Raw genomic sequence first — 72,089 nt, forward strand, 5'->3', positions numbered from 1 at the left:
CTGGGAGCTTCCTGGTGAGTGAGCATTGTGGTGACATGTTCAGAGTGTACTGAGGAAAGCAGTGGCTGTGAAGGAAGAAACAGCCTGTGCTCCAGTTTGATTCACAGTGTTCAGAAGTATCTTTTCCACTAATGTGTGAGACTGCAGCCTGGTATTGAAGGCTCGTAGAAAACCTTCCTCAACCCTAAGAATCAGGAATCAGTGTCCCTTTCTCTCTGTGGGAGCATCCTTTTCCAGCAGCACCTCTTCCTTCCCTTCGTCCAGCTGCCAGGAGGTGCTGTCAAGGGTTTGCATGCTCTCTTTTAGGAGGTAAACCATGCTGGGGGACAGTGAGGCAGCAGGGGAGGAAGGCAATGGGGACCTGTGCCTGCATTTCCAAACTAGGAAGTGCAAAGCTTTACACAGATGCACAAAATGGAGTCATACTGTCCGTAAGGGTGTACGGGACCACCTGTTTACAGCAGAGCAATGTGGCCGCAGGCCAGCAAAGCGGCAACTTCTCTCTCCACCGAGATAGTCAGACAAAGCCCGATGGGGGACAAATGTAGTGGTTTTGTTTTACTCCCATGGAAAAATTCACAAGGAGTGGAAGTTAACCCACAATGACTCTTTCCAGGGAAACCGAACTGATTTCAGGTGGTGCTGATGAGTCCTTTGGTGAAAGTGAATGAGCTTTTAGATCTCCTGAAAAGTGAAAGGCAGCATCCCCAAACCCCTCTGAAGAATAAGGTTGCCAAATAAGTTTAACAGTTTGCGCCTCTTTTAATGGAAATATCACATATTTATGCACATAAACACAGTAAAGTACAAAGGATTAGAAAATGGGCTTAATTTTCAGCCCCCAATTCTAACATACTGTATGTTAATCCCTGAGAGCACCTGTCAATTGTCTATCTCTTGCAAGTGATACTGAAAGTGCAAATTCAAGTGCTCACCTGCAGCACAGGTTGCTTTTCAGATACTGAATCTGAGTGCTAATCTTCAAAATGCTAGGTTGGCAGTAAACAAAAATTATTAGTTAAACCATTCAATCCAATTTAATTCAAAATCCATCCTGATACCTTTGCCACAGACAGCTAAAAGATTGTCTTCCTACTCTCCAAAGTAATGAGTTCAGCTTATATTCTGGTCACTCCAAAGCCATTGTAAAATTGTTGCCTATGAATTGCACAGCACTGATGCACTTGCAGACTAAAATCCTCTTCATATTCACAGGAAGTGTATTAGCAGGTGCATATTCCTCCAGCTCTGACCTGGGAGTGTACCTGGCAATGCAGTCTGACCAGCACAGCTACTCCAGCAAGAAGTAAAAAGAACAAGCTGTGTGCAAAATCCTTGTTTTAGGCATCTGTCATAACCTCTGTCAAGCCCTGACACCACAGATGCAAGGTGGCAGTGCTGATCTGAGCACTAGTTTTCAATCAACTGAATTTATTTCTCCCATGACATGCACAGTTTCATTACAAATTCAGTGAGACCACGACCAGGTTTTGTGCTGTGGGAGTAAAGGATGGAAAAGTTTCCCCTCTCTTTAATTAAAGGGAGAAGCCAGTGACAGCAGGAGGTGGGGTCTGCCTGGCTTCCAGCACAGCTACACCTTCAGGAGGACACACCACAGCACATTTCAGTTCAAACAGGCACAAAACCCGAGCAAAACCTTACCCTGAGATGTGCTGTATGACTTGCTGTTTGTGTTTGACCTCTACTTCTATGAACATCATCTTTCTTCAGCAAGCAGCAGGTTTACAGCCCTTCCTTATCAGAATTTGCCAGGGTTTGGTAGGCTGCTCAGGCTGACTGCTGGTAAAACCAAAGGAAGCCTTAACATGGACTGCAAGAACCTGCAGCAACCTGTGGGAACTGCTGCTTGGAGATGCACTTACATACTAGGGAAGGTTTTCTCCCAGTGTTGAGAGAGAGAGGGGTGAGGTACTGCTCTCCCCGGGCACCCAGAGGTGTAGTATCAAAGATTACAGTGACATCTGACCACATTAGTGCCTGAGCTACCTGATACTGCATTTCGTAGTATATAGCTGGACTTGATACCTGGGAAAATTGAACTTCTTCAAGCTGCATAATTTTCTTGTCCTGGCTATAATCTGGAAAGGCTCACAATAAACCTGGTTTTTAAAACAGGAATTTAAATATCAACCTGAAAAAAGCCCACCTGTGCCTCACCATCTCCCTTATTTCACATTTAAATGCAATGACAAAAAATTCCCTGAGACTAAAGAGGAAACAACAGATAACGGATAAAGGGAAACCTAACAGGGGAGGCAAATCTTAGGTGATGGTGGCATTCAAATCTTATCTCAGCTTCTCTGTGGCTTCAAAGAAATCAGTCCCTGCCCTTGATTTATACCTGCAGAAGATGTGAATACCTCAACTGCAGAGATATTTCATATGCAGCCCTTTTTATATTCAACAGAGCAAGCAATATACATTAAGACCTGTATCCATACAGACTGTATAGAGCTGTACAGTTTAATACCTATCCTTAAACTTTGTTTACTGGAATAGAAATAAAGTGCTTAGTATATCCAAAACAATTGAAGACCTGGATTTTCACTGCCACCAACAATGGTATGTTTTAAACTTTTCATTATTACTATAAAACCTTGCAATACATCTACCTATGGAAGGAGAAGAAGGAATGTCTAGTGTCAAAAGCACAACTCCTTCATTTTGTCCATTACAAAATGAACAAACACAAAATATAATCCTGTCACATATATGTTGTTTTTCAAGCTGTTTCTCAGTCATTCACCTGGAGCTGGTAAAACAGGAATCTGCAAGAGGACTGCACCACTTAGAACTTCCTCTCAACAGCAGACAGGCAAACTTAGTAAGTCTTCCACCTTAAAATATATTTGTGCTCCAGCATCAGACATGCTGTGGCATAACCCTTGCTGTATTTCTGCACTTTAAAGGCCATTGCTCAGTATTCCAGCTCCATGAACAGTGGGCCTGCACAAAGGCATTCAGTCTGTTATCTTGCTCAGATAACAAGACTAGTAGCTCAAGAACCTTCTAAATAACTGCCTTTAAATCAGGTCCTGCTTCGGGTAGGAGACACCTGCCTCAGCTTTTGAGTTTCTGCTGCTCTGTTCTTGTCCTGTTCCTCTGCCTTCTTCCGCTCCTCTTTTAGCTCCTTGTATCTCCATTTGGGAATCTGCAAATAGGGGTCATCCTTTGCACTGCTCCTCCTTCTCGCCTTTTCTGGCTGGAAGGTGGGTGGAGGAGCCTTGCTGACACGGACTTTGGGGATGACAAATCCTGGCCTGACGCTGCTCCGTCTAAGCAGGTGAAGCGGTAGGAGGCTTGCTTTCCTCGTGGCTACTGTGTTCACTGCAAAGCTGATGGGCTGCAGACTGGCTCGACGTTCCTTCTTCTTGGGGATCACTGTGACTTTGGAGTTCTGAAAGAGCTTCTCGTAGCTGCTAACGTGATCTTTGTCTTGAGATCGGATCTCCTCTGCTCTCTGCTTCTTAAGGATTTCCTGCACGGCCAGTCTGCGTTTACCGACAGAGGGTGGGCTGCCTGGGCACACAGTCCGGCATGCCAGAGCAATGAAAGGACTGCCCAGGCTTGTTGTCACCTTCACCATGTGGTCAAGGACCCCATCTTCTTCTGGGCCATAGAAAGACCGGAATGAAACAGCTGCCCGTACGCACTCAGAAATCTTCTGCAAACAGCTTTTTGGCTCTGCAGCCTTGGCAAGAAGTTCCTTCATCTTTGGCCATTCTGGTTTATATTGATCAGAAAACTGTTCTGGGCATGGCCTGTCCATCAACTTTTGCATGATGAAGGCAGATTCTGATCTTCCTGTGAAACAAGCCCATTCCCATGAAGTCAGTCCACGGCTTGGGTCAGTTGCATGGACATTTGCCCCTCAAAAAAAAAAAAATCAACGAAAACCAATTAGTGTTAATTAATGAAGTGCTCACACTTTTGTTGCTATGATCAGAGGTGAGTCCCTGCAAGAAAATGTCATATAAGATACACAGTAATATTTGTATCAAAATGAAGATGCGCTAAGGACAGATCAGGTTCCTCACTTTCAGAACTCCTGATTTATTTAAAACAAACTAAAAAATAATAAAGCTGTATATATAAAATTCTCTTAATACAAATAATGAAATAATGAATTTCAGCTGCACTTAATCTTGACTGGCATTTTAAAATCCATTCACTTAGCTGACAAGAAGAGAGTGATGAATATGGAAAGAAGCAATTCTGTACACAAAAATCCTCCCCATACAGAATACTGGACTTTGCAGTGATCACTACCACTTGTAAGGGAGATCTTGGCCTAGTGATCACAATTTCCATGAAAATATCAACACACTGCTCACTAGGGGTGAAAATAGCAAATAAAATACAAGGAATTTCTAGAAACGCATTTAAAATGGAGAAAAATAGAAAGAAAAAAAGGGGAGTAGAGAAAACAAGTGTGCAATTCATGTTCTCTTGCCCCAAATCTTCGTTTGCGAAGACCAGCCATGACGATGATCTCTGAAAGGACAGAATGGAATTAGGAAATGTTGTGAGGATGGTAACAAGGGTGAACAAATATAAGGAAAGTTACCATAAATGTCAGAGAGTAGATAATGAGTGAGATGGACCTTCAGCCTGAGCCCAGAACAGCTGTTCTCATCTACCTGAGATTACGAGCCCTAAGGAAATGAAGTAACTGGTAGCAAAAACACACTGTTACTGCCAAGTGGACCAGCCATGAGAGGCAGCTGGGGCACTGGTTAGACAGCAGAGGCCTAGACATTTGAAGTACAGTCTCAGGTCCTGAAAGAAAATGATTTCTAGTGACCTGTCCTCCGATTCCCAATTTATGATCTTTATCCCTCAATTCTGACATCTGTCCCCATCACCATTCTTTTTTTTCATATGTTTCTCCATCCCTCTCCATCTTTGCCTTCCTTTTGACCTCTTCATGTTCCCATAAGCCCCCAAAGATAGGTTTCTTCCCTTGTTCTTCCCTCTTATGCTTTCAAGTTGCGTTACACTCTTCTCCTCCTTTACAACTTAGTACTATATCCACATTCCTTGTCAACCAGGAAATTGCAGGGAAGTCCTCTCAGTTATGGTATTAGGGTGGGACTGTGGGCATTTGTCCATGAGGGTGGCATGTGCCCAGTTCTGCTTACACAGAAGAGTTCTGTAAAGGACAGTGGAAGCTCAGTACAAAGTACACTTGTGGAAGAATTGCTGCAGAATGAGCAGCAACAAGTAGTTTTGGAAGCTGAAGCTAGCAGGACACTGTTGCAAATGCCCAACACATTACAGCTGGTGAATGCTAAAGGGTGCAAAAGGTATGTCCAAAAACTGGCTTGTTGTCAACAATTAAAAAGAATCTCATAGATGTGTCAGGGACTTGACAACTGGCACATATCCTGTGAATTGTACCGAAATGACCCTGGGCACACCACCTGGGCACACACATCTTGATGTTTTACAGTATGTGGGCATGTAGGTGAATGAATTAAATCAATAAGAGAATGAGTGAATATGCTGGTTGCAGACAGAGATGTTTTTAAGCTGAAAATTCTTTGTTTTATATTCTACCTTTGAACTTCGACTGATCTCAGAGGGAGCTTTGCATGCTCCAGCGTGCAGACTTTGTTCAGCAGGTCTGTAGCACATTCCCTGGGACAGGCACTTTGCCCAGCTGCTTTAAATGTAACTCAGCTTTGCAACGTTCAGTCACAGTTTACACGTTACTGGCCCTGTAGATAATTTCTGGGTTCCTTGAAAGAGTTTAAAGCTGGAATATGAACAAGGTTTGACTTATCGAAGGGCTTCTATAGCAGATGAAGCACCGTTTTCAAACAGTAAACACAAAACAGACCTACACAGATCTTTCCACAAAAGAAAAGACAATCTATCCCATAACTTTGGAAGAAGGAGATGTCCAGAGATTGAGACCTGAGGAAAAGAGTAGAGAAATACCATGATAATTTTTTTCTTCAGGATAGATTATCTTAGTGATAGCATTTCAAATTAGAATAAGGAGGAACTTAATATAAGGAATGGTAACCAGGAATTGGTTTGTGATGGGTTCAATATAACCTTCCCCACAAAGGAAGTTTTGTCATTACAGGAAAACAAAGGAAAAAACTCACTTTTAACCCTATTAAGTACAAGTTGACTCCTAAGTCAACTGAGAAAATTGCTAAAAAGAGGATGCTAGAGACACAGATAAGAGTGAACATGGACAGAGATAACCTAAGCAAAAGAGCTGATCTCAGTTTAAGTGTAATTTGAGTGAAATTTGCAGAAAGGACAATTCAGAGAGAAAGAGCACAGGCGTACTGCACGAGTCAAGCATGGGGCCCAGATTGGAAGACAGAAAGGAGGCAAAGAGGAGGAAGAGTCAATCAAATCAAAGAGTTCATTAGCTCTGGATTGAAGAAGGGATTGCAAGATCTCAGAGGCAGCAGGGTTTGATGAGGTTCATGACTGCAGAAGTTCCAGTTAAACCACTCTGGAGAGGAAAAAAGACATACACCCTCCTGCTTCACTAGCCTGTTTTGAAACTTCCTACCCAAAGTTCCTACCCTTGAATCTCTCACATCTCAGGGTAGCCTCTTGCCCTACTTAGTTCCTTCTTAACACTTGCCTGGATCTGTCCTCCTTCCCACTAGAGGTGACTGGGACCATGGCAGACTATGTGGAAGTTGTTTCCTTGTTGTACATGTAACAAGCAAGGAATTAATACAGGAAGAAGAGAAGCTAAAGGAATTGTTTTCAAATATAAAATTTAATTCTCAGCTTGTAAACAAGCAAGAGGTATAGACAGCTGTTTACCATTATCTTCAAGAAAAAGTAATTCCAGCTCTGATATGGTGCATCCAGGAGACCTTGGATCAGAGTTGTTAAAAAAGAGCAATGTGGGAAAGCGCTCACTGGGAGTTCCCCACCTTTGCCTGGGAACTGCGCTCAGCTCTTTTCCTTGTCTGAGATAAGCCTGGCCATGTGCCTTGCTGGTTTGGACCCTGATCCACAGACTTAATTTCTTGTTTGACCTCAAGACTATCTTGTCTCTACAGACTATCCCTTGTCACCTAGGCTGCCCAACAACCACTGCAGTATTGGCTGATCCTGTCACAAGCCCTGCTCTGTTCCTTCAAGGAGTGCCTTTGTTGATGAGGCTAGTGCTGAGGCCATGCTGTCACCATTGGCTCACCTCCCTTTGAGGAGTAGCCTGCTCCTGACAGATAAGTCACCAGGGCTTTTGGAAAGTTTATCTCAGAAAACAATACTATGGAGTATTGAAATCCCAACCTTTCAACAGAAATCAATGCTCACTTTGTACCTTGTATCACAAAATCTTTTCTAAGGTGTGATTTAGTGTAGTTGTATTGATTTTCTGTACAAGTCAGGAGACATTTCTCAACAAAACTGTCATTCAGTGGAATGCCTTATCTGAAATAGGCATGAATAGTCATGTGCCTTTGTAAATGTGATAGCTGTCTTATTGAACTAATTGTCATTTCAATGTAAGCATAGCCTACAAGTTCTCTTTTAAGAAAACTGCACTTGCCACTTGCCTTGCTTTTCCTAAAAAGTTGCCCTGAAGATCATTTTTCAGCACAATTAGTTTGAATACAGATGCTCCTTTAGGATATCAATATCGTGTTTTATTAAGAAGGTTGAATGTCCTCTGAGATGCAAAATTGACACCTGAGTTTAAAAATGGGGAGTGAGGAAGGTCAGGTATTGTTACCAACCTGAGCTTGGTTGCCTACTGAGGCAGGCAGTATTTAAAACTCAGTCTCCAAATCTGTGGCCACTCTGACAACTTTACTAAAGCAGCACTGAATTTACACTGGAGATTACAGCAGGGCTTGACACGTGAATAACAACCAGCATTTCTGGCTGGCTCGCTTGATGAGTGCTGGCAGTGGCGCAGTCCTGGCAGCGCAGCAGCCTGTGACAAACTGCCGATGAGAGACTGAGTTCCCCCTTACTCGCTGTGCACTCACGAATAGCAAATTCACACGTTCCAAAGACTCACTTTGAAAGAGCGACATTACGTCCAAGTGTCTCAGAGTGCCTTAATCTTGTAGTGATTGACCTTGGCCACCCTCCAGGAACTCAAATTTCAGAAAGAGCAGTCACTTCAACAATCCAGCTCCAACCATCTGTCACACATTGCTGTTACCTTTTTTCCCATCTGACTGTGCTACGTCCAGCATTCAATCCAGATTTCAAATCCAGCTGGGAAAGTGAGTTATTTTGCTTTACTGACCTCCTGCGTTGCTGTAAGTAGCTGGCCATCCATAGAGGTCTTACCCAAGCCACTGAACAAACACTGGGTTTAAACACCTCTTGGCTGTAACTCTTCTCTAAACACACATACCTGCTTTGTAGCTATGCAAGTAGACCCACAGCTGATTATGGGTGTTCCTTCCTATGTTGCCATGCGTTTTTACGTTTTAACAGAACTTTGCCAGTTTATTTGTGAAATCGATTTTTTCACCAAATCTTTTAATAACAGTTCCTTTTACCTTCTTCAGCACAGTAGCACTTTATTGTCAGCAGTCACTCAGTATCCCTTAAGTCCCAAACAACTTCTAAATCCATTCTGAATGAACATCTTCCTCCTTCCATTTCAGCAGACTCTGCAGTGCTAAAAAGTACTCAGATATTAAAATGGGTGCAGGCAATTTACCACACTTCCTTTGTGTCCCTTATTTTGAGCTGAAAAGGTGAGGAACTGCAAAACACTCACCAAAACATGTATATAAATTGCAATGTAGAAACTCAAGAGCATAACTCTAGACCTCTTTAGTCAGTGGATGATCTTTGGTATCCTCACTGTCTCTGATGCACAAGCAGGCTGATACAACTTTCTGTAGGTAAACTCAAGGTAGAGGACAAGAAAGCCATTTTCTGGATTGCTAAAGGTTTGTTCTCCCTGATATTCTGTTTTCTTTTGAATCATGAAAACAAGAAGGTGGCTATTCAGATGCCAGAGGCAGCAACCACAACGGTGAACTTTGATGTCAGTACTTTCTGTACAAGAATCAGAATAACAAGGACTGAGTTATCTACAAAGCTGAAAGGTTGTGAAATAGCTTCTAGTGACCCAAACAGAAAGAACAAGCTTCCATCACATCTCTAATGAGAATAATAGAAGGTATGACACTGTAAGGCAAATTAGACAAGTCATAAAGTCTTAGGATTGAAGTTTCTTTTTAAGATTCATAATGGGCACTGGAAAATTCCAGACTAGCATCTGCACAAAGAATGTGTTAGTCCAGAAAGTGCATCTGTTTCTAGCAGTATGCTAGCTCTGACAGTCATTTCATAATTTTTTTGTCAGAAAAATTTAACTCCAAGATTAATGATCGGATTCCAAAGCCCTGATTCCAGTGTAAGAGGCTACAGAACCTTGGAGAAAATGACATGCCAGTCACCACATCATCTAAACATTTTCTGTGTCATATTGATGTCTAGAAACTGGATAGTATTAAATGAATTATAGTAATATCACTACGCTCGATAAATTCCTGTGGCTTAAAATATTTTGATTATGAGCGTTTAGACTTCCGTGACAGCAAAATCACTGAAATGAACTACTCATTCAAGATCTCTCTCAATGAAATGGACTTGTAGGACTCTTGGTCTAGACAATAACGATATTCACATGCCATTTGTTATAATTTCCATAATATCTAATTTGTGTCAAGTATCTGCAACTGAAATAAAAGAATATATACTAATATAAGCTAGCTATTTAATTAGTATAAAATGATTTATATACAAATTACTCAATATTAAAATACCATACAACATTGTGGCTGAAAGATGCTCTATGCTAGACTCCTCCTGTAGAGGCTGTTACCCCTCCAGGGGCCTTCTGAGTCTCTTCTCCAGGACCCCTTCAACTTGCAGTGCAATACAGCTGGAAATTCAACTGCAGACAATAGCTAATAGCAAGAAACATAATTCCTGTTCTCAGATGTGAAAAGAGACAGCTGGGAAGAGATGGACCTGCTCACTCCCTGTGCCATGACTCCCTCCTTGCAGCAAAGACAGACCTGCTTGTGCCCTGTTGCCCATAAACCTGGAGACCAAATTCAGAACTGTAGAGGCATTAGAAGAAAATCTACATTACCAAATTTCCCACCAGTGTTCCCTGTGGGATATGGCTCCTACACCCAACTCTCCTGATGGGAGCCAGAGCCTCCAGAGCTCTCCAGTCCCTGCCCCAGCTGGAGGCACAAGTGGAGGTCTGGCTGTGGTCCCACTACCATCATGCAGGCAGCAAGAGACCTGCATATCTTCCCCAGCTGTATAATGAATTTCGTTAGCTCCTTTTCTACAGATTTTGATGCTTCTGCTCCCCAAACTCTCCTGGAGATAATGAATCTCACCCTGACAGCTCTTGGAGAACTCCTGGATGAGATTCTACAGGCAAACTGAGTGCCCCTGAACCCGCAGCACGTGCCTTCACCACCTTGTCTATGACTTATTTAAAAGCTGCACCCATTTCCAGGGAAGGCTGCGCCACAGCTCACAGAGCAAACATTTCAAGAGCCAGTTTTCTTCTTGGTGTTTGTGTATGACTGTCTAGTATTTAGTTAGATGAAGACAAAGAAGCAGCAAAGCACTTTGCATACCTGCCATCATCAAGGCTTTCACACATTCTGTTCGGCCCTGCATTGCAGATTTCATCAGTGCTGTGAATCCAAATGCATTCCTCTTCTCAATATCAAGCCCGGGAAAATAGTTCAACAAATAGTTTGTAATGGTTATGTGCCCTTTAAAGAAATGAAAAAGCAGAGAAAATATGTCACAGAATGAAGGTACTCCCTCAAGGTTAAACCAAAAATTACTCCTGTGGGTTTGATAACTGCAAAATGCAGATAATTAATAAGATCTCTTTTCTTTGTGTACTCTTCCAGTCATTGCAGTTATCAGCCTTTGGCCTGAGGGTTGCAATCAGCCTTAAGTGGCACTGACTTGTGACCAGAGTGTTGAGATAGAAGGTGAAAAACGGGTTCCCACCTTCTCTCAAGTTGCTCTCCTTTCTGAAAAGTCAGTTTAAGGTAAGGGAATAATTGAAGGCCAGAGATGGTTCACTCTGAGGTTGCAAGGGGCCCCAGTTTCTTAACTCAATGAGTAGCAGTGCAAAGGGAATCCCTACATCTTAAGGAAGGATGGCCCATCACCATGGGTAACTGACTGCAAACCTTTTTCCCTTCCCTGGTAAAACTGAGCCTTACAATCATGGTGCTTCATTAAAAAGTGATGATTACGTATAGGTGTTTCAGCCAATAATACTTAAAAAACATGTCAGGCCTGATATGAGAGAAAAGACTATTTTGTGTAGGATCCCACATTTTTCTTTTTCCATCTGACAGTGTAAAGCCACTTCTCTACTCACCAGTAAGAGGAAAATGATGTTCGGTTTTGGTAGTAAAAAAATTCATGTGCCTTGTATGCCAGGATAACTGGTGTTAGCAAGGGCCTACTGAGGACCTGAAGACATCTCTGGCTAAATGGTTGGAAGATCAATTAAGACATCAAATCTTTATAATTGGACTCTCAGGCAAATAGCGAGTGCCATTATGACTCATTTAAAACAGTTTTCCCTTCGCTTGTCAATCATTTTATGATGCTTTGATGCTTTATAAAATAATGCAGTCTGTCAGGCAGCTGCAACAATCACAATTGAATTACTAGGAGCTGTAAGAATATTCTCTCATATCACTCTGCAGTCCGGTTGAATATTCTGTGATGCATGACATTCAAATTCATCTAGAAATGGTACTGAAGCAGATTATAATTTATACAGGACAATTTAAAAAATCTGTAGTGTCACATCTGGTCCAAATTTAATCAGCAGTCGCTTTGTAGCAACACAGTCCTGCACTCACTTTGAAAAACAAGTTAAGAAAATCTATACTGATTAATTTAAGATATTTTGCAGATGTTACTCTTTTTCTCCTATAATTTTTTATGCTCCGCTACCTTTCTGCATAACTGGAGACTCTCCTGAAACCTGAGCATATGTAGAGATAGTGCAGACAAACTCCAGAGTCTGAGAAAACCAAATGAAGAGCTCCCAGTACCTTGTGCAGTCTGATGAGAACGAAATATAAAGATTCAGCAAACCACAACAAGAAGAACAAAGCGAAAGTGAACTGGGTTCAGGGCAGGATCGAGTGACCTGGTCCTGCTTACACAATACAGAGGCTTCAGCTCCACTGACTTTATGGAATAAGATCAGATCCTAGCAGGGTATTGGTTACTACTGAGAGAATCTTTGTGCCCAAATTGTTTTGCACGACACTGTCTGTCTCACTGATGTAGAGCATGTGTCTTCATGAAGGCTTTGGAAAAGTTGAAATACTGCTTTTTGACCACAGAAACCAGAGACAAACTGAAACAAGGAGAAATAATAAAGTGGAAGATTTTTCAGCAGTTATTACATCACTAACGATTTTCGTCCCTTTGTCAAAAGTATAATTGCAGTAAGAGATGTTTTGCAAATCTGGGGTGATGCTAAGAGTTAATCCTGAAAGACCTTGCTCAGCCTAAACTCTCCAGGGGACTACAGATGGCTTTAAATGAGACAGGAAAAAATACCAACAATAAAATAACTAAGAAAGTTAAGGAGTTTGAGATTCTCAGAAGTTTCATGTCTCAGGGATTCCTTAGAACCTCTTCAATTTTATTCTGCAAGATCTTCTATCCTCTGAGGTTTGCTTCAGATTTCTGGTTCAAACAGATCTAAAATTCAAAGCAAAACTCAGAGCTGCCAAGTTTTTGTTCAATCCCTGTCATACGCTTTTGATTTAAGGCCATGAATTTGCTTTGGTTCTCCTGTGTCTGGGTGCACTAGCAGTGTGTACCTAAATCATAAACCAGGTGAGTCTTCTGTGATGTAAAGTCTGCTATGGAAGGCGTATGCAGCTCTAAAATAAACGAGCCTGGCCTCGGCCAGTTTGGGGATACTGAATTCAAATCAGGCGTTTGCTGTTTGCAAGCCAGATCTATCTTCTACCAGAACTGGCATGCTAAAGGTACACTTCTTCTCCCTGGGAGCCATACTTAGAGATCAGCACAGATGTCTGTAATAGCTTAATTCACTTAATTGCTGCCACAAAGGAAATGCCTGTAATGATGACAATATTGCCTAATAATCTATGTAAAACAGGCAGAAGGATAAGCTGCATAGTAAGGAAGATGCTTTGTCAAATAACATTGCTATTTTGGATTGTACCTGCAAAACACTTTTGTTTAGTTTGTGGATGGTGAATGGATGGAACAAAAGACACCCAGCATGCTTTATCCTCTGAGTGTTTTAGGTGTTTGTGTTCTCATGTCTTTCTTAATGAACAGAACCTGAGATAACTTCCAATTTTGTGTTTTCGTAGCTCTACAGCCTTGCCCCAAACTGGTCCCTGTAATGTAAAATATCTATACTCTGTAAGCAAATATGACTCTGTCTGAACACCAGTGCATGCCAATTACCTTACACTGATGTAGCTATGTCCCCATCAGCAACAGAACTGACAAAAAAAAAAAAAATAAAAGTAATTTTCCTCCTTCTCCCTTCTCTTTTTTAAATCACTCTCCTTCCTCCCTTTCTTTGCACTTGTTATTTCAATCTCTTGTTTGCATCAATCCCTACTTTTTTTCTGCATTGTCCTCATAATGATGTTTAATGATTTTGCTTCTGCTTCAACAGCATCACCATTCATTTCTGGGCACCACCTGCTGCAGGCTGCAACGAATTTACAGTTTTGGAAGGCAAGCTGTCTTTGAAAAGGGATATAAGAAATAAGAAATATTGAGAAACCAAATGAACAGACCAATTTTTGAAGCTGAAATTTACACACAAAGCAGGACACTTTGTGGTTATTTTTGAATACCAGTAAGCTTGTTAAGAAAGTACTGCTTTTCACTGATCTGTCCAAGCTGTCTTTCTCAGGACAGCCCATGCAAAAAACTTCAGCTTTAGATACTTTTTTTGAAGGATGAGAAAATCTCAAAAGCAATATGAGAAACTGAATTCACTTATCTTCTGAGACACAGATTTGAGCATTGCATCTGGGCAGTCATTAAATGGCATAAGCAAGTGTGGATTTTAAACTCCACTAGCACAAGTAAATAGACCTCTCTGTCATCTCCCTTGGCATCTGTACCTCATAATACAAATGCAGCCTCTGCAACATAAGGAACAATTCCTCTGGACTGCAGCTTTTGTCCCATCCAGCTCCTCTTTGGGGTCTGGACGTACATGATGGCTCACTTGGCCAGTGGATCATAACAAAAATAGCAGCACTTTCTGAAACCTTCTAATATTACCTTACAATTAACTGAAATATTGTGGATTTGCTATTAGACTTTCCATAGGAAAACCCATATTTTGGTATAAATAACAGTGATCTCAGAATAATTTATTTTGCAAAAAATGTTATATTTCCATGAACTAAAGTTAAAAAAACCCCCACAAGTAAATTTTCATCTAAAGGCAAGCTTGTATAAGCTTTGCTTCCAGATCTTTATAATACACTGCTCAGCATTACTACTTAACATTCAGCAATAATTAAGCAGCATCCATTGCACTGTAGCTCCTCTGATTGCAATGTTAACCTCACAGTAATCTCTATTAACACTACAGCATCTTGTGATAATTAATTAAATAACTAGTGTTAACACTGTAGCTCAGGGTTATCACAGGCAGGGGAAAACATCCAAGTTGCTGGGTGTTTGTATAAGCGTCTGCTGACTACAGTCATTTCCAATTGCTTTGGGGATCAATAGCAAGTACTGGCAGAGAGTGTCAAGTGAATGTCAGTCCACTGGATTAATTCTGAGCTCATTATCATGAGTTATAAAGGTCAGGAAGGAATGAGTGTTAAATCTTTTGTAGTCTAAATTTATATTAGGGCAGATAAATAAAAGTAGATTAGTGTTTTGGAGACTTCTCCACTTTCTTTGGAAAGCTACCATAACTCATGACTTTGCTATGAATGTGACTACTGTGGTCACAATTGTTTCTTCCAGATTCAAGACCCATCTTGCAGTGACATGGTAAAGACTAGGTGTACGTTTCCCTGTAAGTCACTGCCTTTGAGGATCGTGCTTGAGAGATGCAAAGGAAATCTAGGATGCAGAGCTAGGCAACCCTTGGAAAAGCTTTTAGACTACAAAGTGATGATGGCATCCTTGGCGAAATTTTTCCCGATTTACGTGCTTTGGCACTTTGTTAACACTTGTAAGAGAAAACTAAAGCTTCCCTTAAAGATTAAAGCGCAGCCTTTCAGTTTTAACAGAAATAATCAACTGAGGGTTTTAAACTGTACACTTGAAACTAGTAGCTCTCTTGGTGGCTTCTCTTACATTTAAGTGATCTGATACACTGGTTCACTGAATATTACCATGCTGGGAGGTATAAAAGAAAACCTGGGGCTAAACCTGCTCTCACTCCAATTTGCATCAGGATTAACATAGTTGATGTCAATATCAGTCTGTTATAAAAGGAGCACTGGCAAACACTAAACCTTGTTGAGGATTTCTTGCTTTTAACTATGCAGTGGATGAAGAATGTCTTAGCAGATAAGGTATTTGTTAAACGATGATACATTTTCCTACAATCAGGAATTACTACAGACCCACTGAGGTAGGTGTAACAAGCATGGGAGAAAATACATAATCAGCAATAATATAGCACATTACACGTTCACAGTGTTCACCTGATTCTTGCCAGAGCAAACATAGGAAATAAGCTTAAAAGAACAAAGCAGTATAATATTGCACACTTGGGACAAGATTTTCTTTATTTTTTAAGTTAAAATAATTAATGGTATCTACTAGAAATGTATAACTTTTGCTGTCTTAGTCTACTGGATAAGTATTACTGTAGATTAATTAGTTGAAAGAAAACAACGACAAACTTACTTGGGAGTGGGTTTGGCCAGGATTATTTTACACAGATTAATTTCTTTTAGCAATTTGAAAAACAATCCTAAAAAAAGCAGCCAAAACACGCACTTCTCCCAAGACCCTGAGTATAAGAGGTGATAGAGAGAGCCTTACCTGCCTGTGCAGCTGTAATTAGAGCTGTGTTCCCTTCGTTGTCCTGCCAGTTCACATCAAGGTGAGGGCATTGTGCTAAGGCTATTACAATATCCACATAACCTTGGTAACAGGCAATGATAAGACCATTCTGTAAGTAAAATATAAAGTGAGAGGGAGGTTTACCAGACTCAAAAAAGTTCAGTGAAGAAGCATACTAGTCTGCTTTTTCATTTATTTTTTTTCCAGACCGAAGAACTGAAAAGGTATCAGCATAACTAGTGATTAGCTCCAGGCACAATGTTCAGATCTCAAACACTCCTTTTTATCTCTGCCCTTTGGCAAGTAACATTTGATACTCCTCAGAAATACCTAAGAGAGTAGGTATTACATTATGCTACATGCAGAGTAACTGCTTAAAAATGGCTCATGTTTATATGGCCTATATATCCAAATATCCAAATATCTATCTATATCCAAATGAGAATAAATCTGTTTTTATTGTATAATAAAATGAAGCCAGCAGGTAAGATGAACTGGACCTGCTCTGATATTAATTCTCTGAAAAACCACTACTACTTCTCTGAAGGGGAAGTGTTAGGCAGGAGTTGTGTTCATACTGCGTGTTGCTATCTTTAAGTACTTCAGGTTTCCCATTAGAACTGCATCTCCTTTTTTTTATAATCATAAATAAAATTAAATTGCTTTTAGAGTTCCTGTTTAATGTGCTTTATGACAGTTGGAATCTGTAAAACTTCCAGGAGGAAGCCAAGACAGGAGGTAAACCTTGTAACTCTGCTTGGTACCCAGATAATGTTTCATTCCACAGGGGTAAAACTGACAATTTCCCTAAAATATAGCAAAATGCAATTGTCATTAATTAAATGGAACTACAGTACTTAATCCTGGCTGCTCACTTGACCACTAGGATGAACACCATTGTCTCTGGTCCTCAGGATTACTTGGGCAGCATTACTGCATAGGGCTGATGGGTTTAGAGGAGGGTAGGTGCAGATAAATTAATACTCCCTGTGCTCCCTCTTCACTGCCAACACATAACTCAGTTTTCTTGAGCTCAGCATCAGTATCTGACTACCAAAAAGAGAAGAGTAGAAACACAAATCCCAAACTCTGGTAACCCTGCTTGCTGAAATGCACTCACACAGATATGTCACAAGTTCATAACCACAAAAGACTAGCAAGAAGGAGAACCTGGTTATGAAAACAGAATGGACCACCCTGACTCCTCCATCACTTGCTAAGCAGGTCTTACCTACACATTCTCTTTATTTCTTTTCCCCATGGACACTACTGAGACAGAGACATTCATCAAATGAAAACGGTGCCTTCTGATTTATTGTCATTATAACTATTTAGTTAATATTTCAGTGTCCTGCTCCACTATTTTTCTGGATAGTTCTGTTGGCTTAGGTGGCAAACAGCTTCACTGCCAACTCTTTAGGCTGTTCAGAGGCTATGTAGGTTATTTCTCAATTACATCTTTCAATAAAAAAATTACTCCGATTTCTTTTATTCTCAATTCTCCCTTGTCCTCATCATGAAGCAACACCCACCACTGCTTTATAAAGAACATCTCCCTTTCCTTGAGAAAAGCCTGTAATACTTCAAAGCCTTCTATTGAAATTGTACAGAGGATTCTTCTAAAAGTAATTTTTTTCACATATATTTTCACTCAAATGTATCTACTTTCCTGGTGGGATTGTTCTGATTAATCTCAGTTTTACTACAATGTAATAGCTTTTAGCTTTTAAAAAAATGTGTCAGTGTCCACTTGGTAAGAACTTCAGCATTATTTTAGTTTCTTTAATAATTTCATTTTTCACCCAATGTTGAGGACATAGTCCTTTACAACTCCAAAAGCTCTGCAGATTTAAAACACTACCCAGTCATTCAGTAAAATGTCAGTTACTAACAATAGCAGAAAACTAAGTCTACAATAACTTTGAGACCTGAAACTCTTGACAATAAGAAGTGAGGTTCTATTGTTCACTGAAAAAAAAGACATTTTTTAAGAGAGTGGTTGTTCCAAAAACGTTGTAAGAATATCATCTCTAATGGATAACAACTGTTTCACCCAGTATCTGGAGGATATTTTTACAGTGTATTTTCACTGAAAAAAATTTGTCTTCTAAAAATATTTATCAGATGCTGAAAAAAAAAAAGTTCTTTTTTTTGATCTCTCTGTAAAAGAATTGCAAACTATAATGAGTAAAATTAAAATATTGTGAAAATACAGTAAAATTTTATAAAACAATAATGAATAGCAAACATTAGGTCTTTTTTGTGAGAGATTTTTGCATTACAGTGTTTTGGGACTTTTTGTCCTACTTTTAGTGGGTATGTCCATCAGATAGGATCTAATGCATCCAACGCTGGCATTCTGATTTCAACAGATATGAGTCACAAATTATCTCAAAATCCATCAAACTCATTCACCATTCTGAGTTTACAAACCAGAAGGATTATTAAGGTATCAACATTTTCTGAAGTTTATTTTGCAAAGACGCTATCAAAGACTGCTTGCTTAAGGATAAAGAAAGACAACAGAGAGTAGGAGCTTCCTACTGAAGCTACATGATGCAGTAGCATGGAAAATCATTCTTGAAGGATGGTTATACAAATCTGAAGTGAGTCAGATAAGAGTGTGAGAATCCAACATTCAGTGGAGTGTGTGCCCAGCCATCCCTGGTAGAGAAGAAAAACAAGCAATCGCATGAGGACATAAAAACAAATCCCTTTTCTGCCATATGGTTACCAGCACTGCCCATGGCTGTAAAGCTGATGTGAGGGCTCCCTTCTTGCCCTCACCCATTACATGTTCCATAGGGTGAGACAGACTGCTTACTGAGGGACTGCTTTCCTTTGCATAACACTTTCAAATGTGTCAGATACTGAAATGGGCTTCAAGGGGCTACAGCTTTAGAATGAAAGTTGCAATAAGCTCCTAGATTTGATGGTTATTTCCCAAATCCTCGTTCAATGATACTATGATGATTTGTGGTACCAAGTTGCTTTTTCTTTCATCTTGTTTTTTTTTCCTCTTTGTGTCCACTTCTGGCCCTGTCTGTGTTCTGCTTGCTGAAAGGTAGTCCAAGCAGATCATCCAGGATGTACAATCAGTCAATAACAATGTGAGTTATTAGTCTGGAATCTTTAAGTTCATACACCAATAAATACCATAATATATTAAAAACTCCTTCAACAGTCCCAATTAATAAATATAAGTGATACAAAATTGCTTTCAACAAACTGCCTTTTGAAGCAATCAGTAAAGCAGTAGTCTGTATCACGGCAGTCTGGAGGAAAATACAGCTGTACACGTAATGTCTTTTAAAAAGATAAAAATAAATTAGTTTTAGTTAGAAAATACCGAACCTGAGCAATCCGAGTACTCTCAGAAAAGAGATGACATTAATGTTCTACCAAAGCATCAATTATTCTGCTCCTCATATGAAGGGTCATGGTGCAATTATGAAGTGGTCAGTGTACACGGGGAAAAAATGTATTTTTTAAATTGAGTTTTACTATTATTTTTGTCAGTAAGATCCATTTTCAGAAATATTCACTACAGTGAAAGCTTTAGAAAAAAGGAAAATTGGTGATTCTTAAAAATATGGCCTTTCCCTCAGACTTCAACGGCCTCCTTCAACAGCAATCTTTCTGCTCTCTTCCCTTTCATATATCCACAGCCACCACTTATTTTAAATAATAATAAAAACTCAAACTACTCCCATTAATATGTAATAATATTAATCAATTATTCAATGGTACAACTCCACATATGTCACAGCATGCAAACACAGTATCCCTGTTTTTCAAGGACTTGCTCTCTCCCCATCAGTGGCCAGAGTTGCTCCTAGAGCAATGAAAGAGAATAGGCAAAAAAATCTGTTTTAATCCTCTGTGCAGAAGAGACCTTAAATATAAAACAAGATTTGCAACAGATCCTATTTAGTTTTTCAAATATCTCATACAGACTCTGTGTGACAAACAAGAAAGCATGAGTCAGCCATCACATCAACTACATTAACATTTGCTGTCTTTTTTCCCACATAAGAGGTGGTTGAAAATCAGCTCAGTAACTTTTTTTTTCCAAGTAGAAACCACAATACTCCCAGGTGTTGAGAGCTCTCTCTTTCCTCTGTGAAATATTTGGCATTTCACAGAGTTTTCCCACAGTTTTTCTATAATATATGACATACCTGATTTTTATATATTTAGCATAGTTTTGAAAGATCCCCCTTTGCTTTGAAGTGACAGAGCAAAATTAACGATACTTTATTTGGAATACATGACAAAACAGTCAGTCTAGGATAAATTATTTATTTTTATAACTAATTTTCTTATTTTCATCCCAGAGCACATAAATGAACATTTCAGGCATGGGACTACATGAAGTTAATCAGATGATGCAACACCTTCCTTGAGCAGTGAAACTTTTGATTCTGTTTAAACTGATAATTCTTCATGTGTCTTTGATTTCATGTAAGACTGGAATAGTGCTGCCATTATGAAAATAACCTCTGTTTTGCTCAGCTGTGATGACATAACATGCCTAAGTGAAGTCATGGATATCTCAGGAGATAATTTTATAAATCAGATATTATGACAAAGTTACAGATGTAAGGCTATTTGTCCAGTAGATCATTAGAAATAATAGAAATCACAAGAAATATTAGAGGATCAATATTGAACTCAAGCTGAACAGCAAGCAAATCACATACAGCATGCAATTAATTTAGCTTTTAAAAAAATCTCTTCAGGCAACTTATTTTCCACCAAAATGCTGAGAATGAAAACAGCTTATTATAGTTTTTTGCCTATTATCCCAGAAAAAAATGAGTCTGGCAAAAGACTAAATTGATATTACCCATTGCCCCTCATAAGCATCTTGATAAATCAACTGCCCAGTTTCCTTTGCATGCATCTGTAAGTATTAATGACAATTCTGCAAGGTTGGTTTACCAGCAATGATTAAAACCACATGTAATTGAATTAAGTCAGATAATGATTCATTGTAATCCATAACCACATGCAAGGACAACTATGAAAATTATGTCTAAGTTAAAAACATATTACACAAAAAATATAATTAAATGCAAGAATAAAAAAGATAAAGGAGTAAAAAGTTGTGTTTAAACTTTTTCTTGTTGATTCATTAAAATAATAATTCATATGTTTTGTACAAAACTCACTATTAGAACTAAATATAGGTATCACTCACTGTAACATAACTTATATACAAAGCAAAAAAAAAAAAATTAAATTAAAATAAGGTCAAGTATTTAAAAATAAATCTCCCAAAGTCATTTGAGGGAAATTCTGATGTCCACTAGAAACTCTAAAATTCTCTTAACAGAGATTCTAAATTTACATTGTACTAAGAGCAAAATTTAGCACTGAGCACCAGTACCAGCTATATACTAATTTGTGTGTCATGCACAAAACTCTCCAGATTGCATATGGCAATCTGAGAAACTTTCATAAGTGGATTGAGCTTGTATTATATTTGGCTTAGGCTGATTAGTTCAACAGTGACTGGAATGAGGTAATTATTCAGGTCATCAGTCCCATGAGAAGTGGTGTTGATGTGCTACAGAAATCCATCAAGCTTTAATATTATCTGCATAAAATAATTTAGGCTGACCTTTTAGAGAAAGGGCTACAGCAGCTTAGTCACATACAAATTTGTGTTGGGAAAGTGACAAAAAAAGAACTGGGAATTTAAATAAGTTTTGTGCTACTGTTGCTTAGACAAAACCCCACATGCCTGGAGTGGGTAAGGGAGGAGAGTCAGGGAAAGTGATCCAAGAAATACAAAAGGGTATTCAAGCAGAGATGAAACATCAGTGTGCCAAACTCACTGCCTGCTCTGCAGAGGAACATAATAGCCAGAAGCACAATCCTGTATCCAAAAGCAAGCTCAAATGGCACTGCCCCTTCCGGTGCCTGAGTACTGAAGGCGTCAAATTGCTGCCTTTGCTTTGTAGCATTATGATCACTCACTGATTCATTTCTCATCATGAACTGCACTCCACTACATAAAAGCACAGGCTAGTCCGCAGACACACAGATGATAACCCACCATTCTTCCCCTCCATTTTTTTGGATATGTTCAAATTCACTTATTTTGTAAACACTTCTTGAATCAGTCAGGTCACATGTCTTCAAGTAAGGGTATAGCTTAGTATATGTATCATTTCTGCAGTAATCCTTACTTAATCTATTCTAATCCAAATCTCCATGATCACCTCTAAAAATAGTCCCAGGAAAGTTCGTTTTCCTATGCCTGCAAAAGCTTGCATTATGCAACGAAGAAAACTAGTGCCTCATGTGTAATAAATCAGACAACAGGAAATAGTGTGACTTTCCTTATTTACTGAAATGTACGTTGTCTGATTTGGTTTCAGCATCACTGGTGATAAAAGCAGCTGGCACAAATCTTGGGAAGTAAATTCCAAGAGCCATAAGGGACGCACAAGACAAATAAACACATGCTGTGTAGTCAGAGACATTCCAGTTGGTGGGATATATAGGAAATCATATTTTTTTTTTTATCATATGGCAATACTGGTACTTACAAGGTATTAACCCTCCTTTCTATTTTTTTAATATCAAGACACATGATAAAAGCAAATAGGAAATCTAAAACCCTGGAGCTGATGGGGATTTAAGGGTCGTACACTGTTCTACAAGAGGATGGAATACATGCCCAGCTCCTACACTGCCCTACATCTCCCATCAACAGCCACCTAGTTGCCTCTTGGCACAGCTCCCTTGATCAAAGTTAGGGCGAGAGGACAACCGAAGAGTCAGATAATTTTCAACCTGTGGGAAGCCTGATGGAAGGAAAACTGGACCATTACACCAAAAGTAGTGATACTTTTTTTTCTCCTTGCTCCTGTGGGGAATTCTCATCTTCCCATGAGGCAAAGTCCAGGTAAGACAACACCTGGGCACTCAGGAGCCCTGCCCCTCATCCTGCTTCTCTCCCCAGATGCTCCAGGAGCCATGGAGGGCATCTTCTCTCTCACACTCTTTTCCTCAGCATCTGCTGCAACCTCTCACCCCTCACACAGCTCCACCAAATCACACCATGTCCAAAGGGCTGGAGGGCTGATGAAACCTAGAAGACATTTTTTGGCTGTATAACCTGACTGATGGCCAATGCTTGCAAGACCTCTTCTCCCTATCACGGGAGAAAATGGCCATTTTACTCCTCACTGTATCATATCTGCTCAACAATCCTTTTCAGGGCAGAAGTAGGACAGAAGCAGAGGACACTCAGGATTACATCTAACAGTGGAAACAACTCTGCAAAAACATATGAGCCAAGGGACACTGTGCCAACTGAGTGGCAGGAGGCTGGCTGCATTGCCAGCTGTTTTCCTATGAGTTAAGCTGACCTCGGTGACGCTCTTTGAAACAGCAGCAACTGGATCTACGTTGTCACATGAAAAAGTTATCTACTGTGAGGGTGGTGAGGCACTGGAGCAAATTGCCCAGAGAATTTGTGAATGCCTCATCCTTGCAAGTGTTCAAGGCCAGGTTGGATGGGGCCCTGAGCAACCTGGATGGCATCCCTGCCCATGGCAGGGCTTTGGAACTAGATGATCTTTAGGGTCTCTTCCACACCAAACCATTCTCTGATTCTATGATTCTATGTTCAGAACTTTAATGAGGGGATCCTGATCTAAACCCTGGAGGCATTTTTACCCATGTCTATACTTTAAGGTGCTTTAAACATTAGCAACCAATTAACCGCAGAGGGTTTGGGAGGCAATGTGACAGACTCCCACCAACATCAGGATCCTACCCCAGCAAACGGGGAGCAGATTTTGATTTCATTTCTTTTTCTTTCACTGGCTTGTTATGCAATGCTCATAAAGACTTCCAGTGGTTGGAAACCATTCTGTGAACAAGGATGATGTATTTCTGGATCCTTAAATGAACAGCACATTATTATGCTTTACTTGGAACAGGTGTTTCCAGCTAGTGATAAATTCAAAGCAGCAAAGTGTTGACTGCTTCCTCCTGTGGACATCTGAGCACCTGCTGCTTTGGCCATTTGCTGCACAAAGCTGCAACAGGTTTGGGAACCACTGGAAAAAATGTGTTTGTAATAAAGCTCAAACTACACGTTTCTTGGAAATAATTATGTGTAAAACATTTTTGAAAATTTTTCATTTGCCAGATTACTTTAAAATCTGTTGTTTCAATTGTAGTCTTCCAATCATTTATATCATTGAAGCATTTTGTTTATTTTATTTTCAGAAAGACAAAACCCCTAAGAGGTGAACAAAATGATAGTCAAAGGCTGATCATCTAACAGCGTAACCCAAACCTGATGTGACCTGTGTGCAGTGCACTCACTCACCATAAAAGACCTTAAGGGAAACCAGTTTAGATGTGAACCATAAGTCCTGTTCCTGGCAGACTCTACTGATAATTTCTCTCCGGATCTCTAAATATTTATGTATATTCACACACATTTAATATGAAAAGGAGAGTTTGCAACATTTTAAAAATATATTTCGTAGCCCATTCACGCCATAGCGTAGCATATTAGAAGCCATATGAAATGCATTTTGTGCACTGACATAACTCTGTCAAAAAGAGCTCCCTTTGGCTTTAAAGCATACGATTTAACTCCTCTCTGTGTTTAATAGATGCATTTTCCTTTCTGTTATGTTCTGTTAAACACCAGCAGGCCAAAGCTTAGATCTGTTGCAAGAGACTAAATAGAGTGTTTGAATACATAGGTTTTTTCAGGAGACCTCTTCAAAAGTAAAGACTCACAAAATCTTTGTAAAGATAAATTTCAATTTGACACTGGGTAAAAGATGAATGTACAACCTTCCACTCTGTCAGAACCTATCATTGTATTTAATCTGTGTCTTCTGCAAAGAATATTTTAAAGGACTCGAGACATTTTCACTGTGAAATTCTCTGGAATGACCAGTGATGAGCTTGCAAGCATCCTCTTGTGGCAGTGAGCTCCCATAGTTTTATTAGGAGAGACTTTCCCAAGAAGTTTCTTTTCCTCCAACTTCTGTAAATTCATTTTGCTTCTGTTTCTCTGAGCCTTTTGGTTGTGAAATCAAAATCTTGTAAAGAAAGAGCTCAGGAAGAGATCTGTCCATCAGTAACTAATCTGCTACTGGAAAAAAAAAAAAACAAAAAAACAACAAACAAAAAACCCAAACCCAAACAACCAACAACATCAAAAAAAGAGCAAAAAACCAAACCAACCAACAAAAAAAAACCTAAACCAAAAAAATCATCTCTTTCCTCAGTAGGAAATCATCGTGATGAAGAAAAATACCCATCAGGATGAAATCTCTTCCTTTAGAGGCCCTATGCTCACTAAGAAGAGCAACTGCACACCCTTCTTGGGACACCAGGGATGGGGAACTGCCTGCATGCTACACACAGTGCTGCATAATGAGTTGTAACTAGATGAGCTTTCATCTAGTCCCTTTCAACCCGTGATTCTATGATTCTATAATACCACACATAAAAGTACCATCCTATTTCCTCACCTTTAGATCTAAAGAAGCTGTAAGAGCAATAAAGGCCCAGTCCCCACCTTAGACTGCCATTTCACATTAAGCTTCATGTGACATCAGTGTATACATAACATCCTCATTGTGTCTTCTTCCCAACCAACCCTGTGCTCTGCTTCTTGAACCTCACTGCTACCTTTTCTATAACACCTCTAATAATAATCCTTTCTCTTGATCGTGGATCTTGTAATAATAAGCTCATTGATTCTGAAATTGACTTAAATGGACCAAGAAAACATGGTAAACTTTCTTCCCCGGTGAAAACAAAGGCAGGAAATGACCAGAAGCCCTTGAACAGCAGAATGGGAAATGATTCTCAGATGAGAGTATTAGTATTTCTCCCATAAGATTCACCTTACATACTTCAGTCTAGAAGTGCTATCACATAGCAACAGCCAGAATCCTCTTTTCAACCAAGAGTAACAACACAGTGACAACAACCAGTCATTGCTGTTCACAGAAATGCAAGACAAATCCTGACATTCAGATAGAAATGTATGTTGAAATATTACCGCGAGGTGTGAAAGAGGTTCTCCACCTGGACCAGGTGTTACTATTTTACTTCTATCAAGCAAAGATCCCACTGATGGGATTTCATTATCTTTCCTCTTCAGATTATCATAAACTAATGCAAAGGACAATGGTTCTTTGGATGTCAGAGTATCCAGGTTCTTGAAAGCCCTTATTGTTCGCTTTCTGCAGTGAGAGAGCCTCCTTCGTCAACTATATGCATCTGTTTTTACCTAGGCTGGTTTTCCACTCTGTTATGCCCATTCTTGTTCTTTCCTGAGCTCTAACAAAGTGAAAGGGGTTTTTTGTGCATAAATATGAAAAAGCTCTCCTGCTTTTCATTAGAAAACAAGAATTTTGGGCAATAGATTCATCTGTGGTGAATTGATGGGAGGTGTCTGTTTTTCACTCAGGGATCTAAAGTGGATTTTGGTGTGTGTGGATTAGTGTCAAGTCTCGTGATTCTAAAAGGTTGCAATCCTATAATCCCACAGCTCAATGCAATGCAGCTGCTGTGGAATATCATAGATGACCCTGCTGGTGTCAAAAAAAAAAATATGGATTTTTATAACTGTTACTCCTTGGATTCAGGCTTGTCTTTCACTCTTTCCCACCTATGTGTGGCTTATTACTAGTGCTCCACAAATTCCCCTGAAAAGTGGGTATCCATAAAAGAAAAAAAAAAAAAAACCAAGAAAATAAAGAGCCATTAATAACTAATTTTTTAAACACAACCTTGATAAATTCACACTCTCTGAATCCTGGAGATGTTTAATTCTAGGTGAAAACACTACCTTCAAATAAACTATGCAATTTTAAAGTAATGCACCGTGAACAAACACCATAAATTTCATTACCATTTTTTTCATCTTTTATAACATTTAGAAACACTGATGACTATGATCACATTTTAAATTACCAGCAGAACATGTGAGCTGTATTTCAGTAAGAGTTCTGTTTTTTATGTAAATGTGCTTTGGTCAAGAGCAAAGTGGGTTATGCTCTTGTGACTTACACCTCCACTGTCAGCTCTGAAATGTTCACGGCTGGTTAGCAAGCAAGAACTCTTACTATAAAAACCATCAACCTACAGTTGTGTCTATTTAAGTAATAAAGAAACTAGTAGGCTGCACAAAGCCATTGGAGAGGAAATTCAGCATACCTCAGGCCTACCATTAAGGAATGGTTCCTTCCTGAAGGTTTAGCATCACCCTGTGAAAAGTGTTCTATTTTAACAAAAGTCAGAATTACAGTTTTGAAAGATCAGACTAGCACTTGGCTAAATCAAGAGCACTGCTGCTACTGGCTTGCAAGTCCTACTGAATAGCCTCACATTAATTTAGTGCTGTATTTAGGGAATGGGCTCATCCATAATGTTAATTTGAAAGAAGCTCAGCTCAGCTTTTTAGTTTGAGAAAACACACACCATGACATCGAATCAATCTGTTCAGAAGGACCTTTTTTCCTCTGGTACCTCACTGGTTTTTTACATTCAACTTTTAAAGATCCTGAAGAATGTGTTTGAAAAGCAGGTTTGTGGCTTTTGAAGTGTGCATTCCCATATTAAATTTCTCTCTTGTATTATCTCAATTGGATCAATAAGGATTAATCAACCACTGCAGCTGTAACAGGTATCAGTGTATGAACAGACTATTCAGGAAAGGTGAAAATCATATTTGGAATATCCAAGTGGGACACAGTAGCATCACCGCACTACAGAGCTGTGACCACCCTATTTATCTCAGCTGAGCAATCTAGCTCCATGCAATAAAGGCAGGAAGGCGTCTTCTGCCTCCGTGCTTGAATCTGGGAATCTCATCTTCTAATGAATACACTCCATTCATGTAAATAATAAAGAAACATAGGGAGGGATTGAACATTACCATACCATTGAATTTGAAGGTGATAGAATTAAATATCTGGGGGAAAAAAGAGGGAGGAGCAATTTCAAATTTATATTCAAGTACTTGGAATTTCCAGATACCATCTGCCTTTGTAAAAACTGCTAAATCATTAATACAATATATACACTTTACAAAACAGTTTCAGCCAAACAATCCAGAAACAGTTCTTCTACTTCATAAAATTGGAGAATATTGGGATAAACTGTAAAACAGCTATTATTAAGTCAGAAGTCCAAGAATTCAAATAAACAATCTACTTTTTAATTTAGGGATCTGTATCTATGAAAGAAATGGTAGACATTTAAATCACAGATTTTTTAACAAAAGAACGGCTTTTGCTGAAAAGAAACATGCTACAAAAAAAGCAGCATGTATCAAATACATCCGATGGAAGTTTTTCAAAGCTCTTTCTGGTGAGCTTGACACATCTCTCTGCTCCACAACAGTTGAATTGCAACAGAGTCTTTGGATATGTCAAGACATTGCTTGACTGTAAGATGGCATTTTTGTTGATAGCAGCTCACTAATGAGAACAGTATCTGAACACACGAAGGGACCTTTGAATGATGCTCCAGGCCCCTGGAGAAAAAAAATTTAAAAAAAGGATAGCTGGCTTAAAGGGAATTTTCAATATACAGTTGGAAACTAAAATTCATCACAAAAGCTTTCCAATTTCTCCAGCTGAAGATTTGCAAATGAATACCTTTACCTTTTATACAGAATAAAATGATACAGAAATACAGAAAAATATTGTCTACCTGACTGGTTCCACCTCAGTTTGTGACAGCTTTTAGTGTTCACAAGAAGACTATATCCTCTTGTACGTAGTGTTGGCCAAACATCACAGCTGTTTTGGACTAGCACTTTCATGCAGCCAAGCATTTATCTGCAGCCATATTATTCATGTCTTGAAAAAATTAGGAATTAATGAATGGGCCTGCACATCTATGAGCAGTCTGTGTTGCTTTTCAAGATTTTCTGTTACAGGAGGATACTTCCCATCGGCTCAGTATGGCATTAGGCCACACAAACTGTCCTGGCTGACCTCACGCTGTTAGAGAGCTCCATCTAAGCAAACAGGTTGGCAAGCTCAGGATTGAAGTGTGTTTCTACCAAAGGTATAAACAAAGGTACACCAACAACTGCAGAGATTCCTGTACAGTAAATGAAAGCCTTTGGTATAAATGGGATTTGGTTGCTTAGAGAGACCTGTCCATTAAAATAGTATAGAGGTGATTTGTAAACACAATTTTCTTCCTTTCTGTGGTGCCCAACTCCAAAGCAATGGAATTTCCTAAGAGATGAGAACAGAGAATCACTCTTACTTTGAAGAAATATTGCAAAGAAGATTCCATTAATATTTGTGCAACTTTTTTATTTCATAATTATAAAGAGCATGATAGAGAACGAAACTCCTCAACCATTGGATAAGGATTGGGTGGTTGGCAGTAAATAGAAATAATTAGAATAAAAAGCTAGGATGAAGAGGTATTTCTACTTTTAAAAAGAAGATAGTACAGGCTGGTGTAACCAAATATCCTATTATAAGTTTGGTGTTTTGTTACTAGCAATGTATGATATTCTTAACGTAAATTTTCAGCTGTGCAGCCCAATTACATACATTACACTGAGCAAAAACCATGACATTCCCACTCCATAAAGAGTAACAGTCATTTTTCTTGTCCATTTAGCAGTCACTCACAGGCCACATTCATGGATAAATCAAGCAGTTCTACAGGAGACTGAGGCAAAATCAGAAGATTGGCATTTCTGGATTTGATTAATGATTAAATATACCACAATTAAATTGCTAAATGATAAATATTTTGCCTACATTTATTTTTTCTTGGCACTTCTTTCTGTTTCATAACTGCCTATGTGGAGCACTAGCTGTCCTCCTTCAGCAACACACCTTTAGAGCATCCTTAAATCCATCTGTGTATAGTCTGGGAAAGTGAAATCTCAGCAGCATTAAACTTCCACTCAGAGCTCTCCACTGAGCCTCAGCTTGCCGGCCTGTTTGCTTAGATGGAGCCCTCTAATAGCAACAGCTCAGCATAAGAGCCTGTAAGGCACACCAGCAGCACAACCTACTGCCAACGCATGCCTTGTCTTGCCCTGTGGATGGAGGCAGATTTAGGAGTGAGTCTTTTCTGTTCTACAGAGCCTATGACACCACCACACTGTCCTTCATTACCACCAAATCTACAGAGGAGCTATTTCTTCAGCCATGATCTCTAGAAGCAAATGCACTGAGGGCTGTACCTTCAATTCTGCATTTTTTTAATTCCTCTAATGTTCATTTCATCACCCAATGCCTAATGTCTTTTTTCCTAGGTCTGACTCTCAACTTGTTCTTTTGCCAAAGAAATGTACAACAAATACTTTCAGTTCTGAAAAGGTAAGAAATGATGTTCTAACTATGTAGACTTCAAAGTGTCTGAGCCCTTTATTTCACAAAGAGTATTCTACTTGTGACTGAAGCCCAACAGACTGTGCCCAGTTCAACCCAATGACAGCCAAAACCCCCTTCTGTACCTCAGTTAGAAGATAGTTGTCAGATGAAATTGCATCAGCTGCACGAAGGCAATGACTCATACAGTAGCAGTAAACTGAAGGACATGTGCACCTTGATTTCAAAGACTCTTTTTCAGGTTATGATCCTTTTTATTTCTGAGTCAGGAGTAGGGGGGGGGGGTGTCCCTGACAAAGTGTGTGCTAACTTATCCTACTCAGCTGGATATTAGAAAGCACCGGGAAGAAATAATCAAGGTCTTGGCTCTATTGGAAGACTAACAACTTATAATTTCCTTCTCTTTTTAAGTTCATGTGCAAGGAAAATAGCTTTTACACCCAGATTTGAAAATTACTGATTTAATAGCATTTTACTTTCCATATATTTTCATTCATTCATATTAAATTGTTTGTGGCATGAGGAACCTCATCAGTACATGTCTCTCCCATCATATATCTCTGACCTAAGTATTTGCTTAAAGGACAAAAACTCCTATAAGCTTAGAGAGATTTAAAATCTTTTCAGAGAATATAAAATCAATTTTCTTAGTAATTCCTGGTTTCTCCTGCTAAAATTTTCATCACTGTTTCAAAATGCCTTGATCTGGAGATAGGCTGTGAAGTTGTCATTTTCCACTGGCTTTTATTTTTAATTCAATAGGAATCAAGGTGGCTTACGTCTGTGTAGAAAAACTGCAGTGTAGTAAAAGCAACAGGAAGGTCTGTTGAGATCTTCCTTTACTCACATTGATGAGAAAGGCAAAATTTTACAGAAATGAAAAGAAATGGAATCCAAAAAATATGAACAAATATGGTCACCTTCCACTTAACCAGTTCATATTTCTCATGATCTCAGAAGATATGGTTTTTCATTTATCTTTTCTTTTCTTTTTTTTTCTTTTCCTTTTCTTTTCTTTTCTTTGAGGAGTGGAAGCTAACATTTTGAGAGGGTTTACAATGACTAACCAAATGCTGCAGTTTCTTATCCTAGATGTTCTAAGAACTCTGTATCTCTATTAGCTAAAGAGATCACAGAGTAGTTGTGGAAGAATGATAAAACTTATGTTTTTCTCCCTCAGTTTTCAGGCACCTGGAAACAGTAACAGGTTTTCCCCTAATACATAGCATTTTCAAATATTTTTCCAGGTGTTTGGAGTTGTTTTTCTATTTCTCTGACACAAAATGAGAGAATGCTACTTGGCAATATGGTAATAATTTTAAGAGCAGAAGATCTGGTCTTTTCATTTCTACTTGAAAATTATGGGCAGGCTGTTTCCTGTTACCCTCAGAGTCCAGCTCCTTCAATCCACTTCTGGAAAGAAACAAACTATACCAAATATCCAAAATGAAGGCTTGTCACAATTAACTAACATCAGGATCAAAAGCCTACAGCCAAAAATCCCCTTCTCCCCCTTAACATTTGTAAATCTCACATTGTATATTGGCACAGTAGAATTTCTGTAAATAAGGTGATTATACTGATTGATATTGCCCTGTAGCAATAATCTTAAAAGCTCAGCCAATACAGGTAGACTTCAAAATCATATAATTAAGAATGATATTATGACTGCAGTACCACCAATAATGAGGTAGAGCCATTCCAGATACACTCCCTGAGGACTTTGAAATCTGAAAGGAAACAATAGGAAACAGCTCAGGGAAGGAAGAGAAGCAAGTTTGTGAAAGTAATGATGACAGTATTTGAATGATTTTATTAGAGTTTATTAGATATCAGTTGTGACTGATAAGCTGCTGAATTCTATAGGCTTTGCTACTTCCTTTACGATGCATGCTAACAATTTAGTAATAAACCAGAACTGCTGCAATCGCTGTATTAGAAATTGAATTTACATGAGAAAGAGGAAAATACGGTATTTTTAGACAATACTCAAAACCTAAACTGAGTAACTAAGCACTATTTTAAAAACCTCCTCCCCAGAGAAATGTGTTTTGTGGATGGCAAGGAGTAAACGGAAAAACAAGGTCCAATACACACATTAAACTCACAACTGCAAGTACAATTACTATTTTGTGTTACAGAAACATCAGTACTGATTATTATTTTTTCTAAAATTGTCAAACAATCACAATTTACTCTTACCATTTATAAATTCTCAAAACATGAATTTGGAAATATTTTACCTCAATTTTCAAACTCTGCAGATTGACAGATGAATGAAAGTAGGCTAGCATTACAGGATTGTGAACTGTACTCTTCTGGATGCCCAACTTGTCCAAAGAATAATGGCAGTATGGAGAGCTAGATGCTGAAGTCCTTAAAAACACTGGCTGTGTTACCCTCTAAGCAGTCCAGCTTGAAGCTGGTGGCCCTCATCTCACTCTGCTGCCACAACTCACGCTGGAATCACTCGTTCTTTCCATCAACACTAAAGGAGCCCCTGTGTTTTTAAAATCCTTCCTCTCTGTGATATTTACCACTAGATCACACATATTTATGACATTTATTTGGTGAGGTTAACCTGTTTTGCCACATGGTTATTGTCTGTACCTACTACAGGAGGGTAGTTCCTACTGATCTAGTATCAGGTACTAAAGCTCCAAAGGTAGATCACAGAACTTTTTGCTGACACTTGATAGCTGGGGGATTTCACAGTTTTAACAATATCGGAAAAGAGAGTGTTAGACCTGAGATATGAGAAGCACTGGAGAACAGTATCACCTTATTCAAAACCTTCGGGTTATTTTTTTTTCCTTATTTGAACTCAGATCCTTAGAGGATGATAAGTGATCTGTGAAATGCACAGTAACAATTCCATGGATGTATACCTGAATACCTCAGCTCTGCCTGCACCCATCTATGAATGGAGCCTCTGCTCATAAATCAGCTGTGTTGACTGTAATAAGCATAAACTAGGTCAAGCTAAAAATGCCCAAAGAAAGAAAAAACAGCATTAGCAAGTGAAAGACATTTCATAATCTCGTGCCTTAGAAGAAAATAATTTGAGTAATTAATTTTAAGAGAAAGGCTAACATTTATTCACCATCTCTCTTTCTTTTTTTTTTTTTTTTTTTTTTTTTTTTTTTTTTTTTTTTTTTTGTTCTGCTGATATTAGAATCAGAGAATCATTATGGTTGGAAAAGACCTCCAAGATGATCAAATCCAATCTTCAACCAAATGTCACCATGTTCACTAGGCTGTATTGCAAAGTGCCACGTCTACTCATTTCTGTAACATTTCCAGGGATACACCTGCGGTGACTATACCACTTCCCTGGAAAACCTGCTCCAATGATTCACCATTAACGCCATTTTCCCTTGTCCTGTCACTTGTTACCTTGGAGAAGAGGCTGACCCTCACCTTACCACCTCCTTTCAGGAGCTTTAGAAGCTCACTGCTTCTAAAATGTCTAAGTTGGCTATTAAATATTTCAATGTCTTCTTTGTGTATCACTAACAGGATGATTAGGAGGCAATGCATAGTGGGAAGGGACTATGATATCTGATTATATTTTTGAAATTCAAATGCAAATTTTTCTAACTCTTCAGGCAACTATATATACTGTCACAGTTGTAATTTGGTGAGGCAGCTCTTGCCTGTCACATTTAATTATCTTGCTTTACAGGGAGTTTTCCACATATATGTAATGGATCCCATACACTTCATGGGAAGTTTTATGGAGATAAATATTGCAAATGCACTGAAACATCTGACTTTAATAAACTGCCTACATGCTATTTCAATTCAAGTAAGGTACTAACAAGATTATCGTGTACTTAGTACTCAGTTCCAGTTCCTATTCCACAGGCAGTTCTATTCATGGGTATCTTCACTGATGGTACAGCCCTGTTGCATCTTCACAAGAGGAAGAATTTTCTGGACTGCAAAATGCCCACAGATGGTACAGCATCAGTGAAGTAAAACAAAAGTAAGCACAACCATAAATAGGTGGCAAGGAAGATTCTGTCCCACCCTACATAAATGACGGCAGGACACAGCAGGGTTTCCATCGCACTGACTAGTGCTAGCAGAAGGTTAATGGGGCACCCCAGAGCCACCAGAACCCTTCTGCACAGATACTGCTTGCAGCCTGTGGGACAGTCTTTACCTGGGGGATTGCACCTGTCCCTGAGGTAAAAGGGAGATGCTTTCACTCCATTCCCAGGGACCTTGAAATTAAGTGTTTTCCTTCCCTGTCACCCATGAAAAGGTAAATGGTTTTGTTCACCGCTCAAACTATTGGCCAGGTTGCCCTCCAGGAACACTGTGTGTTTAATTCCAGGCTGGCAATTCTGCCTGGGGAGATCTGCTGGAGCAGCATGGCAGAGCAGTGACTCTGAAAAGGTTATGCTGCCCAGTTTTCCCTGCAGATAGGGCTTCCCTAACACAGCAGTGTGCCTCCAAAGTGCTTGCAGCACAGCAAGGAAAATATCCTGTTACTTCGCAGATATAGGTTTCCTCTGGCTGCTGTTGCTCCATACATCTAGGCATTTACTGTGTAGTACAGCTTGTCTCAGTGTAACCAGAAAACTCCTCTACCATGTTTGTATTTTTTATTTGTTTTTTATTGCAGAGCTTAGAAGGGATCTTCAAGTCTATACACTAAGATCTCATTAATATTTGTGATATTTCATTTTCCAAAACTGGCCAATACTTGTTATCCTATACTCTTTGTCTAACAAGCTATTGTTACTTCATGCTCTTTACAGAAAATCTTTCTCTGTAGAAAGAAAAACATTTCAATTAATTCCTTTATGGAGCTGAGCTTTGACACTTCCTTCTCTTAAAACCTTTATCAAATCCATGTCATTCTTGCAGATAGACAGAAGTACTCTCCCACCTTTAAAAGATCATCTTCCCTTTTCTTCTTCCCTTTCCACACCTAAAGACACTTATGAATACATGACTACCTTTCCTGTGTTTCCCAATCACGTGGCAAAAAGGTCATCTAAGCCTTTTTACTATTAGCAAGATAGCTGCCTACAAATAGCAAGATACCTATGTTTTGTAAAGAAAAAAGAAGAAAAAAGAAAGCCAAATAAAAGGGGGGGAAAAAGCGCCAAACCCCGAAAGGTTGCTTTTATGAACAGATTGAATATATTCTGTTATCTGCCACTTTTCCACTTCAGAAAATTAGTAACAATGGCTTATGTGTAGGCCTCTCCTCCATAGTAATAGAAACAAAACTTCAAAACTTCCCGCAGGGCCCAGTTCTGAGGCGGGGTTGCTGCTGACAGCATCTCTTGCCACCAGCAGTTGGTCTGTCTACACACAGGCTGTCCTAAAGATAAGGACTCAAGCACTGAGAGGCAAAGAGGCAAAAGACCAAAAAAAAACCTCCAGATCCTCATATGTGAGAGGGTATTACCGGATCAGGCTCGGAACGTTATACATCCAAAATGTGTGAAGCAACAAAAGCCCAACGGTGAGTCATTCCCGTTCTGCATCAGCTTGCTTTTAAATTGCTCCCTGTGGAATTTAACAGACATAATAGAAAATAAAAGAATTGAAAAATGGGAACTATTTCCACATAGTGAGTTTTTCCCACAGTGGATACAATTTGAATTGCTAATTCACTGACAGATGTGCAACCACAGACTCTGTGACAGCCATCCTCTTCTTATGGTACTTGATAATTTCTTATTGTGACACACTGAGTATGCTAAAAGATTATATTTAGCCAAGGTTGGAGAGTTTCCATTTTTGTATTTAATTAAAGAATCCTTAGAAATGGATAAACTGAAACCTATGCGGCATAACATTTTAAATAATTTAAAAGAGTAACCTTTTGAGAGAAATTTTATTTATGAAAACATTAAAAGTGAACTCCTGTCTCTGATAAAGCTTGTGGGAGTTCTTCCTTGCTTTCACATTCTCCAGAGATTTTCTTTTCTATTTAAAAAAATCTACCAGAAGTTTTTAGTATATCTACCTCTAGTTTTTAGTGCAACTCTACCTCAGTCACACAAGATAAACCTAATTCCACAGTGCAATAACAGACAATACAGAAAGAATATGCAGGAAAACTGTCAGTAGGCAATACACTGTCAATTGCTAAAAAAAACAACCAAAACTAACCAGAACATAATAACTTGTACATACGAAGTATAAAAACTGGAAAAGGTAAGAAAATTAATGATAAAAATACCAATTTTGGAAAAACTGGAGCATTCTATGATCTATGTTATCCTAATTGGAAGCTATCTTATCATATCTGAAATAAGTCTCCAGCAAATAGCAATTATACCAACGTAAATAGCTATTATAGCAACTTTAGTAGCAGTGTGATTTTCAAAACACAACAAAACAAAGTTTTGGCACTTTGAATTGAAAAGCCTAAAAACCAATGGTAAATTAGGAAAACCACTTGGGATTCAGAGAAAACCTGGGCCAAGCACTGCCTATGTGGTCATCGTTGGTCCACAGCAGAGAGGTTACCTCTGAGTAGCTGGACGTGAGCTCTCATGCCAGAAATGGTTTCCTCTGGCAATGCACTCACACACTCCATGCTCATCTAGCAAGATTTTCTACAAGGCTGCTTACACTTTCCAAATCTACCTATATTTCAAAATTAATTGTGAATTTTACTTGGTGAACACAGATTACTTCTCTTTTGAAGAAGAAATATGTGTTTTAATGAAATGTAATTTAAAATAAACCTGATGAACGTTAGGCTCACCTGGCAGGAAGCAACCAGCACCTGTAAAGTCATACAAGAGTTATTACTCAGTCTCACTATCATTCTCCTCTGTGAAGTACTACCAACACATAGTAGTATGACAGTAAAACAGCTGATTTTTGTGGGCCTCTGTTACACAGCAATCTTTTCCAAAATGTATAACAGGGCTTTGCTTTTTTAATCTTTCAGTCTCTCTCTTCTTGAGTAGTAGAACAGATTTTGAACAAAACAGTACCTGCTGAAATGTCTGAATAGTTACAAATGGATATTTTGATTATTTGTACTCATTGTTCAACATTTGACATTACTTATTTTCACAGTTTATATTCCCAAGCACACACACAAGACTGTGTGACTACATAAGATGACAAGTGCTTTCTGTGCCGCACACAAAAGTGAACATTAATGCCTCTTTCAAAAACCTTTTTGAAATGTCCCTTGAAACCCAGTAACAAGTCAGACTGAGTGAAAAACAAGCAAAACTCACACCTTTGAAGAGGGAAGTCCCTGTTAAGGGGCTGAGCATCTCCCTCCCTGCCTTTCCATCTGTCAGTGTCGACTCTCAGCCTCCAAGAGCCACAGCCCACACCACTGCTTCCAGCACCAGCAGGAACAAAGCACATGAGAGTTAGGCTCTTCATGATGCTGAAAGATGTGGCACTGGAGACCTGCTGTCCCTCGCAGCTGGCACCTGGATTCACCGCTCCTGTGGTACTTCTTAGCAGGTAGCTTTGAACCCAGTGCCTAAAACAGGAAAATTTCTTCTTTCTTCCTCAGAGCTCTTGCCTTGAGACCTAAAGCCTTGATAGATGAGGTACAGATGTTGCCTTATGGCAATTACCTTACGGGTAAATTCTCAGCTTGTAGCCAAAGACTTTAGGAATTTAGGGGCTTTTGAATCCCTTTTCTTTCTCAGCATACTTAAAGCCCAGCAGCTCCTACTGAAACTAAGCAGGACCCACTTTTTCAGAGCAATCAAATAGTTTGTAGCAGTGCTATCTGTTTTAATTTCCCAAGATTTCTCGGTAAAATTTCCTAAAAATTTATTGAGGAATCTTGGGAACCTTTACAGGAGAAAATTAGTTGCCAATATTCCTTCCTGAGTATACTTTAATGAGAATATAAATTTTTATTTCCTAATTGGATGAAGGAATTAGCAGTGTCACTTTGTGCACTGTGAAATAAAGCTTAAATATTCTCCTAGAAAAAGGCAGTAAGGCAACTCAAGGTCACATGTTATATTAAAAACACCACTATATATCTGTCATAATTACTGATGACAGATTTCCCATACAACCAATCTTGTTAGACTATCATTACATTTGAAAAGTAGCTATATTTTTTAACATCTGGAGTCAACCTGTACCTGGGTAGCCAGGATCATCCCTGCATCTCTGAGGAGCTCTGCAAGTCCACACGCTTTATTTAAGACACCAACATGAAACACTGCTTAAAGTGGAACTAAAGGTTGATATGAGCTTTACTTCTGTGCTGCTATCAGACTGAAAACATCCCTCCTGTTCCGTATACTTTGCATTAAGCAATTTGTCAACATTCTTCAAGGAAACTACTCTTCATCTGGTTTCTCTAAAAGTTGCATCACTTGAAACTAGATTAAATTTGTACAACTTTCTCATGTGGCCTTTAAATCTGTATCTACCCATTTCAATAAGAGTTACACCTATTAGATGATGCTGCTTTGGTACTAAGTACAAATTATATCTTACTACCTGTCAACTCCATGGAGAATGCAGAAGGTCTGGCCATGCATTTCCAGCAGTCTACTAAAGACCTGCATTTCCATTCTTTATGTCTGCACAACCTCATGGTCCTTATTAACTGTTCTCTTTACGCCACAGAAATTGTGTTCCATGTATATACTTTTTCTTCTGTCAAGTTATTCAGTCAAGTTATTTTAAACGATATCTTCTTGTGCCAGGTTTACAAAGGCATTACTCGCCTTACAGTCCAGATGAATGCAGACAAGGGCAAGCAGATAGCTAACCTGCCCACGCTCTTCTGATAATGCCTCCAAGTGCCTACTTGTATCAATCTGGCCTATGCTCTGGTTAGCTCACCAAATTCCCTCTTAGCCAGCTGACTTCATATTTTCCATGCTCTATCTACTCCTTTCTGATGGAGTAATTACTCCAGAGAGCTGTAATTACTGTATTTGAAGAGTTACGAATTTGTTGTGAGCAGCTTCTGTATTTTGATAACTATTATTCCTTGCCTTACTTGCTTACCTCCTTTTTAAGCACAAACACATATTTCCAGGGGTATTTTTTACTGTATTTGGGTATTTCTGTACTTTTTGAAGGATTTAAATTAGATTACTTTTGCTGTTAGGGTCTTTTTAAAAGTACTTTTACCCTAAAAAATTCCCTTTCATGGTTTATAGTCTTGATTTTAAGTTTCAATACAATTGTTCCTATGAGAATACCTTGTATAAGATAATAAGAAGGAACTGAAACTATGAAAATAATAATTATAAAAAAAAGGATTCCCAGCACTGTAGCAGATGATGTTCTTCAAAGCCTTTCTCTGACATGGGATGTCTTACACTATGTGCCAGCACAACTGAAAAGCAACATATGACAGGGAGTTCGTCATCCCTCACCACAAAATGCTGGACTGCTTATTTTTTATTTTTACAAGTTAGCATTGTAAAGATAATGAAAATAATAAAACAGGTTAAAGGAGCGTTACACAGGCTCTGGTATTTTTTTGTGATACAAGACTTCCTAGAAAAGTATTATCCAGCACAATGTTCCCTCACCCAGAAAGTGGTAGCTGAACCACTGCCTCCCTGTCCTTCACAACCAGTTGCAATTTCACAAGCCTAGCCCTTTGGCAAAGACAAATTCAGGTGTCAGCTCCATGGAGGATTCACTTGCATCTCTCTGTGGAAAACTGAAGGACAACACTCCCTAAACTGGTTGAGTTGCCTGAAGAAGTTTGTTATGGTAGTTCGGAGCCAGCGAGCCACTTTGCCCTGCTGAGGAGCAGTTTGCAGCATAGGGCAAGGAGACCAACATGACAAGCCTGATGCCTCGGATACTGTCACAGGTCCAGTAAGGAAACTGGATGAGTGATGCCATTCCCAAACAAACATTTGTGGTGTACAGTGCACAAACAAGCCTAGGTTGCATTCAGAGAAACATTTCCACAATTATCTCCATAGTTACCCATGGGACTGGACAAAAGACTCATTGAACAATGACATAAAAAACCAAAAAGCTGAAAAAGACTACAACAGAATATTCTCACACCTAGATCACCTCTAAAACACAGGCTTACGGAATACCTACTAATACAGGCTATACCACATGGAAGGTTAACACAAAACCTTTCTGTGGATTAGCTGCAGTGACTATTTTCAATCTGGCAAGGGAATGTTCTTTAGCTTCTTTTCTTTCTCTCCCCCATCTCTTAATGCCTTTGCTATTGTCATGGCAAATTTCTAAATTTGCTTGCATTCTGCAGTTAGGTAACACCAGATTTTGGAACTCTGTTTTTCTGAGTATATTTATAATCCTGATCACCAGGCAAAATTTGATATTAAATGATGTTAAAATTACGAGATACGAATATCTGAAATTCTAGAAATGTAGGTAGTGAGGAGGCAGAACCGGTCTCCATGCAACACAGTGAAAAGTAGCACCATTACCCAGATGACACTATAGTCTCAGTCAGGTCAGGAAATTTCATCAGAACCATGATTTTATTTTCCCATATATATTTTCAAATCCCTCTTTAGTGCTAGCTTGCGGCAGGTAAACGCATAAACATTAATGAATAAAAGGTCACCCTGCATGATGTACAATTAGTGTATTATTATGTCATAGGTATTTTCCAATTATTTCAGTATTAGCTTGTGCAAGGAGAGGAAATCAGCAGTACCAAGCCAATCTTTCAGGATTCCATATACAGACGGCAGTACAAGAGAAGATCGAGGGATCAGCCCTCTGGGGGTCCCCCTCAGACAACAATATATAAACTGTTGTTGTCTTGACAGTAACGAAAACGAGACAGGGAAGGTACAGATCTTCAGGCTACATGTGGTGACTAATAAATCAGATGTTGTGAAGTCTGGTTTACTTCAGGAAGGTGAATTTAATGAAAACTTGCGCCTGGCAGGAGGTTCTGCAGCTCACAGAGTATGGGGAAAACACACTTCTGAAGAAACGACACAAAAAGCCACTATCCAGCCTTGGCAAATTGACTCAAAAGAGACAATTGATGTATTCTGACAAAAAGGATGGAAGAAAATAAGTACGGTTGCCTCTGGATCCTAGCATTTTTAGAACTAATTCCTTCCAAAGGAAGGGCTGTTTGTGCCCAATTTAGGGCATTTGGAAGTTTCTTCTTCATGTTACATTTTATGAGCAGAGTTTAATCACTTTCAAAATCAAAATATGGTATCATCTTACTACAATAACCTGTTACTTGCTTTGCCTATTCTGAAGAAAGCCTGATTTTTATTTTGTGAAAATTAAACTTCACTGTACTTACCAGAGGTTATCAGATCAGGATGGTGAAAATAGTTAATATACTCAGTTGCACAGCCCTCTCTTCACCATCCCTCTTCTCAAAAAGCAAGTTATTCTTCCTTCTCTCTCCTGCCTCACAGAAAAGAAACAAAAACTTGGAACAACCAAAAGTTTGGCTTATTTGTTCACAGTGTAAAAAAAAAGCTTTCCAATAAAAGCATGCAAGATAGCATTGTAAACAAACATCATCTTGGCAAAAGAAGATGCTGAAAGCCACCATTAAAAGTTTCAGCAACCAAAAAAATTCATTAGCATGACTGGTGTATGTAACTTTTTCTGTTACTTTGTGGCAGCAAAATTGTTTTGTTTATGGATAATGTCCAATGACATTCGAATTCTAGAGCTACAAAAAATCCACAGAAAGTGCAGTAAAAGACCTGAGCAAAACTTACCTTTTGTCAGGTAAAGTTCTCTGAAAAAAGGTGGTTTTCTTTTGCAAAATAATGAGAATTTCCCTGATGTCCTGAGGGGACATCAGGACTGTAGTCCTGAAACCTGAAGTTTCAGCTTCCTGGTCAAAAGGTTTCTCCCATCCCATTCACATCTATCTGGAAAAGATATGCTATCCTGCTCTGAACGGCTGTGATTAGGGCACTTCTGTGAGGGAGGCAGAGAGAGCAACTGAACTCATGATGAATGAATATCATTCATAAAGTTTCAGAAGTTGCTGAATTCCAGAACTTCTTTTACTTTGTTTTCATAAAGAATGGAGAAAATAGAATTTGATGTCAGTGTTTAATTGTAGGTCAAATGGAATATTTGTCTAAGTAGATAATTTTATTTTATTTTTTTACAGTATGAACAGAGAGGAGAAACTTTCTTTTTGGATTCAAGCTACAATTTTGTTTCCTTTCTGTGAAGCTGGAGAGATAAAGAGCAACTTCTTCTTTGGGAAGGGGGGCGGTGAAGGGAGGAACTGTCCAAATAGGTAAATTCACTGTTTTCACAACCCTGATCTGATCACCTCTGCCAAAGGAATTGCTGCAGGATGATGGGCTGATGCCTACGCTAACTTTTCTATTCCCCTTGGCTCACCTCTACAGGACCCCAGCCCTGAGGTGGGGGATCTCTGCAGCTTCACAGACAGATGCTTACCCTCTGTTGGGTGGGAAGGCCACCTTTTCAGAGAGGGCAGCTCTGGGGCACTTGGTCTTTTATGCCATGGGTATGGTGGGGCCAAACCTCCTGCATCATCACACACTTGAGACACACTGAATCAGCAGACCTCAGAAGCAGCTGGAGCCCAAACCCCCACACAGTGTCAAGGCTGGGTTTGGGCTCCAGCTTAAGCACAGAACTAATATAAAGGATAGGTATATCTGCAGGATCTTCAAAATCTCAAATATTTGGATCTCATGTGTTACCAACTAAAGTATAACCATACCATACCTTGGCCTGGGCAGAAGAGTTGAGTTAAAATATTTCTGCCCTGTGTTGCTCATTCCCACCCTCATGCCATAGGTTGCTGCTCCCTCAGATGTGTTAATACAATATTTTACCTTTTTCAGAAATTTACAGTAAATTAGATCACTAAAAATCTGTATTAAAACCAATCTTTTGGAGAGGAAAAAAGGTATTTGTAGGAAAAATCTTACAAGTACATACATCTAAAATGCAAGAAAAGCCCTTCTCCAAACAGCACCAAACACAAAGTATGGCATTCTTTTTGAAGTAAAGACCACTTATGTTGCTAGAATGTGCAAGTCACTTGCCCAATTAAAATAACACGGGCTTTCTTTCAAAATATTCCTGTCACAGACTAGTCATAGAAATGTTTTGCAGATTGTTTATGCAAACTAAAAGTAGAAGTTTCTTAGTTTTAATACAAACTGTAGTGATAGTTGTGAAAGGAACTGCTGTTGCTAGTCCTCAATATTGCTGTTTAAATGTCCCACTTACACACTACCCAGGACATCTTTCTCAAGTTTTCAACTTCTCATTTAGTGAAGTACACTTCTGTTCTTGCAATTAACTAAGTAACAGGCAAAAACTGAACCACAAACCTTGTACTGACTCAGACTCCAAAAAGAGTTTACCAGCAACAGAATAAATACCAGGAGAATACTGCAAATTATGATTTCAGCACAGGAATACCTCAAGCTTTGATTGGCATCCTAGGAACCAGAAGCAAGCTTACATTTTGGGGGGAGAGAAAGTTAAAAAAAAAAAAGTAACTCCCACGAACTTTTATCAGTTGTTCAAATTATTAAGGTGAACAGTGTGAAGTACTGCAGGGGATAGACATCCCAGATGGACATCCAGAAAAGAGTAAGGTTTAGTGATGCTGAACACAACCATTACCAGCCACTCACGTCCCGGATAAACTGTGGGAAAACAAAACCCAATTCAAAACTGATCGCGGGAAAACTCGAATCTCAGCCTTTCTCTCATCCCATAAACTGGACCTTCCTTAGCCAAAGGTGGAAAGTCATGCCTAGCAAGGCAAAGCTTCACGCCCTTCTCTGCTCCTCGCTGCTTGGGGTCCCGTGCCCGAGCAGCACCCCAGCAAATGAGAGGGGTGTCACCCTACACACGCACGGCTGCCCCCGCCCCCCTCCCCTCTGACTCTGCTCCACGGTGCGGAGCAAAGGCGGCGCGACAGCCAAGCCGCTCTTCCCTCGGCTCCCGGGGCGCGGCGCGGGATGCTCACCCGGCGATTGCGGTCGGCCTCCCGCACCTCCTCCTCCCCGGGGCCTTGGCGGATGAGCGCCTTCAGCACGATGCTGTTGTTGGTGCAGCAGGCTCGGAAGAGGCTGAGCGCCTCGGGGCTGTCGCGCTCGTCCCCGTCCTGGGACCAGGTGTCATCGTCGTCGTCATCCAGCCCCAGCGGTGGGTAGAAGGAGTCGTCCGAGGCGATGCTGCAGGTGTCAGGCAGCTCGGAGAAGTCCTCGTACTCCTCGCAGTCCTCCTCCTCCTCCTCCTCCTCCTCCTCCTCCTCGCCCGGCTCCTCGGCGGCAGCCCCCTCCGTGCCCTGCTCGGGGCTGCTCTCCGCCTCGGCGCCGGGCATCTCCTCCGCCGCCGCCGGCGCGGGGCAGACCCTCTCCCCGGCCAGCTGGTCCCCATGCCCCGACAGCAGCACCATGTCGGGCCCGGGGCCGGGGCGCGGGAGCTCCCCTCCGCCCCGAGGGGCGCCCTGCCCAGCGGCCAGCGGCTCCGCGGCCTCGGGGCGCTGCCCGGGGGCTGCTCACGGCGCCCCGCAGCCCCCGCCCCGCCCGCCGAGCGCTGCCCCGCCGGGAGCCGCCGCTCTTCCCCGCGGCGGGCGAGGGGTTCCGCTGTCCCCGCTCACGCAAGTGTCAGCCCCCTCCCGCGGGTGGCCCCGCAGCAGCCCGGCGGGTTCCCGGGCCGGGACATGCCACTGCCTGCGGAGGGGCTTCCCTGGGGGCCGGTCCGGGCTCGCTCAGCGCCGCCGGCCCGGCCCAGGGGAGCTGCCACCGCCGCGGAGAGCGGGGAGAGGCTGCGGCAGGCAGGGCGGCTCTGGGGAGCGCAGGCAGTTGTCAAAGTGCCGGCCCGTAATCCGCTCAGCATCGCAGTGAGGAGGCTGGGGCTCGGGCGGAGTGGCAGGGGCGCGGTGTCGGGGCGGTGTGCGGGGGGAGCAGGCAGCTGCTCCCTGCGGGCGCCGAGCTGCAGCCACAGGTAGGGGACCGGCGCGTCCTGAGCACCCCTGGGCTCCTCATCCTCAGTCCAGCGGCGTGCCGCGCTGCTGGGCGGGGGCTGCGCCGAGAGGTGGCCCGCGGCGAGCCCACCCGCGGCTGGGAGAGGCAGGGAGTGGAACCCGCGGCGTGAGAGGCAGCGGCTTCCGCTGGTCTTTCAGCGTGATCCCGAGAGCCGCGATTGCAGCGCGAAAACTTTTCAGGAATACAGCTAGCCCGTGTGGAATTCTTCTTTTGAAATAAATACTGAAACTGAGGAGAACGATCGCACAGAATTCCCATGCTTTGAAGCAGAGCTTTAAAAGCAAGTAATTAAATCAGCCCTGACAGTTTACCAGCTGTAGAGATGGCAGGCACTTAATTTTTATGGAAGGCATTTGGAGATTAGATTGTGAAGAATAATGCATGTATAAATTGAGTTCCTGCTTTATCACAGTTCCTCTAAAATCTTTTCTCCCTTTCAAATGCCATGGAATAACACTGCCTTCTGGCAAGGAAACACTGGGGAGGAGCCCTTTGGCCAACCATATAGGATATTTTCTTTCTTCAACAGCTCTTTGAAGTGAACCTCGTATATCTGACATCCTTCGGCAGGTGAATGTTCAGGGACTGAGTCCATGCCTGATGGACAGGAGAGAAATAAGCTGGTATTTCTGCACAAGGTGAGACAGTGTATGATCCATGCTTTTTACATGAAAAGGTTTGAATGAAAAATAAAACATAACTAAGTAAAGGGGCCTGAATAGTAGGTGTTTACAGTCTTTCAAGAAAATATTGTGTAAACCAGACATGATGGGTGATACAAAGCCCAGCAGCAGTTTCTTGCTGATTCTTAACTGGTGGGGTTATCCCAGAGCCCATCAGGAGGATATCTGTAATCAGAATTAGTATTAAATAGCTCCTGGATTGGCTGCTTCTGCAAAGGAGCTAAACTGGGAAAGAAGGAGATTAAACTATTCTCTCACCTCCAAACACCTCTGAGATCATAGCTGATGTACATTACCAGCTATACTCGTATTAATGCCATCTGTCTTCCATTATTTCCTTTGGTAAAGAAAGGCCCTTACTCCAATACTGCTGTATGTGTCTGTTCCCAAACGAAATGCTTCTGAGTTGGCTTTACCTGCAGCATGACAGCTCCACACGATTCACTTCTTACACTTGTTGCCTATCCATTTCTTAAGTATTTGCATTCACAGAGTTAAAGGGCTCCATTCATTTAACTTCTTGTTTCCAGCTCAGTTAGTGTGGCCAATGAACTGCTCAAAAGAATGTTATCTCTTAGAATAGCACTTGTATTTTGGAAGAACTTAATTTTTGCTTGAGACTCTGAAGCTGGCAGGGAGCATTGGAATTGTTCTCAGCCTGAACTCACTGTAAAAGCCAAGAAAGACTTTTGGCTCTAGTAATTTCAAATAGCAGGAAAAAAACCCCACAAAATAATTCTAACTATTTTTTTAAAATATATGGAATTTTTAGTAAAGATGCAGGGACCAGCAACTTTGAACAGGAAAAAAAAAAAACAAACCCCACCAAAAAAACAACACTGAAAAAACTTAGTGCTAACTAGAGGGAAACCACACTTATTTCAATACAGGAAAAAAGTTTGATTCTGAAAAGTCATCTTTTTTTGTGTTCAGAGTTTACCTTACCATCTTATTAATGAATTAATGTTTTCTCCCACAGCTGTAGTGGTTCTGTGGGGATCTCAGAGATGAAAACTTGTTTCTCTTACCTGAGCTTGACACTTTCATCTTTTCTCTCAAAGAATAGTGCTATATTTCTTGAGCTTTCAAAGCAGGGTGTCTGGCTGGTACAGAGCAGACACAGTGTTTCCTATTGAACTTTTCACTTTTACAACTGCTATTGAGAATACTTCAAATTATTGAATCTCTGTGCAGCTTGACAATAAGCTGCCACATAAAGGTGCACCTAATTGGACATAAACAGTTACATGACTCCTTAAGATGCTAATGCAACCATTTATCTTGTCACACAGAGGCTCCCACCAAGGCTACTCTGCTTGGGCACGGTTATAGATGTAAAACAGATGATGCCTGGTTTCTTGGTTGTTTCAGTGACACAGCTTGTACGTGACGAGCAGGGTTTCTGTAATTTGTGCTTCTGGGAGTAAATCAAATTAAAAGAATGTGAGGAAAGGCCATACAGTAAGTCTGCAAATGCTTTCATATTATATATGTTAAAAAAAAGCTGTTTTCATGGCATTAGTAGGAGGACAGCCTCAGCCTTTCATCTAGAAAAAAAACCTATTTAATGTAATTGAAGTTAAATGCTGCTATTTATAAAATTTAGTAATAAAAGCAAAGAAATAAACACTATCATCTCAAAGCAAATACCCCAGAACTATTAGTCATTATCATAATCTGTATCCCATCAAAATTTATTGCTAGGAATTACCAAGGCAGGAAATTAAAATACCCAGAGCAGATACCACCTGTCCTTATGCAGACAAAGCTTCCCTTGAAGAAATAGATTTTTGGAATGGCTATAGCATGGGATTGCCCCCATTTTGCCTCATTAAGGCTTGTAAGCCATTCTGTTTATAAATAATTCTGAAATTGAGATTTAATGAGATTCATGTGCAATAGTAAAGATAATAGTAAGATAAATAGCAAGACTCAATGACTGTTATGTGTCCTTCTCACATTCAACAATTTAACCTAAGGAAAAAATTCACAGCAGACTGAAAGTTATTGCCAGTATTCTTAAAAAAATGAAATCTAATCAGAATAAAAGCATGGTTTCCAAAATAAAATAAAATATGTTCAGCTTTGGTTGTTTACATTGTTTAAGGTGTCTGAAATTTCTGAATAACGAGAAGCCTGTTTACATTTTATTTTTACCCATCTGACATCTATGCACTCACTTCTGAAATTCTGAGCATACTTCTCTCTTTCTTAGTTCATCTGCCTGTAAAAATCTACCAGACAAGAATCTGAGACTGAGTTAGCATTTGTTGGTAAGGCATTTAGGCTGCTTAGGTACCTTCCTGGTGTATTCCCACAAACTGGCAACTTAAGCAGTTTCAGTGCTTTGAGGGTTTTACAAACTCTTGCTTGCACATCAGGCAGGTTTTTCTGCAGCCATTTGGCTCCTCATCCATTGCTTTGTAGGTTTGTGCTGGGAGCAGGTGAATGGATGGAGTAGCATATCCTTGCCTGGCAGTACCTGCAGTGGTAGCAATACCAGAGTATTAAACCCTCACTTCCTTAGTTCCCCTCTCTATTGAACACGTTGTAAAAACTATTTTCAAGATGCACAGAAGCTGTTGCTGTGGATGCTGGAACCTCTCTTTCATGGCACTTCCACCAGCACCACCAAAGGAAATGTTCAGATCACAAGGAAACCTCTCTCGAGCAATCTGTCTATCTTTACACACAGGAGAGGACCAGAAACCTCCAAAAGACCAGGGTGGGGAGTGGGTTTTTTGGTGTGACGCAAGTCAGCATCACCCCAGCACTAACCTGGTCCATGCCAAGGGGCATGTTTTCCATGGAGGAAAACGTGGACACTGAGGGAAACAATGTTCTAAAAGAGATGGAGTATTGCATTTAACTAACAGCATCTTTTGGATCTCTGGAGACAGACTTTCAGCGTTACTGCCTGCAAGTCTTGCACTGATCCTCAAGACAGACTGGTTGCAGCTTCAAAAACTGGCTGCTTGAAGTCAGTCTCAAGACAATATTTAGGCACGTATATAAGCAAACTGGTTTCTGGAGTTGCTGAGTTCTTGGCAGGGCTAGCAGACTAATAAATCCAACCCCATGTTTATTATGCCAAATAATGTACTTTTGATTTGGATGATCAGGCTAGCTGCTGTGAGGCATCAAAGTGCAATTAACCTAGTCAAAAAACATCAGGTGGTGTACCTCTGGCAAGGTACTTGTAAAGAAGGCATTCAAGGTAAAGAGTTAATTTGAAGAAATGACTGAGGAAACATTTCCTCTCAATTACAGAGAGACAAGGAGAGAGAGTTTGCTTTCATATTTACTCTATTAGTGGGGATGGAGGGGTGGGGTGGGGAGAGATTCAGCAGAGTCTTGATAGGACTGTCCAACTTTAAAAGTTCTTTGGAAGGAGCAGGGCTGGAGCCTCAGTTTTCCTAAGACCTTGATGTGAAATCCTACTTGATCTGAAAAGTAACATCTGCTAAGGAGCTATGGGTGGAAGTTGCAATATGCTTCCTAGAAACCAAAGGCTTGAGCTGAATGATGAGAGCAGAGCCTGAGAATAAGAAATATTAGCAATCACATTGCTAAATGTTAGTACTTTCTCACTTGCTGGTATTTTCCAGCTCAGTCAGATTAAATGTTGTTTAAAGCATCTGTAATACCAGCCCATTGGTATTTCTGTGCAGTTAGTACAATGAAGGGACATAAGTATAAAATTGTAATACTAATTAATTTAATTTCATTTACTAGCTGTGACCGAAAATAATTGATGTTCTGCTTTTAATATGAACTTGTATTTTGTTTCTACTGAAATCCAAAGCATGGACCTTTCTAGAAAAAATATACTTCCTCAAGGCACTGGCTTGTATCTAGCTGATCTTGGCTTAGCTTATAGTCAAACCTTGCAAGCTCCGCCAGTGCTGAGCTCCCTGAGGACAGCAGTGGTTGGTAGCAGGTAGGTCTCTCAAGGTAAATTGTGCTAGTTCTGATCAGGTAGGGCAGTTCCCTGATAGCAAGGAGCATGTGGAAGATGTGCACCTACCACACAAGCACTAGTCAGTGGGGCTCAGCTTCATTGGAGGAAGTCTGGACATTACCTAACTCTTTTTGAATTATTTCCTCAAGACTGTAAGGAACAACAGTTGTAGCATTAGTAAGGCACATCAAATATACTAATAGTCTGCTTTCATGTGTGGTTTGATATTTTTGAACATGGTAGGTAAAAGACTGACAATGGAGGAGCCAGTGCAAGTGCAGAGGGAAGAGATGGATGGTGTTCAAGGTCCCACAGAGATGCTCAGTTCAAATATATGCTACTGTAGAATATTTTGATGGTGAAGGCTTTTCAATAATTCTTGAGCATGGAACTTTTGTTTTCATATTTCTCCTAATTTCTGCCTTAGGGGATTTCTTGGGAGAAAACTGTTGAAAATTTGTTATTGTCCAGATGTTGCCTTATTAAAATACTGAGGAAACCCAGAACTTTGCATAAAATCTTTGTCTGGGAGTCTGCTGTCTCTGAAGAGTGGATTATAAAAATCATCTCTTCAAAATACTTCCTTTTTCTTTTTATTTTGCATATTATTTTTTGAAATGCTACACAACCACACAATAATGTGGAAACAATTCTATCTTGAAAGGTCAATGAATTTCTTTTTCATTGGATAAAGGCTAACGAAGATTGAGGGCAGGAGAGAAAAATGTTTCTCAAATGATAAGATTAATTTTCTTTTTCTGTATTTTGATATCTTTTACCAAAATACCACAATACTAGAAATTAATACATGTATGAAAATTATTAGGGAAAATAATCCCATATATATTCCATTACTAGATTATAATTATTAGATCATTGAGGTGTGTGGGGTGATGGAATTAGTGTGTGTGTGAATTCATTTGTGACCGGTTATCTTATTTTTACACTCCATTATAGCAGAAGATTCCCCACACACATGTGTGAAAATGTGTCACTCAGTTGGGTATCTAGAATAAATAAGTAATGTTTATACCAAAATTGTTTGTTCCTCTCTAAAGGAATTACTTTCCACATACAGTGGATAACCATGCATTTGCTTCACATTTTCCTAAAGTTCTTCCTCTTCCTTTATTGTGAAATTATGTGACCAAAAGTAGGCTGATTTGATGCTGGTATGAATAAGCCTGCTGATACCATTCCATATGGAGAAAGCGTGTGTCATGTCTCCTCTGACACTTCTGATCAGTTCACTCCTCTTCTACAGATTTCCTGCATGACTGTGGGAGCTTTGAGCCTTTCCTTCCCTGAGGTTTTGCTCCTGAATGACAATAATGGTACATCTCTCTACTCCTGGGATATTTGACACCTAAGGACATTGCCATTTGATAGAGGTTCTGATGCTATTTGACTTCAAGTCATGGAAGCACCCTAGGTACATGTCCATCTATCCTTACTGTTGCCCCACATCAGCAAATAGTAAAGAAGTCAGCGATAAATTCATTCTAATTTTAATCTTTCCGCCAAACCCTAGAGAAAGCCTTAATATGTGACCTAGTTTCTATTTCTGAAATATTATGGTTTTAATCCTCTTTCTGTTTCAGTTTTGTCTAATTCAAACTGGGGGTTGGACATGCTATCTAATGCAATCCAGTACTGGAGAAATATTGATATAAAAGCAGAAACAGAAACAATTTCACAGAGTAAAGAAATAAAAGGGGAAATCTAGAAGTTGCTGTCATAATTTATTATTATATACCACTCTCCTATGAGAATTTGGAGTGCTTTAGAATATATCTTGCACTGAATGACATGTTTCAGCAAAATATCTCACCTCATGCTGAAAAGGTGAATGTCATAACCATTTTATAGATGCTGAAATTGTATTGCAGACTTCTCAAATCCAGCAGAGCATTGTACAATATAATGTCAAACATACAGATGTCTTATTTTGGCATTACTCAAATGCTTTAAATGACTCATGGTTTAAATGGCTTATCCATACGTATATAATCAGGTAAATGAGGAATGGGATATGGTTTCTCACTGGAACCACTAGAGAAATCCATCTGAATACATGTGGCGTAGCTCCATCAAGGGCTACAAGAGGCAATCTTGAAACTAGTTCTCTTTTCAGAACATAATGAATGCTGGCCAGAAAATTATAAGTAGCACTTAAGGACAAACACAGTTAATATATTCAGCATACTGGATTTTTCTCCACATATTTCTTCTACACTCTTAAATATGAACCAGGACGCTAAGACACAAAGTGGTCTCCAGAAAGGCCATGTGGATGCAAATCCACTTTGTTGCTTTAGTACAGGATTTCAGAGTTTGTATTTGTTTCTCCATACAGTACCAAAATAATTAGACCCTATATTTGGAAATGTGATTCCTTGTATGTGCAATGAATCATGCTCAGAGGATTTCTAGTTTTTCCTCTCACACCTCTTCCTGAGATAATTGGTCTTTCTGGTGTCAACTGGTGTTTACCAGAATATGCAATCATATGAATAACCAAAGGCTTGTATTGAAAGAAAAATATGCTTACATATTCAGGAAAGGCCTTGTGCACGTATTTAAGCGATTTAAAGAATTAGTGCCCTCATAAGATGTGTATGGTTCGAAAACATTTCAGAAACTCACAGAATAATTGATGGGCTATTATTGTTTTCATAGTGTGTGCATTATCTATTAGGTTTCCTTGTCTTTAAGGGGATCATACTCATTTACATCTTTGCAGAAATGCAGTGTTCTTCAAGGAGATTATTATTTTCCTGAAATCATTTAAATTGCCATACTGGCAGGTTAAAATAAACAGATGTTTATCTCAGTGGTTCTCTTGTTTCTCAGTGTTTTCATAATGCGATTTTCACAAATCACAAACATCATGGGACTCATCCTAGGAGATGTTCAAGTGAAAGCAGATTATCTGTAAAATATTCCTCTTTAGAAAGCATACCTCCCACATGATCATTATTTAAGCAATTTTAAATATCCTACTCACTCTGTTTCATCCCTTTTTATCAGAATTCTTACGTTTTAAGAAAATATATTTCCATTAATTTGCTACAGAAGGAGTTAGGGGAGTAATTCAGTAGATAACACTTATTAGACTTTTGTGGTAAATTCTATGCAGTTCTATTGGTTTCAATTCTGTTACTATTTATACTCCTCTCTATGGATATAGTGTATTAAGCTGAAGAGCTGTACCTGTTCAAAGCATGTTATGCTATAGAAGGCAAGTACAGAGGGTCCTTCTGACCCCCTTTACAGTTCTAGTTAACAGGTAATACCAAGTGGAGAAGGCAATGTCTCCTTCCTGCACTGTTCTCATTGCCTGTATTTTCTTTACAACTCTAAATGAAGTGCATTACTGATTCAGTAAAGGAAATAGATGTTTCCGTGTGGTTGTATTTTCTTTGGAAACATCCTATGAGTCTAGCGTGACTTCCTTTGGATTGTTTCATGCATATCCAGCAAGAAGAAAGTCCTTTAACTTCCTCTGTAAGAAAGGCAGCATCAAGGGATAATGTTTCCATAGCCAAACTTCTTCAGAAGCAGCAATTAATAATCAGAAGACACTGAGAGAGGTAAATATTGTTATCTCTGCTTTTCAGTTGGTGAAACTGAAATAAAGATATCAAGGTCAACGTCTTCCAATTTAAAATCTGTGGCTGGACTTCGATAGCTAAATTAATGACATGAATTGCAAATTTTTGAAACCTACGAAGTCAAAGGGACCGCACATTTTCAGGAATTCTGAAATCTGAACACTTATATATATGCCAGAATTGTTGTAACCAAATTAAACGTTCTTGCTTTAGTTATTAGGACAGTGTTAGATCATGGTCAAAGATATCTTGAATATATTATGTTTTAGAGGTTTGTCTTATGTTCAGCAGTAGATATCTGCATTTGCATTAGCCCCCTTTGTTTATTTGCACTTACGTAGTATCAAGATCTTAGGAGGAAATTTTTTCTTAAATATCTTGGTTGCTCTTAAAGTTAAGTTGTATTTAGATCTCTATGTTTTCTGTCACTACAGTCTATCTCACATTGATGAAGGAACTTGCACACTAAGTGAAGGAAAATGTATCATCTACTCTGTGGGTGGTTGTGGAAGAGATAAAAATAGGCACTTTCCTGATGAAGAAAGAAGAGGGAAGAAAGAGCATCTTCCTTTCCCAGAGGACAGTAGCAGGGAAGGGACAGGGCAAGATGAGGCAGATCTCTATAGGAGGGTTTGCATGCAATTCTTCTCCGCATCCACGCAGTCCTGTTTGAAAGGGATGCCAGGTGTGGTGGCAAGTGGTGATGTAGAGGATGAGCTGTATGGTGTGTTTTCCTTGCATATGAGTAATTTGTTAATGAAGTGCTGACCAGATGGAACCCCAATTGCATTGAACTAATGGATGGATTTTGTAGGACTCTTAAAAACTAGGGGGAAAAGGGGTAGTGAACTGTAAAACTTGAATGTTTTGGACTGATTGGCCCTTTTAGGTATCTCCCTCACATTAAGGCATGTGGCCAAAGCAGAATTTTTTCCCTTTTCAGTAGACATGGCACAGAAAATGCAGGTATGCTGTATGTATGTATGTATGTAACAGTAATCAGTGGTGGAAGGAGACAGGTGCTTTCTTCATCTTAGCACATGATCTGACTCCCCTTCATGCTGTATATTTCCTTTCCTGGCAGAGGAGTCAAGGACTCAAGGCAGGTATCTCCTTTTTCAGGAGATGCCACTGCCTGGAGGTGGCATGTCCTGCCTGGAGGCAGCATGTCCTGCCTGGAGGCAATGATCATGTTCTGACCCACACGTGGCAAATCGATAAGAGAAAACACAAGCTGTGGGCTGCTGCTGAGACAGATGATAACACTCCCATCAGAAGCCTGGAAACAGTATTTTGGCAGTCTGGGAAAGGTACACACTCTGCCTTAATTATGAACACAGTTAGTTATATTGCTCGTGAAAGTTTCATTATACCAGCTAGCATATTAACATTACAAGCAACATAATGAAGCATAATTGGTACAAGGGTTCAGCATGAACTAATTGATCTGGAAAAAATGTCATTTCAGAATACAAACAAGAAAAATAAACCTTGACACTCCTCAGAAATTTACAAGAGGAATTTTATTTACAAAATAGCAAGAGAGAATTGAGAACTTGCTAACAAGCTGATTTAAGTTTTTTGTTGATTGGTTTATAAAAATGGCATCTTGCTCATCACCTAGCAATGAGATTTACCACCAGGGACCTGTATATTGAGCTGTGTTTGATTAGAAACTGCTGAAAATGTTGTTTTGGGAATAAGAGGATACAACATGTTTAAAAAAGAAAGACTGTTGCTAATTTTTGTTGTAAAATTATTTATTATTCAAATAAGGTTACTGAGAGAGGAAAAGCCATTCTAGCTATAACAAAACTGTCAGCCCAGCTGTAAGATTTTGCTATGTGCTATGCTGTATGGCGTGCACTAAAGTTAAACTGCAATAGATAAGTTTTTGCCAATCAAATGTAGTGACATGACATTCAGTTTAAAAAATCCTTCTGCTGCACCTCTTTTCTGTTGTCAGCTAAATTAAAAATACCTCTGGAACTGTGATACCTATAAACCTTTCTGTGTGTTAGAACCAAAAGCAGCTCCTGGGTTTCAGTAAAAAAAAAAAAAGGGGGGGTTTTAGCTGGTAGTTGTGAAACATAATGAAATGCCTTTTTAAGAACTAAGAAATGTTGTAATTTAAATGAGAAACTGCTACAGCAATTTTTAAGACATTCAATTGTTTTTATGTGTACAAAGAACCACATCTTTTCTGTGGAGACAATCCTTTGCTGATACCACTGGGACAACTTCTGTAGCAAGATACAATAGTGTAAAATGGGCAGAGTCTTCGATAATGGATATATCTTGGATCAAATGCACATTTTCAGAAGGTATCACTGGTTTTATACCACACAAGGCACTCCTAAATATTTGAATAGCACAGTCAGAAGGCTCCTGACACTCACAAAATGAGCAGAGTGAGTGAGTTTTCCAGGTAATTGCACAGCCAGGAGACTGAGGAGTGAGGCCAGCGCCATCCCTCTGGGGACGAGGAGGAAGGCTGGGGGTTGGCCTGAGTGAGGGGGAGGGACCACGAGGAGTAAAACACATGCACGGCAGTGGGGGGAGGGGAGGGAGAGACACAACACCGGGCTGGTCTATGAGCATCCTCTTTATCTCCTGGAGTGACAGCAGTAGATGTTTACCAGGATTCAGGGTTCTTTCTAGTAGCATCCTCTGTGCTCTTCACCCCAGTTTGTTTATCTCTGCCTGGTAAATCCCTTGGCAGGTAAAACAAATCTATTAATAACAATTTAAACCACTTCAGCACTGCAAGAAACACAGAGCTGAGGCCTGTGAGAGCCAAATTCAATTCACACATAATTTCCCCATTTAAATGTTTTCGAGTGAGTCATTTTAGGGTGTGTGTGCCGAGTGCACTGGCACCAGTGCTGCAAGAGGTAGTGTTTCTCTTTCTGTCTGGTGGTGTGTCAGCTCAGCGCAGATGGTGCAAATCCCCAGCAGTGAATCACCAGGTTTCATGTAACGGGTGTGTTTGCTTCCTCCAGGGATGAAGGAAGAGCAGGTGGGATGGTCTCCTGAGCAAGGAGACCTCCTCAGCCCAGCACGGCAGCTCAAAACATACCAGGCAGGGGCTATCAGCAGTGTACACCTGCACTGTCAGCAGGGATTTGAGGGAAAATTAATTTTAACCTTTCATTAAGCCAATAGATAAAAAATAATGGCCAGTCTTCGCAAGCAAAGATTTGGGAAAGGTCATTGACCCTTCGAGCCTGTGCAGTGGATTTTTTAGGTGAGACCCAGCGTGCGCTGAACTGAACCCACCCTTTAATCCTGAGGTTCATCTGCCGGGGCCGAGCAAGCTTGGACAGTGGCAGTGAGGGTCTCAGAACGTAGGTTTGTTTAGAGTGACCTTCTCTTAGATGGATTGCCACACAGGGCTAACGAGCTCCATCTGCCCGGGGGGCTGGGAATGGAACCCGGGTCGCAGCGGTGAGAGTCCTGCACCCTAACCACTAGACCACCAGAGGCCCTAAGCCAATAGATATGTGCTGTATAAATTACATTTAGATATTACATCAGCATTTGAGCTAATTACAAACGTGGAGCAGGAGCACATCTCTCTGGTAGTAGCCCCCTGGTCTGGTTGGGAAGGAAGGCATGGTGCCAACAAAGGTTCCTCATTCCTCCTGGAGATCATGAGGACGATTACCTTCTGCATGTCATTACTGACAATGTGCCCAGGCTAGAGACTCTGAAATAGGGATTACCCCCCAGGTCCACATGGCCAGGGCAGCTGCTGACTTAATTGGAGGGTTACAGTGGAAGTTTTAGCAAAGGCTGATGTTGAAAGACACATTAAGGTGCTTGGAAATGCTTTGAGATCCACTGGGAGTAGCTTTTGAGAACAACATACATACTGTTGGGAAAACACACTGTGAATAATTGGAATAGGCCGTGGTCCTGAGCAACCGTCTTGGTTTCCAACAGTCTCATCATGTTCCCATTTTTTGCTGAAAGTCAGAGGTCTTGAAATCATCTTGTTATCTGTGAATCCCATTTCTAAACTAGAAAGATGAGTAAAAGTAATAGCAAGTCCGCTATTTTGCATGCCTGATAATTTTGAAGATAATCTGTTGATTTATGTTGCCACGTACAGGGATCTTTGAAAGTTTCAGTGTGGCGCTCCTTGAAATCTGTTAATCCACTGTCATACAGTCTTTAAAAATGTTGCAGAAACTGGGAGCAGTCCTCAAATTCATCACCTGTCTGAGCCAATTCCTCTGCAATCTGGGATACAGATCCCACTTTCCAGATGCTTACTGACGGTTACAGTGCAATAGTACTTCAATGACTTCACGTTTCAGCTATTAATTAGTAAAAACTCTGCCTAATTTGAAATTTTCACAGTTAGGAATCAATATTTTGGAAGTACACCTGACTGACAGCTCCAGTGAGGAACACATGTTTACATGTTAGTGGTACAACAGGCACTCAGTCCCTCACTGTATCACCCCATTATTCTGCTACATAGGCAGAATAATCTTTCAGAAATAACAGGAAATCCAGCCCATAACCCAAGAAGTTCTTGGGTACTTTTCTGCATCTACTTTTAATTCTATTTGCTGTATTAGAAGCTCTTCATACGTGGTTTAAGGACATAACAAAATGATTTCATACGAGCAGCCTTTCATTACTGGACAACAGGTTTTACTAGCTGTAGATCCTGCGCTGGACTGTAAGAGAGAAGTTTCTGTACTTCATGATCAATATCCATCTTTCCTTGACTGAGGTTCAGTCTCTTGGGTTCTGATGTAATTAACTCAGCTTAACGCTTTCCCATTATAAGGAACCCTGTTCTGTTACTTAAAAGTTCATCAAGTTTTAAATGCTTGTGCAAAATTGCTGGGATTTTAGGAAGACTGCTTCCATGAGTTTGTTGGGGTTTTTTTACCCTAATTTGATTTACTACATTCAAGAAGGGGAAAAAAAAAGAGAACAATCGTACTGTTCTGGAACATTAAAAAAACTCTGGAACATTAAAAAAACTCCGCTTTTTTTTTTTTAAAGTGGACTTTCTGTAAATATCATGATTAATGCTTTTTTTCCAACAGTGTCATTTTTCAGCCCTTTGAACCAAGCTGACTAGTGATCACTAGCTATGTGTTTCTGATTTTCAGAGGGCCTTGATTCCTTCTTTTCAAAGTCCTCTATCCTTTTTTCAAAAATACTAATAATTTACTACTGCAACTGAAGCATACCTATGCTGTAGAGAGAGAGAGTATCCTGGGAAATTCTTAAGAGAAATATGAAGGTAGATAGGCACATGTGTTAGGTATATAAATGCATTTAAATTGTTTGCTAAGAACTGGCAAAATTCAGGTCCTAAGCACCTCCAGTGATATGCTCTAAATTAGTGGAAACTCACAACTCTGTGCTTCATTTCCTTCAAAAAAGCTTTTTTTAAATTTTTTTCACAGTGTACCATTCTCTTATAAAAGTCAGATTTCTCCCACCATTCCTTTTTTATCTTTTTTTTTTAACCAGGAAATATGAAAGCTAAAGAGAGATGGGAAGTAAAACAGTTTCTGGACTAACTTAAAAAAATCTGAATTTCTGCCTGATCGCCTTCACTTTCAGCAAACTTCTGTTTTTACACTCCCCCTTTCAAAAATGTAGCTCAAAACATTTTTTTAACCATGATTCCTCATGTGCTTGGCATTCTGCTGCAGCCCCTGATGAGGCAGTGACATCTTATTGTTTTTTGTACCTGTGCTGTGTGCAGCACAGATGGGGCACCGCCGGGGCTCAGCTACTGTGGGACAGGCTAAGTAGGCTCTTATCCTCTGTGCAAAGCAGCTTCTTGGAGAGGAGGCAACGCAAGCACCACGCCTGCCATTATGTTACACAAGAATTTCTGAGACATCTGTGGTTTATGTAACAGTACCCAGCATCGAGGCAGCATTTCTCATCAGTAGATATTAAAATGCTCTTTAAAAAAAAAAAAAGAGGTCAGAGTTATCACCCTCAATTTAAATATTCTGTGTCGGACTTTGAAGAAAGAGCATTTTTCTCATGGTCAGGGCGGTGGTAAAAGACAAGGCAGCTTGTGCAAAGATTTAAAACACTTGAGCAATGTGCCTGAGTAAACAAGGCTTATCTATTTAGTACTTAAGACCTGTGGCTGAATCCAAAACATGCCTGAATTACCTCTGTGTAGGCTTGTGGTCATAAAATTAAATACTACTAATCACCTATCTGTCTCTGATGTGTTATATTTTGGGCTGCAGAACTAGCAGTCCCTATAGCTTGATTTGTTTAACACTTTTTGTACTAAGACCTTGTATTTAGTTGCATGTAGTTTATTTGTGTGTGCACAGCTGTGCAGGTTAGGATTTTCAAAGCTGTCTCAACAGCTTTATCTTTAAAGACAGATGATCTTTAAAAATCTTTTAGAAAAAGTGCTTCTGCAAAAACATATCAGCACAAATTCAAGTTTGGGGAAAAAATATGCTTAAGTATATCAAGGAGGAGTCTCAGTCTCCCCTGGCACTGGGCATAGGCTTTAAAGTTCCCATTGTTATTTCATGCCCCATTACCACAAGCCCTCTGCTTTGGTCCTGTGTCTGTAAAATGAAACAACAGCACTCTTTTTTGTAGTTCTTCTGTCTTTTGCCCTTTTTGCCTGCAAGCTCTCGAGACCAGAGTCTCTGTCTTAAACATACTGTCTGGCTTGTCTGGACCCCAGTGTTATTTCAAAAACTCACTGTAGCTTCACTGAAAGAAATTTATAGTAATATAATATTATTATAGGCTCTTTGATCAGCATTTTACAACATAATGGAATAAAAATATGTTTAGGAAGAGGAGTGTATCTCGTAGGAATGATCATTTGTTTGACCTTAATCTGTCATTGGCAAAGCTTTCAGGCTGCACTGTATTAGCAGATGGATAATGGGCTCCAGCTGAAATTACTTGCACAGTTAAGTAGTTTATTTTCTCATTTTCCTACAGTGAGAGTCTCTAAGAACAGAGCTGGCATATAAGCACTTACGTAGGTTCATGCATAAACATGTTTGCCTCATTGTTTGCACTGTTTGAGTGAGAAGCTGAGGTGCTGCCATCTCTTCTCCAGTGCTTTGCGCAAGAAACAAAAGCTGGAGCCAGGTCATCATTGTTGCTTTCCTTGGGGAGAGTGGGGAGCCCGGCACAAAAGTGCAGCACCTCAATTGGGACCCATTCCAAAGGACATGGGGAGGGAGGTTTTTCACCGACTTCACTGGATTTTGGATTGTCTTCAGGGTTTTTATCTTAGAATAGCTTGCAAAGCTTCTCTGTATTGAGCTTTTCAGTGATGTCTTTGTGCTGTGTAGAGAGAAAGTAATTAAAAGAGAAAATTTACCATAGCAGTAAACGAAATTAGAAAAATCATAAGATTCAGAGGAAATAGGATTCAGGGGATAAAACTGGAGAAAACAATAGAATGATCACTTATTTTGCATGCATACAATCTTATTGCCTATAACTTTTGTTAATATGTTAGGGAGAGCTCTTGTGAAGATTTTTATTAAAGTGTAAGCAACATGAGAAACAAAAATTATCAATTTGCTACTAATTACACAGCTTTTGATGATTTTGACATCTCTAGAAAGAAATTCCTCGCACCACAACGGGATCAAATTTGTAGTTTTTGTCAAGATGACTACTCCCCTAAATGCTTCAAATATTATTAGAGCAGAATTAAGTGAAGTGCAATTCCTGTCTGTGGACCAAAAATAGTCTCTCATTTGAACACAAAGATGTAGAGAGTTATTGATTATAAGTCAAAACAATGTAAGAAAGTTGTGCACAAAGAAAGGGGTGCATCCAAGGGTTTTGTTCAGGAATAATGCATATATTTATTCAGGAATGACATAAAGAAATTTCCATCTTATGAATAATAATACACATACTCAGTAAAGTAGTTACAGAAGTGTTATTGTTTTCATATGGTACAAAATTGTCATTTGAAGCTGGCTTCTTTCCTTAGCATATAAACCTGACATAATGTTACCAATGACATGGGGTCATTTTAATGAAACTTAATTGAAAGAAATTGAAAGGCAGGTTGGATTTGGAACTCCCATCTCAATTATATTCATTCTGCTTATATTAACCAGAGACAAAAGAAGTTGTCTAAACTATACTTTATTTCTAACAGAATCATGGGTAAATGACATTCAAAGAAAATGGAAAGCAAAAAGAAGAGCAGTTCCCCTGCTTAGAGTTGTAGAAACTGAACAGAAAAGGATTCTTTTTTACTTTTTTTTAAAAAATAAGGAAAAGTTTTAGCAACTAGTGTCACAGATTTTGGAGGTCAGATGGGGGTTTAGTGATACTCTAGCAAGTCCCTAGTGTGGTTAATTGCAGCAGCAGTATGGTCAGATATCCAGTTGTCAATTTAGAGGCAAGTAAAGATTTCTGGGAATAACTAAGTCCTGTGGATGTAGAGTAGAAAGAAGTAAGCTACGACATTAAGACACAAAGAAATAAAATGAACACTGAGTTAAAAAAGTATTGGGTCAGGAGCCACAGACATTTCAAAAAGAGGCACAAAGCTTTGACCAGTTTGGCATCCCTAAAAGAGTTGCTACCCCTCATGTGGCAAAGCCTGCAAATGTAGCAGCCAGCAGTCTTGCTTGTCCTGTGGCTTGCCCACACCTTTGCCAGTCAGAACCAGGAGGTGCAGGGCTGAATTACTCCAGCCCTGAAACAGCATGGTGCTGTGTGTGACCTAGTGAAATCTGCTAAATTGGATCTGGGAGTCAAGGCTAGAGCAGGAATTTAAAGACTTGGGAATTTGCTTTGAGGTTCAACTTTCTCTGCTTGCAAATACACGTTTTAGTGAGGGCAGGGCATCTCTGGCATTTCTGCTACTGCCACACAGCACACACAAATCAGCTCCAATGACAGGTGTGGAAAAACTTTCTAGATTGCTTGTGGCTACACATGATTGATAATAGAGCAGAGGCAGATGGGATACTTTTTATTTAACTTAAGGGAAGCAAACAGCATAGGCTATGTCAGCATTACATATACACTGTGATAGGAGCAGGTCTGCTACCTAAACGCTGGTGAGCTCTGTAAATTCATGTTGCATGAAGCTTAGCATGACATGTAGACACAGGGCCCACAGCATACCTGTACCCTTCTGACACAGCTGCTGGGAGGGAGATGGGATGCCCTGTATCCACAAGGGCACCTTGTGACAGTTGTATGGGCTCCAGCTGCAGTCAGTGAAGTCTTGTAGAGGAAGTCAGTGGAGAATAAGTGTGACTGCTTTCCACCAACAGTATTAGATGGATCCTACACCTGACCCAGATATAGGAACTGCACCCAAAATTAAGGAGCAAAACCCCTACCTACCTTGTTAGCAGCTGGCTCTGCTGATGCTGCAGACCTCAATGGCACAAAAGAAGAATAATTACGTATTTCTTGCACAAGTTATTTGGACACTGCTGTTGGTCTGAACCATTCAGGATTTGTATAAGGGTGAGGAGAAAAAGTGCTACAGGTTATACATGGGAACTGTGAGTTCCTATAGAGAATAAGGAAGAAAAAGTAAGATTGGTGTAACTAGATATTCCCTGTACAGGCACATGGAATTTAATTTTTTTTAAAAAGGTAATTTTTTTAATCTTCTAGCAATCTTGTAGTGTGAAATCTGTTGTTCCAGTGTAAACAGTTATATTCTTGGTTCAGTTGCTGAATCAGGTGTGAAATAATGAAGTTTATTTGTTTTAGGCTAAAATGTGGGAATGACAAAATTACTTGTAAAAAGTATATGAAACTGCATTTTTGTTGGACTTAAAATTTATAGGCAGCATTTTTTCTAGTTCCAAAGAGTCCCTGGACTTTGCATAAATCAGCAAGCACTGGCATTTTCTTAATGTCACTAACAACATTTTGGCCAAGAGGGTCTTAGCTGACTTGGTTCACTACAGAATTGCACATGGCATATCCTGAGGGGAATTACTGCATTACTGTATTTGTTTACATTACTCTTTAAGCTGTCATCCCCAGCAAGTGTAACTGGCTGCCCTGTGAAACAAGACCTTTTATTACCGTCTTTCCTAATGCTTAATCAAAGAATAATTCTCTGGGATGTTTGTTATATATGGAGTAAACCAAATATTTCCTTTTCAGTGAGGTATATAAAGTTACCATTGTCAAATACCGAATGATAAAAGACAGAGTTTACCCAAATGCACTGTATGGGGGCAAAAACTGAAGAAAACTGACATAGATCTGATGCAATGCTGTTGAGGTTACTATATGACAAATCTAGTGAAGAACGTATTATTCCAGGCCCTTACAGAATTATTTGAGCCAATGGGCCAGCTAAAAAAGTTAAAATCTCTTTCCAGGAGAAAGAAGGTCACAACAAGTATTGGATAACAATTCTGCTGTGACTCAAGTGATGGTGATGGATAAAGCCAAGGTTAATGTAACCTAGCTGAACCCACATCTACTGATGTATACTGGAGGGGGGTCTGGTAACACTGCTACCCACCATATGCTCTCTGGAGAAGAAGCAGAGTGTGCTTACTGTAACAGTTGTACATCTTTATCACAGCACCCAGACAGGTTGACTGCTTCTGTGTCAGTATTCAGTGCTTTTGGGATAGAAAGACAGCAAAAAGTGCTCCCGCAGAGTGAGAGGAAAATATCTCAAAATATCTAAATTGCTTGTGAACCAGAGTAGGACTTGTGGGCATAGACCACTTCAGGAGTATTGTGAACCTGTACCCAGGTATCTGTCCTCCTACCAGCAGGGCAGTTAAGGCACAACTCTCAATGTGAGCAGCATTTTAGGACAGTGACAGGATTTTAAATACTCCACCTTAATTATTTTCTTCCAATGAATGTGTATTGACCTCTTTCTTCTGAAAAGGTCAGTCTCTGCCTGACTGGAGGGGTTTGCTGTTACACAATGTGTGGTATCTTTTGGCACACTGTAATTCTAAGGTTTCTTCCCTGCACAGGCTGCTTTAAGGTGAGTCTGTGTTAGTCCTGATATCCCATTGGTCTCAGAGTAGTGTCATTAGAGGGCTCAACATAATAAAATGCACTAAGAGCCAAGAGATGTAAAAAACTAAGTATCTGACATCTGTGCAAGGCTTCAATGCATAGGATCTGTGCTTTCCATGCTTCATAGATGTTAATTATTTGTCTGGCAAAAATATCATCTCAAATGGCATGTTCCCCAGGATGTTAAAATGCTCTCCTGTTCAATAGGGTTACTGATTCCTTTTACCATTTTGAAAAGTTACATCGGTTTTCACTGGAAAATAAGGCAGTAATAGAGGTGACAGAACAGCTCATTAGTCCAGGGACTGTGACCCATGACTCAGCTTCCATAGGCAGAGAAAGTGGAAGAGACAGTAAAAATTGAGGAGGTGGGTCAGAGGAAATGGAAAGGCATTTCTTTTAAATCCAGGTGGTAACCCAATTCTTCATGTAAGAGTTGTGTGATTTATAAAAGACATAGCCTTACAGAATTTTTTGGCAAACAAGTAACAGGGATGGTTTTTGAGTTCTGCTTTTGATTGATTGTTGGGTTTTTTCCTTTATCATTTAATCAAAAAGAAAGTTGTTGCAGAACAAATAAGCAAACCATGACTTTTATTAGGCTGACACCAATGCAAAGAAAGAGGGCAAGTTTGTGTTTAGATGCTGATACAGACAGGTTGGATCAGTGGAGAGGTCAGTACAGCACTTGTTGGTCTTTCTTTAAAACGTCTAAACCTAGTCGCCTGATTTTTCTCTTTAACTCTTCAACAAATGTACAACAGTTGAAAAACTTTGGAGGAAAGGCAAGTCTTCCCATAACTTGAACTATTCATCTGCAGTAGTAGAACTTATGGCATAAGGAGGTGAAGCCTGGTGGATAGCACTTGGTACGAAGAGGAGAAATTTGCCTTGAATTGTGCTCCAAATAAAAGTAATGCAGTCTCTGGAATGCTGGTGTAACATGGTCTTTCCCCTAATTAGCTACTTAGATTAAAAAAAAAAACCCGAAACAATTCTAGAGCATGCACAATTTAAACATGCTTCAGGAGTATTAAAAAACTGTGTGTTAATTAGTAGTCTAGGTACATACAGAATTTTTTCCACAGAATCATTTAGGTTGGAAGAGAGCTCTAAGATTGAGTCCAACTGTTAACCCAGCACTTCAAAGTCCACCACTAAAACATGTCTCCAAGCACCACATTTACACATTTTTTGGACATTTCCAGGGACGGTGATTTAAGCACTGCCCTGGGCAGCCTGTTGCAATGCCGACCACCCTATCTGTGAATACATTTTTTCCTAATGTCCAATCTAAACCTCCCCTGGTGCAACTTGAGGCCATTTCTTCTTATCCTGTCACTTGTTACTTGGGAGAAGAGGCTGCCTCCCATCTGGCTACAACCTCCTTTCAGGCAGTTGTAGAGAGTGATAAGGTTTCTTCTTACTTCTAGACTAAACAACCCCAGCTCCCTCAGCTGCTCCTTGTAAAACTTGTGCTCTAGTCCCAAGTTCCAGCCAAAAAGAGGTAAGTGACTCATGGTCCCGCTATCTGCTTCTTTTTCTGAATCCTCCGGCATTTGTGCTCCTTTGCTACGAGTGTCCTGCCTTGAGTAGCAGAGGAAGAGCTTAGCCTCAGCATTCTCATGTCCTTCATGCCCTCTCAGGATCTTCTCTCTCTCAGCTGGAGAGCCTCTTATGAAGAGGGGCTGGGGATGGTACTAATCTGACACTAGGGAGTTTGCAGAAGACCTCAGAGGAGCAGTAATCCATGACCCTTCCAAAGTACTTGTATCCCTTCAAGCAACAGACTGAAACCTGTGTGTAGAAGCAGAAAAGGTGCACCGAAAAAGAAAAGGTGTAGTCAGTTCATCGCATCTTGTCTCTGCCACTCCTTTCTCCGCAGGGGAAGGACACTTCACACTCTTTCCCTGGCCCAGTATGGCTCTGTTACATGGGGTGCAGTCCCTCAGGAACATGTCAGGAACAAGCTGTGCCTGCATGGGTCCCCCACAGGGTCACAAGTCCTACCAGCAAACCTGCTCCAGTGTGAGCTCTTGTCTCCATGCCTCCACAGGCCCTGCAAGGACCTTGATCCACCACGGGCTTCCCACTGGGCCCTCCTTCAGGCATCCACCTATTCTGGCATGGGATCCTCTATGGGCTGCAGGTGGATCTCTGCTCCCCCATGGAACTCCATGGGCTGCAGGGGCACAGCTGCCTCACCATGGGCTGCATCACAGCCTGCAGGGTGATCTCTGCCTCAGCAACTGGAGCACCTCCTTCCCCTCCTTCCTCACTGACCTTGGTGTTTGCAGGGCTGTTCCTCTCACATATTCCCGCTCCTTTCTTTGGCTGCTGTTGCCAAGGGTTTCCCACCTTACCCTGTTTAACTAATTACCCCAGAGATGCTACCACTGTCATTGGTGGGCTTGGTCTGGGCCAGCAGTGGGTCCATCTTGGAGCTGGCTGGCATTGGCTCTGTCGGACATGGAGGAAGCTTCTGGCAGAAGCTCACAGAAGCCATTCCTGTGGGATCCCCCTTTCCTGCACTATCACCAAAACCTTGCCATGCAAACCCAGTACATGGTGTTTCTACCAATAGAATTTTTTTAAATTGGATTCTAACAATGATGGGATTTCTCCATGGTGTCCTTTACATGTTTTAGTTAAGTAAGCATAATAAAAATCAAACAAATGCTGACATGTATAAACAATGAATCTTTTTTCAACTCTGTTTTCCAAATTCAGTACTGATGATTCAGTATTAACCTGGTCATCAAAGCCTCCCATGAAGAAGTAAAAAAACGTTTTTTTGAAAATACTTGTCAAATAATCTTAAAACACTACACAGAGGAAAAAAAACACATATACACAGCTATGGTCCTTTGTTTCTTGGTAGAACACCTGGAATGTGAAGGGCAATGGTTTTTCTAATAGAAGAACACGCTATGGGATAAGTCTTTCCCAAGCAATTATGTTCTTTCACAGTAATGCTTTCTTGAAAGATAATCTGATGAAATTCCTTTGGTCAGGAGTCTATTTTTAATTAAATACCCTAAGGATAGCTCTTTTAGAGCTATTTAACTCACTTGGTTTTAATGACTGTCAGTAAACCCTGAGTAATTCCATGGTCAAAGAAACGGAATTTGTGACTAAATCCTAACATCCCAGCCTGAATCTATGGTTTGGCAGAGGGGTTTGAAGGGAGTTAGGGAGTCTCTCTCTGCTGCACAGACCTCTGGAGGCTGGGAAAGTACCTAGGTGTTTGGTATAGGACACTTTCAGATGGACCACTGGCCTGATGCCACACAGCTATTCTGATGCCTCTATGCTTAAACTCCCTAGATTTTCACCTACTGCATACTCAGCCATCTTTTGGGTCCCCAACATAATGAGAGCTCAAACATGCTCTCCAGAAATGTTTATGCCCAGCTCTGATGATGAGCACTCAAACATACCAGGGAGACCAATCAGTGATTTAGGCTGATTACGTCTCAAATACAAAGGGGGCCTGAAATTTGTGCATATATATATATATATTAGACTTACACATACATACATATAAAAACACATTTACATATATAGACATAATAAATTTGAAGGTTATTCTCACAGATTAAATGCATACTTGGATGTAGCCAACAGACCCTGCATTCTGCTTCAGGAGCTTCTGGACCTCCCAGGGACAAGGTCCAGGATCATTGGGTACACCTGGAACCCTCTGAGAAATTGGAGGGTGCCTGCTGCTACCAGGCAAGAATAAAGGAAGGAAAGCCACCAAATGTGGGCTCAAGGAAGCTCTAGCATCTTCTAACGAGCATGATCAGCTGCCCTTGACCCAGAGAGGCTGTAACCTTTGTGGCAGCTGCCTGTTATTTGGGCAGATAAGGCACCCTTCAGCCAGTGCTCAGGAAAGGACTATATAAGAGTCCTGGCTCAAAGCACAGCTCCCAGAGGCAGCAGTTTCTGTAGCAGAGCATAAGACAGGGAGCCTTGGTTGTGTTTGTATTGTTGTGACAGCCTCACTTATGGTAGTGATGTGTTTAGGGCAGACTGCCTAACAGTTGTTAGAGTAGCTGTCCCTGCTAGGGCAGTGGCTTCATGTAGACTGAGTTCTGGATAGCAGATGAAGCCTTCCAAATCCTGGGCTGCAGGGAGTACCTGAAGATTTGCTCAGATGCCCGAGTGGTGGCCTGCTGTCCTCCCAGATGTGTGCCATCTTGGAAGAACTATGCTGCCAAGTGGACAGGTTACAGGTGGAAGTGAGGAGGTTGTGCAGCATCAGAGGTGACAAAAAGAAAGATAGATGAGATGCAATGTGTGGACAACCCTAGACCCCAACTGCAGCAGAGACGCAGGCAGTGTCCAGCACTAATACCGAGGTTAAGTGCAGTTACTGGAGAATGGGAAGGATGGAAGTTCATGACTTCTAGCACTGAGAAAAAGGCTTCTGCCCCACCTGAGGGCTTACAACTGAGAAATACATTCACTGTCCTCAAAGCTGTAGAGGAGTCAGATATGCCTTCAAGCAAATGATCTGATCCACCTGACCCTAAACCATGCAAGACCACCAGGAAGAAATGGTGAGTCTATGTGAACATGCTGGAGGGGACAGAGGCACCCATCTGTTGATCTAACCTTCATCTAGAAAGGTCTGCTACCTGTCCCATGACTGGGGATACTGTGGAGGGAGTGCTGAAACACCTCCAACCCTCTGACCACTATCCTCTGCAGGTCAAGAGAGATGATTCTTCCCCTCTGCTCAGCACTGATGAGGCCACATCTAGAACACTGTTGGTCTTGGGCTCCTAAGTACAGCAGAGAAGAGACATAGTAATATTGGAGACAATCCAGGTAATGTCCAGCTACAGAGATGATGGGCTAGAGTATCTCATAAAAGAGGAAAGGCTGAGTGAACTGGGACTCTTCAGCCTGGAGATGAGAAAGCTCAGGGATGATCTTATTAATATATTTATATAAATACCTGAAGGAAGGGTGCTAGGAAGATGAAGTTGGACACTTTTCAGTGGTGCCTGGTGAGAGGGTCAGAGGCAAAGGCCACAAACTGAAACACAGGAGGTTCTCTCTGAAGATCAGGAAACATACTTTAACTATGAGGGTGGCTGAGTGCTGGCATAGGTTGCCCAGAGTGGTGCTGGAGTTCCTGGAGATATTCAAAAGCTGCCTGAAAATGTCCTAGGCACCTGGATCTAGATTACCCTGTCTTTATTATGGTGGGGGAAGGTTGGATGAGATTATCTTCAGAGGTCCCTTTCAATCTCAACCCTTCTCTGATTTTTCTTGTTACTGCCACAGGGCTTTCTGATGGCAAGACTAGAAATGTATTAAAGTTTGCTGTGATATTTCACATTTTGACTTCACTTCAAATTTTTCACTGCATCAGAAAAATAAATTTGCAGAGTGCTACCTTGAAACAATAATGAGAATATGCTCATTACAGATGGAGCTGTCTGAGCCCACTAATTGTACAGAGAAGAGTATGTCTGAAAAACAGTCTTCAGAGTATTTAAAAAACCTTTGCCTGATTATGGCACAAGCTGAGAGACTAACCCAGAGGTGTAGCCTCATATGTAATATGTTATAGACAGCCACATTGCATCAAATGGGCAGCCACTCAGCAGCCCTAGTGGTTTGGTCTTTGTTAGAAGAGGGATGAACTCCATCTTAGGAGTTACACATGTAATTTTAATTAATTCAGCAGTTGGAAAGGAGGCTACATTGCATGGCTAACTTAGAGTGCTGGCTGTGCACACACTTGTCCTAAAAATAGGTGGCCATATTGTCAGTGGTACAGTGAATTTACTTTAATTTGGGACTGACATCTGGGCTCAACATCTCAGGAAATTGAGCTATGTTAGAAAAATATAATTGATCCAGAAGCAAAATTATAAAATTCTGTTTTAAATTTTACTTCATATTATTATACTCCAAAATTTAGCTAAAAAGAAGAGAAATAGTGCTTGAGTCTTCTACTGAGGATTTCTTTTGTTTACAAGTATTGATGAAATAGTTCCCAGAGTAAATACAACCTATGCAGTTTCTTTGAGGAAAGTGAAACAACTTGTGGCATAATGTCTTCCAGGTCACACAACATATTTGTTCTGTTTAGAAATACAGATAAGACCTATCCACTAGCTTCAAGCCCTCCTTTCCTGAAAGTTCCTTGAGAAAATGGCTGCATCAGGAGCCAAGAAATTCTTTAATATAACAAAGTAAAGGTTTTAGAACAGAAGCAGACAAGGTTTGAATGCTTCTAATAAGCTAATCAGTGATTCTCCATTTCTCCTGATTTTTTGATTTATTAAAACAATTGACATGAAGTTTCTAATTAATAAGTACTTGCTGAAATACTTTAATCAAGCCCACTTGTTTTTTACTAAGCTTGAACAAATGTTCTGATCAGATGCAGTTAATATGCTTTTAGTTAAAAACAATATATAAGATTTAAATTAGGATAATATTGAAAATATAACTAATGTATAGGTTCACCTTAAAGAAACATTGTAACAGTTTATTTTTACTATTCAAGATAAGCTATTTCTTTACAGATATTAAGAGTGATAAGGATTTAACCTATACTGTTAAGAAAAAAAAAATTAATTATTACAATCAGCCTCGTCCTGAAACTGGTCACAACCAGCAGGCTGACAGTCAAATTGGACTGTTTGGCTGAACTGCTGCAGCACTGCCATATTGCTAACGACCAATTTCCACAGCAGCAAGTTTTCTTTCTGATGCTGTTAATTTCTCCCTTGATTCTTTCATAGGACTCTGGTTGTCTTTTAGGCATAATACTGTCTTGTTAAAGTATGCTTAATAGCCCATAATGGCTGTTTAAAGCATCTTTTCCTTTCAATGATTTTTACAATGTGTTTAGTAATAGAATACAGTGCATTGGATAGAAAAATGCATTTATGTCCAGCTTGGATATTAATTGCTCCTGGGAATCTCAATACTTACCTGTTTCAAACCACAGGTTTTCCTTTGAAATGTAGTCATTTACCTAATCCATCCTTTTATTCTGTGCTTGGGTTCAAAATGCATGCCTAAATGTAAGCTTGTGTCCCAGGTCTGGACATTTGGGAAGCTGAGGTCTCCATTCAGGGTAGCAGTGTGCTCAAACGTGACAAGGTGAAAGGAGGGCATGCTGTTGTGCACTGAGACCCACAACCAACATCTGTGAAGTCACTAAAGCAGGTCAAGTCCTGTTTTCTGAGCTGAACTGAGGTGGTAGTGTGCATGCATACATTTCTTCCCTCCCACCGCCCAAATCCATATGGTTGTATCCAGACTGTGGTCCCCCAGCAGTCACCCACTCACACCTGTCCAATGCCTGGGAGCCCTTTGGGTGAGTGATGTGCTGGGGACCA

General features: G+C 40.2%; 1 protein-coding gene across 1 annotated transcript; it reads right to left on the reverse strand.

The window, feature by feature from the left end:
* Positions 1-2,737: 2,737 nt before the first annotated feature.
* On the reverse strand, positions 2,738-44,841 carry ANKRD33B (ankyrin repeat domain 33B). Its single transcript, XM_017824109.1, has 4 exons — positions 44,410-44,841; positions 16,075-16,204; positions 10,644-10,784; positions 2,738-3,891 (listed from the first exon to the last, which is right to left on the reverse strand). The coding sequence occupies exons 1-4, from the start codon at positions 44,839-44,841 to the stop codon at positions 3,050-3,052; spliced, it is 1,545 nt and encodes a 514-aa protein (XP_017679598.1). The 3' UTR covers positions 2,738-3,049.
* Positions 44,842-72,089: the final 27,248 nt, after the last annotated feature.

The sequence above is a fragment of the Lepidothrix coronata genome, unplaced genomic scaffold, assembly GCF_001604755.1.
Source record: "Lepidothrix coronata isolate B3197 unplaced genomic scaffold, Lepidothrix_coronata-1.0 Scaffold109, whole genome shotgun sequence".
NCBI classification, from domain to species: Eukaryota; Metazoa; Chordata; class Aves; order Passeriformes; family Pipridae; genus Lepidothrix; species Lepidothrix coronata.

Bases quoted from the DNA above. Each gene is read 5' to 3' on its own strand.
- ANKRD33B (XM_017824109.1), bottom strand. From the start codon at position 44,841: ATGGTGCTGCTGTCGGGGCATGGGGACCAGCTGGCCGGGGAGAGGGTC. The intron at 10,785-16,074 runs GTAAGGCTCTCT...ATTTCTTTAAAG, and splicing joins AATTACAGCTGCACAGGCAG to GGCACATAACCATTACAAAC. The intron at 3,892-10,643 runs GTATGCAAAGTG...TTTTTTTTTGAG, and splicing joins GAAAGCCTTGATGATGGCAG to GGGCAAATGTCCATGCAACT.